The sequence below is a fragment of the Erinaceus europaeus genome, chromosome 3, assembly GCF_950295315.1.
Source record: "Erinaceus europaeus chromosome 3, mEriEur2.1, whole genome shotgun sequence".
Lineage (NCBI taxonomy): Eukaryota > Metazoa > Chordata > Mammalia > Eulipotyphla > Erinaceidae > Erinaceus > Erinaceus europaeus.
Genome location: NC_080164.1, coordinates 120,366,252 through 120,428,329, shown reverse-complemented (window position 1 = coordinate 120,428,329; position 62,078 = coordinate 120,366,252). Strand labels below are relative to the sequence as shown.

The 62,078-nt window shown below is 36.7% G+C and overlaps 1 protein-coding gene across 4 annotated transcripts; it reads left to right on the top strand.

The window, feature by feature from the left end:
* Window positions 1-11,858: 11,858 nt before the first annotated feature.
* Window positions 11,859-60,313, top strand: LOC103113917 (UDP-glucuronosyltransferase 2A2). Of its 4 annotated transcripts, none has more exons than XM_007523523.3 (6): window positions 11,859-12,625; window positions 48,844-48,992; window positions 49,859-49,990; window positions 51,740-51,827; window positions 52,312-52,531; window positions 59,446-60,313. In XM_007523523.3, exons 1-6 carry the CDS (start codon window positions 11,908-11,910, stop codon window positions 59,723-59,725), a joined length of 1,587 nt encoding a protein of 528 aa, XP_007523585.1. In that variant the 5' UTR covers window positions 11,859-11,907; the 3' UTR covers window positions 59,726-60,313. The 4 variants fall into 4 exon arrangements, with proteins under 4 accessions (XP_007523585.1, XP_007523583.1, XP_016043838.1 ...); XM_007523521.3 differs by lacking the exon at window positions 11,859-12,625 and adding an exon at window positions 21,209-21,950; XM_007523522.3 differs by lacking the exon at window positions 11,859-12,625 and adding an exon at window positions 44,576-45,320.
* The last annotated feature ends 1,765 nt before the right edge of the window (window positions 60,314-62,078 follow it).

Sequence of the window (62,078 nt, the reverse complement as noted above, 5' to 3'; positions counted from 1 at the left end):
CAATATCATTTCGTATAACTTGAGAGAAGAATGCAGGAAAGTGAGCCCCAACCCACAGGTTCCAGGACTGGGGAAAATATAGGCTCTATAGAGGAAGTGGGAGGTTCCTGCTGTTTTAGGGTTTAAGAAGACAAAGTTTGGCAATTGGTTTTAACTTTGAAAAATCCCGTTGTTAGTATTTGCTGTATCATACACATCATCACCATATTTTGTGTCCTTTGACATTATTTGTATATAGCTATGCCATCGGTTGCTTCTGTTCTTCCTGGACTAAGCTTTTAAGAGAGTCAACATGTCAAACAGTCTATGTATTTAAAAGACTCAGTCTGTACTTTAAAAAGTTTGAGACATTCAGTCAGCTTTTCCCCTAATATTACTTAAATAGTGATTTATATGACTACAAGTTGATAGGGTTGTACATAAACACCATTCCCACCACTAAAAGACTGTGTTTCATCCCATCCCCCCTCCTTCCAACCCTGCCCCATGAAGCTGAACATCCACTATCACCCTCCACCCAGGGTTTTTACTTTGGTGCACTACTACAAATTTAGTCAGATCTTGCTCTGAGTTTCTCTTTCTGTTATTCTTTTTCAGCTTCTGCTCTTATTTTAGTGCTTTCTGTTGCATTAGGGTTCCTTTGCCCCTCTCCCTTAAATCCTTAAGGTCATTTATTTGAGCTTTTTCTTGTTCTTTAATATGTTATTGTATGTCTATGAGTTTCCTTCTCAGTACTGCTTTAGCTGTATCCCAAATATTTTGATAGCTTGTGTGTTCATTTTTATTTGTTTTCAGAAACTCATTAACCATTTTGTCTCACTTTATAACCTGCAATCTTTCAGGCATCAATTTGCAGATCCCATCATGATTCCATCCTGACTTCTCTAGGTAGATGACCTCACCAGTGTGTCCTGGAACCTTACTTCTACAGAGCTCTCCTCTACTAGGGAAACATAGAGATAGGCTGGGGGTATGGATTGACCTACTAATGCCAATTTCCAGTAGAGAAGGAATTGCAGAAGTCCGAAATTCTACCTTATACCCCCCCCAAATTTTTTTTTTGTCTCCAGTGTTATCGCTGGGGCTCCATGCCTGCATTATGAATCCATTGCTCCTGGCAGCCATCTTTTTTCCATTGTTGTTGTTGCTTTTGTTGTTGTTGTTGGATAGGACAGAGAGAAATTGAGAGAAAAGGGGAAGACAAAGAGCGGGAGAGAAAGATAGACACCTGCAGACTTTCTTCACTGCTTGTGAAGTGACCCTCTTGCAGGTGGGGAGCCTGGTATTGGATCTGTGATCCTTGCACCAGTCCTTGCACTTCACACTATGTGTACTTAACCCAGTGCACTATTTCCCAACCCCCTCCCCAAAACAATTTAGATCCACACTTCAGTGGGGGAGAAGTAATGGGAGGAAGAGGATAAGAGGACTCTGAATTCTAGTTCCACCAGGACCTGGAGAGAGAAGGAGGGACATTTGGTTGTAGTAATAGGGATATGGGTGGATTGAAGGGGCAAAGAGGACTGAATCTGGAAGAAAAAGTTGGAAATTACGTACAAATCTAGACAGATAGTTGTAGAGATGATGATTAGCCCATGTCTGTAACCTTGAGAGTACGCTGCAGTTTTCAGTGGAGAGACTGGGGATTCAGAACTATGGGGGTGTAGAATTATACCCCTTTTTGACATGTACTTTGGAAAAGCAATAAGAAATCACTAATATAATAAAATTAAGTCAGTGGCATTCCTGTATGCAATCACTAAGTCAGAAGAAGATATACAGAAACCAGTCCCTTTTTACAATAGCAAGTAAAACACTAAAATACATAGAAATAAACCTAACAAAAGGAGTGAAATACCTGCATACTGAAAATTATTGAGTCACTATTCAAGGAGATAGAAAAAGACACAAAGAAATGGAAAGATATTCCATGTTAATGGATTGGCATAATTAACATCATGGGAGCTGGGCAATAGTACACTGGGTTAAGGTCACATAGTGCGAAGGACAAGGACCCACTAGAGGATAGTTGTTCGAGTCCCCAGCTCCCCACCTACAAAAGAGTCACTTCACAAGAGGTGAATCAGGTCTGTAGGTGTCTACCTTGCTCTCTCCCTCTCTGTATTTCCCCCCTCTTGATTTTTCTCTGTCCTATACAATAAAAAATAGGAAAAAAAAGGCCTCCAGTAGCAGTGGAATCATAGTGTAGGCATCGAGACTCAGCAGTAATCCTGGAGGCAGAAGAGGAAGTAGGAGGAGGAGAAGATGAAGAGGAAAAGGAGGAAGAGGAGGAAGAATTAACATCACCAAAATGAATATTTTATTCAAAGCTACATAAAAAGTTATTGCAATCCCCATAAAGGTCCCACCCAATTTATTAATAAATATTTATTTATTTATTTAGCATTGGATAGAGACAAAGAAATTGAGAAGAGAGAGGGAGACATAGAGGGAACAAGGCACTTTCAGCCTTACTTCATCACTAGTGAAGTTTCCCTTGCAAGTAGGGATCAGGGACTTGAACCCAGGTCCTTGCATGCTGTAGTATGTGTGTGCTTAACCAGGTGGGCCACCACTTGGCAACCCAATTTTTTTTTAGATTAGAACAAAAACCAAAAATGTTTATCTGGAACCAGAAAAGATCTAGAATTGCCAAAACGATCTTGAGAAGAACAGAACTGGAGGCATCACACTCCCAGATCTCTGTTGTTTTCGACAGGTTATGTTGTTTTCAATGGGCTGGCTTCACGGGTGGGTAACAGACGACCAGGGACTCATGGTTGAGCTGTAGGCAGTATCTCTTTATTCTGCAGGACGCAGCACAATCTAAGATGAGCTAAGTTAAACTCAAAGTACAGTAAAACTCACAATGCTGTCTTTATATATACTTGCCAAGTAGGGTGGAAACAGGATGTGACATAGAGAGGGTGGAGAGAAAAGTGACTGGTAAAAATCAGAGTGTGACAAGGAGGGGGCAGATTAGGCAAGAATCCTATCACTGAACCACAAATGCCCTGGAGGGAGGGTGGAACTTGTTAACAGTGGTTATGTAAATAGAATGAAGTGGTTATGTAAATAGAATAGTGTTAAGCAGGGGGGATTTAAACTAAATGAAACAGAAGGGGTCTCATGCATACCAACAGATCTCAAATTGTATTATAGGGCCATTGTCATCAAAAGTGCCTGTACTAGAACAAAAGCAGACAAATTGATCAATGGAAGAGAACTGAGAGTCCAGAAATAAGGCCCCACACCTATGGACATCTAATCTTTGACAAAGGCTCCCAGGCTATTAAATGGGGAAAGGAGAGTCTCTTCAACAAACAGTGTTGGAAAAATTGGGTTGAAACATGCAGAAGAATGAAACTGAACTACTATATTTCACCAAACACATAAATAAATTCCAAATGGATCAAGGACTTGGATGTTAGACCATAAACTATTAAAAACTTAGAGGAAAATATTGGCAGAACTCTTTTTCATCTAAATTTTAAATGCCTTCAATCATACAAATCCAACTGCAAAGAATACTAAGACAAAAACAAAAAAAAGATACTACATAAAATTAAAAGGATTCTGCACAGCAAAAAAAAGAAGACAAAAAAGAAAAGAAAACCACCACCCAAACAAAGAGACCCCTTAAAGAATAGAAGATCTTTACATGCCATACATCAGACAAGAAGCTAATAACCAAAATATAGAGAGAGCTCACCAAACTCAACAAAAACAGCAAAAAAACCAATAACCCCATTTTCAAAAGGCCAATAAACATGAAAAAATAAGAAGCATAAGAAAAAATTCTCCAAGTCATTGATTGTCAGAAAATGCAAATAAAGACAACAATGAGATAACACTTCACTCTTGTGAAAATGCCATACATCAGAAAAGGGAGCAGGAATAAATACTTGAGAGGTTGTGGGGACAAAGGTACCCTCATGCACTGCTGGTGGGAATATCAATTGGTCCAAACACTGTAGAGAATAATTTGGAGAACTCTCAGAAGGCTAGAAGTGGACCTATCCTTTGACCCTGCAATTCCTCTCCTTGGGATATATCCTAAGGAAAACAACACAGCCATCCAAAAAGTTCTGTGTATACTTAAGTTCATAGCAGCACAATTTGTAATAGCAAAAACGTGGAAGCAACCCAGGTGTCCAACAACAGATGAGTGGTGAGTAAGTTGTGGTATATATACACAATGGAATACTACTCGGCTATTAAAAATGGTAAATTCACCTTCTTTACTCCATCTTGGATGGAACTTTGAAGATATCATATTAAGTGAGATAAGTGAGAAACAAAAGGATGAATATGGGATGATCTCATTCATAGACAGAAGCTGAGAAATAAGAACAGAAGGGAAAACACTAAGCAGAGCTTGTACTGGAGTTGGTGTATTGCACCAAAGTAAAAGACTCGGGGGGAGAGGCAGAGGAGTGTTCAGTTTCTAGAACATGATGGCAGAGGAGGACCTAGCAAGGGCTGTATTGTTATGTGGAAAACTGAGAAATGTTATGCATGTTCAAACTACTGTATTTTCCTGTCGACTGTAAACCATTAATACCCCCAATAAAGAAAAAAAAAAAAAAGACATACATCTTACCTGGTAAGTCCCAGTGCTATCTTTTAACGACATAGAACAATTCAGTTCTGTTACACCTCCTACTTTTAAATAGACATAAACCATGATCATCTTTATGTAACTGCATTTTTTCTTCCTATAATAATAATTTTTGTTGAGAAGTATTAAATTTTGCATAACTTTAAGGAATAGTGTAAGGTAATTAATCATGAACATTCATTATTTCAAAAACGCTTGACATACTTGCTTGGTGGAGTGACTGAGACAGCCAAGACAGTATTCAACCCAGATAGTTTGCAAGGAACCAGTCAAAGTGTACACTTTGAACAAAAGCTTAATCTGCTTAATAATGTAGTAGGTAGGGAATGCAAGGAGTAAACAAATCTGTATAATCTTTACTCCACTTAAGATCAGATATCTCATCATATAACATTTACGCAACTAGCATTTATTTAAGTTCAACTTTTTTCTAATGGGAAGAGTGCTATTAAAGTTCCAGCTGGATACTTTAGGTAAGACATTTTAAAACCTCATGGCAAGTAATATACACTATGTATAATGTGCATTTTGGATTAATTTTATATTGCATTCTAAAAGAAATATCAGTCATTACAAGATAGTGGGTTAACTGTGAATTTGTCTCATGAACTCCCTATGAAAATCCTTCCAGAGTCGGGCGGTAGCAGTGGGTTAAGCACAGGTTGTGCAAAGTGCAAGGAGCAGCATAGGATTCCTGGTTTGAGTGAGCCCGCTGCTCCCCACCTGCAGGGGCGTCGCTTCACAGGCAGTGAAGCAGGTCTTCGGATGTCTGTCTTTCTCCCCCCCCCCCCCCCCCCCCCCGCACCCTGTTTTCCCCTCCTCTCTCCATTTCTCTCTGTGCTATCCAACAACAACATCAATAACAACAACAACAATAACTACAACAAAAAAAAACAAGGGCAACAAAAGGGAATAAATAAATATTTTCTTTTAAAAAATCCTTCAATCCTATGTTGAAACAGTTGGAGGATTTTTATCCACTTTGATGTTACTTGCCAACATTATTTTTTCATAGGTATTAAAGAAGCATTGTACTAGAGCAATGAATTGAGAGGTTTATCTAAGTGTGAGCTCATTGGTCTCTTTAAAATTTTGTGACTTAACTCAGTTCATACCAGTGAACAGTTTCTTTGTTCCTTCATCAGCATGTAAATTATAAAAGGAGAAATGATTGGCACAAAACACTAAGCGTTTTCGGATAGAACAGAAACTGGTTCAAAATATCATTTGGTGTATTTTTATTCTCTTAATATTTTGATAAATAATATATGTTTATTATGTTAAATCAAATTGGTTTATTTAAAGAGGAAATTTAAGGTTTCTCTAAAGAACAGTTCTCTACAAACAGAAAACCCAGATAAATCAATAATAAATCTTTGGATATAAGGCCAAGTACTGGTTAATGGAAGGACAGAGGAATAGGTGGGTGGTTAACTGGGGGTGGAATATAAATAAGAACAAAAGGAACAGATATGTCAATTTTCAAAGATACAGAGGCACATCTGAAACTCATATTATATTGCAAATATAGTTTAATATAATGTTTTAAAAAGAAAATGCTTTAGTAGACGTAACCAGCTTTGGTAATGTATTTACTATGATTGTTACCTTTTTACAGTTAAGTAAATATATCCCTTATATAATAAAGTATTATTATACACTAACCATTTTTAATGAGTCAAACAATTCTTTGGATTCACTAAATTTCACTGATATATTAACCATAACTTCAACTAGAGTTGCTCAATTTTTTTCTGGAGAGAACAGTCTACATTTTTAGTAATCTTAAGATTAGTTAAAATCAAGAGTTTAGATTTTCATTTTGGAAATTTATTTTTATAGCTTCCTTAAGATTTTGTGGTTAGCATGATTTTTTAGTTTAGTTTTATGTTAAATTTAAGAATATAAGTAAAAAAATTAACCTTGAGTTTTGAGAAATTTCTTTACACTGGTCACATTATTAAAAACTTAATACTCAAAAATTCATGACATAACACTGGTTTTCACTGTGAAAACTGCTTAAAATCTTTTACTCAGAACTTTACATTTTGAGATGACTGTTACATCTTTCACAATGACTTTCCATTTTTTCTCTTATAACCACCTCTGCCAAAAAAAAAAAAAAAAAAAAGCAAACTAGCAAATTGAAAGCAATAGCTATACTACAGAGGTCTGAAACTTTTTTTACTACACATTTTTAACATCCTTCAAAATTGTGAACTAGGAGATTTTTTAAAAATATTATTTGTTTTAATAGATGGTGGGAGGGAGAGACAGAGAAGAGACAATTGCTCACTAGGATTTGTCTGCAGGTGGGGACTGGGAACTTGAACCCGGGTCCTTGCATATGATAACATGTATAGTCTATTAGATACACCACCTCCAGGCCCCAACTGTCTCTTAGTGAAGACATTTGCCAATTTTCCCTGTTAGAAGAAGGTGAAGGAATTAAATGTGAAAGACAATAAATTTTAAATGTCTTTACTTGGGCACTGCATTTCCTGTTTTATTAATCAGTATAATTTTATTTATGTATGCAATTACATAGGTTAAGTAGTTATATAGTATCTTGTATGGTTAGCCATTATCATATATTACCATAAATTATGTTAGTCATTTGTGTTAAGCCTTATAATTCTAAACTAGAACTCTTTGACCTGTAACTCTAAAATCTAAACCCTTCAGTAGCTTGTAATATTTTTAATTGTCCATTTAGGTCCTGCATCTGTGTGACTCCACTTCTCCTGGCAGACTTTTAAATATTTTCCCCGCAATCCCAGAGACAGAAAGAAGAGAGACAACAAAGTGTCTTGTTGCCATTCACGGAGCTTTCTCTGATGCTATACATGGTGGCTCCATGTGGTGCTAGTTGTTTAAGTCCAGGCCCTCACACATAGCAAAGTGTCTGCTGTACCAGGTGAACTACCTCTGGTGAATCTATAATTTTTTTAATTACAGTTAAGTCAACTTATCTTCAATAATTGGTTGTAAAATTAATATAAGATACACATTTTAATTAGTGATTTAATATTGATTCACAAAATTATAACATTTTCCCCACAATCAGACTTCTTTTTAAAAATATTTTTATATTTATTTATTTTCCCTTTTGTTGCCCTTGTTTTTTTTTTTTTTTTTGATATTACTGTAGTTGTCGTTGATGTCGTTGTTGGATAGGACAGAGAGAAAATGGAGAGAGGAGGGGAAGATAGAGATGGGGAGAGAAAGATACCTGCAAATCTGCTTCACCACTTCGAAGAGACTCCTCTGTAGATGGGGAGCTGGGGTCTCAAAATGGTATCATTACACTGGTCCTTGCACTTTGTGCCACCTGCGCTTAACCCATTGTACTACTGCCCAACTCCCCACAACCAGATTTCTATAGCCCCATTCCCTCTGCTGGAATATTTGGAAAAGTGCATTAGTTCTCCCAAGACCACAGATATGGGTTAACTGTTATTTCTATGACTGTCTATCTATCCATTATATATGTATGTGTATGTGTATATGTATGCATATGTATATGTCCATTTTTTCTATATCCCTGTTTTCTCTTCACTTTTAAGTTATACCTACTACTACTGAGTGTCTTTTTTTTTTTTTTTTTTTTTCCTTTTCTCTTCTCTCTGGGTCCTGATGGAATTGGAGTTAAGAAATCCCTGGTCATCTTCCCTTAACACTTATCTGTCTGGGAATAAGGCCCAAATTTCTTTAATGGGTACAGAAGATGGAAGGTAGGGCTTCTATAGTCACTTCTCCACTAGACATGGGTGTTGGCAGGTCAATCCATATGCCCAACCTGAAAAATCTTTGATTTGTCTTTTGCTTGATAGGAAATTCTGAGCCCTGCAGGTACCCAATAACATATAAATTGAATTAAAGACTATTTGAAATGTCTAAAACTGCAACTGATTATACCTACTAGTAAATAAAATAGTAGCACATGGTGACCAGTAGTTCATGCAGATGGATCATGACAAATATATGTGTAATTTATTAGTGAGAGAGATAAAAAGAGAAATATACACAGAAACCAGAGCATGCTCATCCCTGGTTTATGGTTCTGGGGATTGAACCTGGGACACTGAGCCTCAGGCATGAAAATCTTATTGCATAAACACTATGCAGTCTCCTCAAGCCCATGGCAACTATTAATAATTTAACATTTTCCTAGAAAGTAGTGAGCCAGGTTGATACCGGCAAGTAAAAATTTTATGCACACCAAAAAACCCTATTGCACACACCTTCAACAAAAAGTTACTTCGTGAACTGTGTGCTTATTCTGCTAAACTTTGATAACTGTTTTAATGAAATAGTGTTACACTTCAGCTTTTTTTTTTTGCTGATTGATACAGTTTCTCAGAAATCATTAAAAACATAGGATTTCTAATTTCACTGTTTTAATAATTTTTATTAGTGACTTAGCAATGACTAACAAGATTGTAAGATAACAGAAGTACAATTCTACACAGTTCCTATCACCAGAGTTCTGTGCCCCATCCTTTCCAGTGAACGCTTCCTTATTCTTTATAAGATTTTTCATTTTAGCAGATGCATTAAAAGTAGTTATTGGTGCTTACTTATAGACACATTCACATACATGTACAATCTTCAAAGAGATTTTATTCAGGTGAGTTAATTTTATATTATTCAATGTGGGTTATATAAATTTATGTTGCTCAATTTATCTTGTGTCAGCACATTTTGGGTTTATGGTTTATGGCTTGTAGTTGATAGAGACATGATGTACTCTTATATCTAAGCAGTTAACACTATCCATCTTAAGAGGCAAAGAAACTTAAGACTTATCACTAGTTCCTTTCTTACTTTCCTCTTTTAACTTGGCAAATCACACTTCTCTGAACAATGCTTCCTTCTCTAATGTGAGGATAATCATAGTACCTACCTCACTGAATCTTTTTGATATCACAAACACCTTTCATAGTATCTGACATATAGCAAATGCCTAATGAATAGTAGAAATTTAAAAATATTTAGATGTGAAGTTGTCATTTACATAGGCTAGCTAAGTTTTAATCAGGTCTTCTGATTAAAAAAAAAAAACATATTTTTGTTTTGTTTCTTACCAGAGCACTCCTCTGCTCTGGCTTTCAGTGGTGTTGGGATGTGAGGCACAGTCATGAAAGTTATTTGCATAACCATTGTGCTATCTTCTCTGCCTAAGGACGTGTTCGGATTAGAAACTCTTTACAATTATTATTTTATTTTTTCAATATATATCTTTTTATTTATTTATTTTTTGGTATTGTCTTTATTTATTGGATAGAGACAGCCAGAAATTGAGAGGGAAGAGAGTGATAGAGAGGGAGAGAAACAGAGAGGCACTTGCAGCCCTGCTTCACCACTTGTGAAGCTTTCCCCCTGTACGTGGGGACTGAGAACTTTAGTCCAGGTCCTTGCACATTGCAACATGTGCACTCAACCAGGTGCACCCCCACCCAGCCCCTACAATGACTATTTTCATACTAATGGTTACTATCCAGTAGTAACATTACCTACCATCTCTTGCTTGTATTACTTGTAATTAGTTGTAAGCAATTAATTTACTTGAAATGTTTTCTCCATAATTCAGTAATATAAACCAGGTCCCCAAATGCATTATTAAAATAACAATAAATAAATTATACTTCTAAGATTGTTTGTATCTGTACTTTCGCAAGTATCATCTTTATGATAATCTGGCTGGAGAAATACATCAATGCATTAGAGCATTGTATTAGTATGTTTGAGGTCCATAGGTCCCAGGTTCAGTCCCCAGTACACCCATGCCAGAGATGGCCAGAGCTGAGTAGTATTCTGGTCTGTCTGTCTGTCTCTCTCTCTCTCTCGTTCTCTCTTTTCCTCTCTCTCTCTCTCTCTCTCTCTCCCTCTCATAAAAATAAATAATTTAAAAATGTTTAAAACTCAAGAATAATGTTTAATTTTTATAAATGGAATTTCCTAAACTGTTTTATATTTAGGAAAACATACAGCATTAGCACCTATGTATTTTCCAGTAAGTTTTGTCCCTGTCTAAAGTTCTTATACCCAGACCTTAGTGTAGAGTTTTAGTAAAGACCTCATGCACTATTGTAGTAAGAGTTTCACAATTACGAAATACAGGAAAAAAAGGATAAAGGACCAAGTTCAAGAGAAAGATTAACTATGGAAAGGTTATTCAGTGAGAAGAACTAAGAAACTGTATGCTTGAGACCCCATATTGGATCACCAGCATTACATACAGCAAGGTGTAACTGATAGATATGATAAATAGATAACTCCCAAGACAAAGACTAAATGGAGGTATCATGGACTGAAGACCTAGGGGAACACAGTAGGAAAAGGTACTAAAGCACCGATGCATAACTGCTTTCTGAAACCAATAACTGCTACAATATCCCTTGTTTCCAGGGAAGAGATAGTGGGTCATATTGCCCTTAACACTAGCTTCTTACACATAACCTATCCTGATGTAGTGATGCCCACCTTCATCTAAAAATCTCACAAAGATTGAGCTTCACTATTCTGAATTAACCAATCATATTCTATGACAGTTGGGCAAAAGTGACATAAAATCCCAGAGATTTGGAGATTCTCTGTTATCGACCACATACATGGTCCCTGGTAAGAGGTGCTTTGTCATTACTTTATTGTTGTTTCTCTCCATACTTACTGAAAAATGCTTAAACTCTGAGAAAATGAGTGATGAAGACTGGGAAAAAAAGCATAGATCTGTGTTCCTGTCTAATTTAAAGCTATTGGATATATTAAATTTCTGATGTTTGATGCTTCTCTTTGGGGAATCACCTACCCATGTGTTCTCTCTCTCGACAAGTGTAATTTTATTTATAAAATGATTTTTGTCCCACTTAATATCCTACAAATATAAAGTTGTGGAATCTTCTGCAGACATGGGATAAGAGCCCAAAGTATTGAATAGAAGGGCCCCTTGGGCTCCCTGATATTAGAGAGCAGTTCTATTCTCTTTCTTTATCCTTTAATTGGCAAGTTAACTAACTAAATAAATAGATCTTTTTTTAAATAGACAGAAAACCATCAGAGTGCAAGAATAACAACCAAACTAAAACTTGAGAAGAGTGTGTTATCACTAAACTTGTAATTATCATAGAATACAGAAACCAAAAATGAATAATATCACTTGGCAGAGAGAAACCTTTTAAGGGTGCCTGTGATTTTAATCAAAATTAATCATTTGTTTCTCTTTTTGTCTGAAAAACAGGGAAATTTGTCCACATCTCATCAGATCTTCTGCATCAAACTACATCATGTTACACAAGAGCATTCTATTGTTGTCTCTTCAGATAAGCCTCCTAGGAATCACTCTTGGTGGTAATGTCCTGATTTGGCCAATGGAAGGTAGCCACTGGCTAAATGTTAAAATAATTATCGATGAGTTGATTAAAAAAGAACACAATGTGACTGTCCTAGTCGCCTCTGGTGCGCTTTTCATCAAGCCGACCTTTAGCCCTTCTCTGACATTTGAAATATACAAGGTGCCTTTTGGCAAGGAAAAAATAGGAGATGTGATTAAGAACTTTGTTCTGACATGGATGGAATATAGACCATCTCCCTCCACTATCTGGCGGTTCTATCAGGAGATAGCCGAAGTCATCAAGGACTTCCACGTAGTGTCTAGAGAAATTTGTGATGGTGTTCTCAAAAATTCGAAGTTGATGGAAAAGCTGAAGAAAAGCAAATTTGAGGTCCTGGTATCAGATCCAGTGTTTCCTTGTGGTGATATAGTCGCTTTAAAGCTGGGAATTCCATTCATGTACTCCTTGAGGTTTTCTCCAGCCTCAACTGTGGAGAAGCACTGTGGGAAGGTACCATACCCTCCTTCCTATGTTCCTGCTATTTTGTCAGAACTCACAGACCAGATGTCTTTCTCTGACAGAATAAGAAATTTTATCTCCTATCATCTTCAGGACCACATGTTTAATACTCTTTGGAAATCTTGGGATTCTTACTATAGTGAAGCCTTGGGTATGTAGCAGATTTTATTTTATCACTTGAATTTCAAGAAACAGCTTTTCATATCACCTTTTTTATTTTCTCAGGCTATTCTTTTCCAAGTCTCTATAATGATCATGATCTGTTTACATATTTAGTAGTAATAAAGAAGATGAAAATGGACTTGAAATTATAGAGTGTTACTTTTAATTTTAGGGACTTAAAATACCTATTGAATCATTTTACATATAAGATAACATATACATTTATTTAAAAATAGAAGTGAAAACTTATTTGAATATTTCACTGAAAATAGAAATTGCAAAGAAATCTAAGTGGCTTGTGTGGAAATCTGGAAAAGAGTAAGCTTTCTACAATATCATTATTAATATAAGCATGTGGGGTGTGTGTGTGTGTGTGTGTGTGTGTGTGTATTCATGATCACAGATTTCCTACTTAATAGGCTCTTCCTTAATATAGAGGTTACAGCAAAAGCTACAGTTAAGTTCCTGGCATCATATAGATCTAATAATCAAGCGGAAAATTCAGACATGGGAGGAAATATTTATAATAAAGATGGGTACTATGTGTATTAGAATTGCATGTAAGATATATATAGAGACAGCATAAAATAGAACTTATGTAGCATAAACGATATTCTGAAAAAGATATCCACAGTTGAGGCACTCCTCAAGGAAGTTTCTAAATAATGAAAATGAATGCCCCTATAAACTAAGGATGAGAGAGAAAATAGAGGGTTGAACATTACAGAGTCTCAGAATAACACAGGTGTCTTATTCAGTATTTTTGAAAGTCAAACTGTAAAGTGGAGAGTATGGGGACAAATGCTGAAGAGGTCTGAATAGAAATAAATAATTCTGGAGTCGGGCGGTAGCGCAGCGGGTTAAACGCAGGTAGCCCGAAGTGCAAGGACCAGCGTAAGGATCCTGGTTCGAGCCCCTGCCTCCCCACCTGCAAGGGAGTCCCTTCACAGATGGTGAAGCAGGTCTGCAGGTGTCTCTCTTTCTCTCCCCTTTCTGTCTTCCCCTCCTCTCTCCATTTTTCTCTGTCCTATCCAACAACAATGACATCTATAACAACAACTACTACAACAATAAAACAAGGGCAACAAGAGGGAATGAATAAATAAATAAAAATTATTAAATAATAATAATAAAGAAATAAATAATTCATTCAATAAATATTTTCAAAGTTTTTGGTATGTCTTGCTAAGAATTTTGGTTTTTATCTTGTAAGTAATTTGAAACCATTTGAAAGTTGTAGTATGACTGTATTGCACTATATTGAAATTACCTGGACAGACATGGACCTAGAGCAAAAGGGATGTTAGATTATAAACTGTTAAACCACTCCAGAAAAAAATGTGGTAAGAGCATGTAGTAGGGCAACAACTTACAAATTGCAAGGTAAGAGTATTATACTACATAGTAACATACTTAGGAATTGAATCTCTTGATAAATAATTTCCAACTATCAGTATGTAGCCATATAAAAATAACTAAGGTTTTTTTGTATCTGTACATACCTCAGATAGTTACTAAAAAAAAAAAAGAGCACATGAATATGTATAAAAAGGTTTTAGAATAGTATCTTGGAATTGGTTATCTATAAGTTAGTAGTAGTTGTAGTGTTGTGTAGTTGTATGCCAGGTGAAATGAATAGAAACTGATGACTGACTAGTGGGGCATGTTAAGAGGGGTGAGGAAGAGATGAAAACGGTTTCAGATTTTGTGAAGTCATTAACTGGTACATGGCACCAGCAATTAAGATTGTGAGTATGGGTGAGAGCAGACATGGAATTGAGAAAATTACATTCAGTGTGGGGCATATCAATAGTTTATAAAGTGCTTTGAATGAATAACTGGTGGTATCAGTGGAGGTATCACTAGATTTAACTGTGATTAAGGATGCTATGCACATAATGTCTCTTTGGTGGTATTGTTGTTCCAAGTTTCCCACTTTCCTCTTACATGTAAGCTACATATAATTATTCTTTCATAAATAGAATATATATGAAACTTTCAAAAATCAAATTATTATATTCAAACAATAGACTTACCTGATATAAGATTATCACCTACTCAGGAAGCTAAGTTCATTTACAATGAATAATTGCATTCATAGTTTGCACATGGTTAGTATATCAGATGGTCAAATTGAGTATTTTACTTGCTTTCATGAATCTCTCACAGCCATGCACAGCCATGCATTTAAACCTAATGATAATCAAATGGAGATATAACATTTCTCATTTTTGACAAGTTGTATTTCTTTGCAATCAAGCTTTGCAACTAATTTATATCAATTATGTGATTTGTATGTTTTCATTTCTTTTAACACAATAATAGTCATGATTCAAAGAAAATTCAAAGAACTGAACATGTAGTCCTTATAATGTAGATAGTGTAAGCTTGTCTGCCAAGAATAGTGCATAGTGACTAGAACTGTTTATCAGCAGATGAATAAAACTTCTAAATGTCACTAAAATCATTTAAAGATGACAGTACCATGGCAAAACTGTAGGTTTTGTATGTGTGAAGAGAAAAAAAATCTGAGGGTTATCTGTAGTGATAGTGATAGCAATGATAATCTATTTTCCTACAAATCTGTTCTAAAATAGCCATTACTTTTATGTTTACCAACAAGAGTTATGCATATGTTAGTGTGGATTTTAGAAGACTATGAATTATTAGAGGTTGATGTGTATGACCAATGACTGGTGAGTTAATAGTAGCAGATGCCAATAGTCAAAAAATATCATCTCCAGCTGTGCTACGTAGTTGAGAAATAATTCAAAAATGGGTGTTTGTCTCCTAGAATATAAATTAAAACTCAAGGGGCCAGGTGGTGGTGCATCTTGTTGAGTGCACAAGTTACAGTGCGCAAGGACCTGGGTCCTTTGAGCCTCCAGTCTTCACCTGCAGGGGGAATGCTTTGCAAGTGGTGAAGCAGTGCTGCACATGTCTCTCTAACTTTCCTTTCCCTCTTGATTTCTGACTATCCAATAAAGATAATAAAAAAATTAATTAAGACTCAATTGTTTTGTCACTCAGAGAGAATAAGAGAAGATACTGTTCTATAAAGATATATCAGAGAACCAATATTAAATATTAGGAATGAAGAAAAAAATGAAGACATGGCAACTCTACGAGGCAATAAAACTGTCTGTATATAGTCACAGTGGCCTCTGAATATGTACACCATTCCACTAAATGGAATAAAGGAAATACAGAGAGAATTCCTTGGTCTCAAAAATAGTTCATATTTTTATCCCATCACCTGTTTTTATCAACTATTCATTTTTACCAACATTAAAAAAATAATTATGATTATAATACTCTTTAATCATGTTGGTGAGTTTATTTCCAGATAAACCTCCTCATTTTTGGCTGTCTCAGGAATATGTGTTTGATTGTTCTTTGCTTGGGATTTAATGTGGATAATAAAACAGCATTCATTCTTCTCTCAGTCTTAAGAAGTGGGATAATCTTTCTTAACATTTTCTTCATGGGAATGTACTGAAGATTTCTAAAACAGTTCTTAGCCTTGAACATTAATAATATCATGTTTCTAATCAAATTACACTTTTCCTACTTAGAATGACTATTTAAGTTTGTTTTAGTAAAATATAATAGTCTTGATGCCAGAGGAAAAGACGAGGTAAGAAGTAAGTCAAAGTTCTTATGTGGTAGAGTAACTCATTTTTTTTTTTTTTAGACTCTAAATATATGGTTGATAAAGAAGAAAGGGTGAATGGAATGTAAGAATAATTTCTGACTTGTGATAGTAAATCTATCTTTAAATTAGACTGAATGAGCTCACCAAATATATTTCAATAAATCCATATTTACGTAGACCTAAAATTGTTACACCTGAGAGAATAAATAGTGCAGCTTTATGTAAGGTGATTTTTCTGCTGTGAAATGCAACAAGAACCTTAGAAAGATTCTTAATCTCTAGTAATTGCTAGGAACAGTGTCAAGTTATTTTTTTAATCACAAGTCATATGTAATTGGTTCAAGTTCATGAACATTTTCATAGTAATAGCAGTTAATGCTTGTTGATCTGATTTTATGTATAAGACACTGTGGTGTTTCACAACCCTTGAAAAATTTTTTAAAAAACTGTCAAAAAATATAGAGATTTGGAATTCTCACTGGATAAACTGCATGCCTTGATTGTAGCTCAGATTTGAGTCAGGGCACTACATAGGAGGCAGCTCCAGGGTTGTGGTGTCTCTCTATCTGGATGAGAGAAGTAGCCCAGGAGTGGTAAAATTATACATGTGCAATATCCTGATTGTGCAAAAACAAAGAAATGAAAAATCATATAGCAACTCAATTGAGGAAGTCTTCAAAGTCACCTTTCTAATATCAGTTTAAAAGCTGAGAAACATTTTCTCACCTTTAAAAACACAGGTGCAAATCCACCAACTCTTCAAAATATTTTAGACTTTAAACATTTGTGGGTATTTTTCTTCTTCCTTTCAAAGAATTTAGGCTTTGAAACCTACTTTTCTATTTCTCATTTTTTTAATTTCTTACATGAAGTTTAATTGGATCATACTATCACTAAGCAATTGGCTATTCCTTTAGAAACAGGTTTCCAAGTAACTCTGTTGCCTGGGCTGAGTTGCCTGGGGATAACGTTTTTGGTCCTAAGAGAGCTTCATAAGCATCCTTTATCTGAAAATAAGAAAAGGCTTCTGCAGATCTCTAACATATTTGCTAAAAGTTGGGCCAGGTAAAACTTAATTTTGTGTTCATATTAGCAAAAAGCCACTAAAATTGGGCAGATTTTTAAAGATATATATCAATCAAATATAACATTAAATTTTAATGCTATAAAAACATTTTAATCCATAAATAATATTACTTTTATTAATATTTTATTAATTATTATTACTTTTATTAATATTTTTATTAATATTTTACTAATATTTTCCCAATAGTTGACCAGTACAAAATGACCAGGATTGCTTTTAGTGTGAATAATATTTAGCTATTGTATTTAAATAGAGCAATGGTAATATATTATTATAAGTAAGCAATTCAGTAAACAATCTCAAGGAATTAATATCATAATAAAGATGAAATGTTTTGCAACTATATTAATGAAGAAAAGCATTAGATCTTCAAAATGTGTATTCAGATCTTTTCATTAAATAGGTACTCCCTGAACACAAGTAGCTAGTGTAAAATAAATTGGTAGAAGCGAACCCAAATTCAACTGTGTATATCTCTATGGTACTTGATTTTCATTAGTTTTTTTTTTTTAATGAAAATATATACTGGAATAGGTGTGTGTGTGTGTGTGTGTGTGTGTGTGTGTGTGTGTGTGTATCTGAATAGTAATATATTTTGTGTAGGATTTTGACCTCTTTTGTCCTCCTCTCCTCTTTTTTCCCTTCCTTCCTCCTTCTACCCCTCCATCTTGTCCCTTCACAATCTCCTTTATTTCCTTGACCTATCCTCTCTATATCCTATGTAAATCAATCATAATTGGATAGGATCTTTAAAAGGAATGAGATAGAATCACTTCATTTCCGGGCCGGGCGGTGGTGCACCTGGTTAAGCGCACATGTTACAACGCTGGAGGACCCGGGTTTGAGCCCCCGGTCTCCACCTGCAGGGGGAAAGCTTTGCAAGTGGTGAAGCAGTGATGCAGGTGTCTCTCTGTCTCTTTCCCTTCTCTACCACCCCCTTCCCTATCCGATTTCTGGCTGTCTCTATCCAGTAAATAAATAAAGAAAAATTTTTTTTTAATCACTTCATTTCCAGCCACCCATGAGCTGGATGTCAGATATCTATATGGCATCTGAGTCAAAATATTCAGTGAGACATGCACAATTCCCAGACAGTGTTTCTGCTCCCACTCAGTTAAATGGAATGAAAGTTACAAATTTTAAGAATAAAATCTTGACTCATATATATACTTGTTAATTCATCTGTAAACATTAGTAGTAGATACATTAGTGGTGTCTGGAGACAGACTTAACAGAAGAATTGTGCAACACTTAACCAAGAGCTTTTGTAGGACAAAAGGGAGTGAGTGGGTCTGCAATTTAAAATTACTAACATTAGCTTTTAGAGGCTTATTTACCTTTTATGAGAGAGAGAACACAGAACTGCTCAGCTCTGTCATATGTGTTGCCAGGCATCCTGAACCCTCGCAAGTGTTAAGTCCTGTGCTCTCCTACTGATCTAACACCACAGTTTCCTGCTTCATTTTTTTTTTATCTTTGGTATGAAATCACACAAAATGGAAGAAGTAATTTCTCCATTGATGTAAATTAAAGTTACAACTACAATATCCTCAAGCCTAATTCTTTTTCTTGTTTTTAGAAATTTCAAATTTGCAATCATGAATCATATCAGGCATAAGGGAAACCAGAAAAACTTTGCAACAGACATATATCAACTCCAATGAAAGTCAACACTTTACTTTTTAGTTTTAACAACATAAATATCTAGGGATAGCTATACACTAAAATGTGGTCTACCTCTTAATTAAAAAGCTATCCATCAAGACCTACTTTATAGTATATAGTCCATTATTTCCTACTGGTTTTGTTGTTGTTGTTGTTAAGTGGGATAATCATTATATTGTCCTGGCAAAATTTCTAGACAGTGGCGAATGAACTCCTGTAATTCAGAAAATTAAATAATTTAGATTTGCCTACATGTGTTTGAAATTGAGATATAGTTGGATACGATTTAAGTTTGTGGGAGTGGGATGGTAGCACAGCTGAGTGAGATCAGACATTATCGTGTGCATAGACCTAGATTAAAGTCCTAGGCTCCACCTGCAGGAGGAAAATCCACCAGGGGTGAAGTGGTGCTGCAGGTGTCTTTCTTCCTCTCTCAGTCTCTATCCCCCTTCCCTCTCAACTTCCTTCTGTCTCTATAAAAGTAAATAAATAAACAGATAAATCAGTGGACTGGGTAGATAGCATAATGTTTATGCAAACAAACTCTCATGTCTGAGACTCCAAAGTCCCCGATTCAATCCTGCACCACCATAAACCAGAGCTAAAAAAAAAAGTAAATAAATAAAAATAAAAATAAATAGAATAAATAAATAGTTCTTTTTATCACTACTTCTGCTAGTAGCCTTTAATTAGTTATTATATTTCACTTACTTGAGCCTCATTATTTGGGCATATATAAATATTTGGACAATTTTTAATTATGCCTTTATAGACTTTTCTTCTTTTTTATTGAAATATCAGTATAGCAATATATATTTTTAAATTTTTATTTCAGTCAGAGAGATACTGAGAGAAAGATACAGTGAGAGAGTTATGAGAGCACTGTTCAACTCTGGCTTATAGTGGTGCTAGGGGTTGAACGTGGGGCCTCAGAGCCTCAGGCGTGAAAGTCTTTTTGCATAACCTTATGCTCCCTCGACCTCAGCAACATATTTATTTAATAAGATACTTCAAATACTCTCACTGGTACTATTTTAATAGCCATCAATATTATTTACTCACTTCTACTTTGTTTCAGAATTGAGACTCACTATTAAAAGGACAAGTTTGCATTAATTCTAAAGGCATCTCTTCTCTATACGTTGGTTCCCTTTCTCTTCACGCTTCCTTTGTTTTTGAGGCCTGAAATCACAAAATTCAAGGACAATAAAATGTGAAGCAAACCCATTTTTATTTTCACTCAATTTTTATTCTTTATTCCTTGTTTCTATCCTTCCTGTCACTTGGTTCTTATTTTTGCTTCTAGTGGCAGTCTCTAACAATCTTAACATTTTCATTTTCTCTTTTTTTAAAAATTTCTTTATTGAGAGATTAATGTTTTACATTTGACAGTAAATACAATAGTTTTACATGCATAACATTTCCCAGTTTTCCACATAACAGTGCAACCCCCGCTAGGTCCTCTGCCATCACGTTCCAGCACCTGAACCCTCCCCCTACCACCACCTACCCCAGTGTCTTTTACTTTGGTGCAATACACTCACTCCAGTTCAAGTTCTGCTTAGTGTTTTCTCTTCTGATTTTGTTTTTCAACTTCTGTCTATGAGTGATATCAACCCATATTCATCCTTCTGTTTCTGACATAACCCACTTAACATGATTCCTTCTTTGTCATCACTGAGACTTCACTGCTCTCGGTCAATTTTTCTAGAAAGAAAGAAAGAAAGAAATAGAGATAGAGACTGATGGAAAGAGAGAGACCTCACAGAGCCAAAGCTTCCTCCAGTGTGGTGGGGCCAAGTCTGAGCCTGAGTCGTGTGCACGGCAGAGCAGGTGCACTGTCCTGATGAACTATTTTGATGGTCCTAAATGGAAGACATATTTTATAAATAGTAATTGCAGAATACTTAAATATCAGAATTATAACCTCCTTTTTGTTGTTGTTGTTGTTGTTGTTATTTATTTGTTTGTTTTTTACTAGAAAGGAACCAAATTTCACTTCTGGGATAATCATAGTAATGCAAATAATAAATTAAATGGTAATGTTTTTCATCTGTGGATTGATGAGTGAATGAGTATAGCTAGCATGTTAAATATTATTTAAAAAATAAACTACCAAAATGTACTTTTAAAAGTTCTTTTCATCTTGAAAACTCTACAGTGAAATGATTCCCATAATGGACATCAACGTATCTAAGAAGTTTATCCAGCTGCTGATTCTTAAATTTACTCTGACTGAGATTATTCTAAGTGGCAATGTACTAATTTGGCCTACGGATGGTAGCCATTGGTTAAATATTAAGATTATTATAGAAGAGTTGGTTCAAAGAAATCATAATGTCACGGTCCTGGCTTCCTCAACAACTCTGTTCATCAAGTCCAATCCTGCTTCTACTGTGAATTTTGAGGTGATACCTGTTGCTTTCAAGAACAGCAATATAGATGAATTAATTGAACATATGATAGCACTATGGCTAGAACATAGACCAACTCCTCTCACACTCTGGACATTCTACAGAGAACTAGGAAAACTCTTAGATACCTTTTTCCGAATTAATTTACAAATCTGTGATGGAGTATTAAATAACCCCAAGTTAATGGCAAAACTTCATAAAGGTAGTTTTGATGTATTGGTAGCAGACCCAGTAACAATCTGTGGAGATTTGGTTGCTATGAAGTTAGGAATTCCATTTGTTTATACACTGAGGTTCTCTCCAGCCTCAACAGTGGAAAGACACTGTGGGAAAATCCCAGCACCTGTCTCCTATGTACCTGCAGCCTTGTCAGAGCTCACTGACCAGATGACATTTGGTGAAAGGGTTAAAAATACTATATCTTATCCTCTTCAAGATTATATATTTCAGTCCTACTGGGGAGAATGGAATTCATACTACAGCAAAGTTCTAGGTAAGTCTCCAAAATATTCTCTTATTAATGACTCCAAATACCTTATTTATTCCTATTAATATGGGCAACAGTTTCCACCCCACTACATATGCCAAACTGAAGTATCTATGTGTAATATATATCTGTTTGAAAGTTGGCTAATTAACTCTGGTCACATTTTATTGTTAATGGAATGAATGGGCTCTAGTGCCTCACTGAAAGTATTTTAACTTCTGTCAAGGCAATAACTTGTTGATATGGAAATAAATCTTCATATATTAATGTAGCTACCTTAGCTAGGATAAATTAAAACACTGCAAAAAATAAATTATCCCGGTAAATATCTTGAAGTAACAACATAATTTACTTTCTCTCCTTTCTTTGTCTGCAAAAAAAAAAAAATCTTTATTATCATCTTACTGAGGAAATGTGTATTTATGGGCAGGGGTAGATAGGTTAATGGTTATGCAAACAGACTCCCATGCCTGAGGCTCCAAAGTCCAAGATTCAATTCCCTGCACCACCATAAACCAGAGCTGAGCAGTGCACTGGTAAACAAAAAAGTGTGTATTTATGTGGTTATTGTCATGGAGGTACAGTTCACATATCCTCAAGATGGGTATTACCACATCTTACAATGCAGCCAACTGTCACCCTTTTCCACCAGGAGGCACTAAGTTTTCAATCCCCTGAAGCCCCAGCCTACCCTACATCCAGCTGCAATCCCCCACCCCACCTCACCCCACTCCTTAGTTTTCGGAACTAATGTACAAGGTAACATGTAGTTTTCAACTTAAATTTAAAAAATGTAGTTTTCGACTTAAATTTAAAAAATTTTTAAAGAATACTGAAATGTAGTACCTGGTGGTAGCATAGCAGGTTAAGTCCACATGGCACAAGGCGCAGAGACGAGAGTAAGGATCCTGGTTCCAGTCCCTGGCTCCCACCCACAGAGAGATCACCTCACAAGTGGTGAAGCAGGTCTGCAGGTCTGTTCCCTAGCTCTCTTGATTTTTCTCTATCCTATCCAACAACAACGATAGCAATGGCAGTAATAACAATAACAACAAGGGCAACAAAATGGGAAAAATACCCTCTAGGAGCAGTGAATTCATAGGGCAGGCACTGAGCCCCAGTGATAACCCTGGAGGCAAATAAAACTAAAAATAATAAAGGAAAGCATACTGAAGTGTAGTCCAAGAATATGGAGCTATAAAATCAAACTTCATCGATGTCCTTTTATTTCTGAAAGGGCTTATGAGTTATTATTATTAATTATTATTACTATTATTTTCAATATAAGTATAATTTTGTTGTGAAAATGTTGATTTACAGGATTATTGTCATGAGAATACTTGCACATTTCTCCAAGACAGGTGTCAGTATATCTCATTCTCACCAAATCGTCATCCTTATCCACTATAGGATATTGGGTTCTGGCCCCCCTTTACCACTTCATTTTTTTTCTTTTATAATTTTATTCTTGGAGCTGTATTACTGATTTACAGTGAAGTTGTTGATATATGAAATAATATTCCTGTGATAGATGTCTGTAAAACACTCTCAACACTGACCTAGGTCCATTTTAAAGACCTTATAACTGTCCATTCTTTATCCTTCCTTTCCTTTCCTTTTTATCTTTCTTTCTTGTATAAAAACATATTTGGTAACCACCAATCCAACAACACCTGGTATTTTATACTGGCAATATAAGCCAAACTAGGAAAATTTTCTACTTTACCCAAAGATACTTACAGAAGCAGACAATAAGTAAAATATACAGACTATTAGAATGTGGATATATGCTGTGTAGTATAATAAGAAGGGATAGTTCTGATAATAGGTTACAGTTTTAAACAAGGTAGGACTGGTAAAATAAATCCCTTAGATACTTCACTGCTTTGCCGTATGTGTGGCCCAACTTTGAGCCTGGCCCCCACCACAGTGAAGGAAGCTTTAGTGCTCTGATCTCTTTCACTCTCAGCCTCTCTGTCTTACCTAAAAAGAAAACAACCAAACAATGTAGCCCAAGAAAGTTTCAAATATAAAGATCTGAAAGAAGTGAGCATAATAACCAGTAGGAATCTTAGGGAATAAACATCTTATACACAGATAAGAACAAGTGCAAAGATATGTAGTAGGCCATAGATACCAAATTATCTTTACTACAACTTGACCATAATCTTCCCTTTCACTAGTCAAATTTATGTATTTGTATGTATTTGGCTTTTAAATAAATTTTTGTCTTTTTGATTTTTTATAATCCTTCTTTATTGAATATAAACAGCCAGAAATTGAGAGGGAAGGGGAGATAGAAATGGAGAGAGACAGAGAGACACCTGCATCCCTGCTTCACCACTTGCAAAGCTTTCCCCCTGCAGGTAAGGACTGGAGGCTCGAACCCGGGTTCTTGTGCACTGTAATATGTGTGCTCAACCTGGTGTACTACCACTCAGCTCCCTTGAAATAAATTCCTCACATGACTGCTATCACTTACATTTTTAGTCTTCTTTATAGATTTGGTCTAAAGAAAAGTTTGAGCATACTGCACAGATAAGGTATTAATAATTGAAATTTGCATATATTTTTAAAGAGACAGTAATCAGGAGTTTGAAAGGAAAATTTTGTGTTTCTATAGCACTACAGTACAAATTTGACTATATTTTCTTTTTCTGGATTCCAAATTTCATACTCCCTTGAAGCATTCTGCTTTAAATGTATATAGATCATATGCATGATTATATGCAAGGATGTTTGAAATGTGCTCAGAAATAATGACCACAGCTCATGCATATCACAAACTAAATATTTCAGGTGTTAAATGAGATATCTTATATTACTTAAACAAAAGGATTATAAAACGATAGAGGACAAAGGGTTTTGGAAAACACATAAGGTTCTGGTTTCAAGTAACACTTCCCAGTTGTGAAACCTTAGAAAATTCTGAAGTAAGCACTTCTCTTTAAGGTGGAGCAGTTGTTTCACAGCATTATTTAGCATGATTGGTCATATGACACCAAATGTGTGCAAGTGCTATGACATTTTTAAAGAATATGCTTATGTTGAATAATATGTAGACCAAGCAATGTAAAACCTCTGTAATCACAAAGCCCTAATTATACTATTTGGAGTTCTTTCTATCTCTGTACATAGAAAGTAACGTAGTACTAGGCGTGCTGAATCATTCTCAATGGAGCACGCTTATTTATATAACGTGCGAAAAAGTCTTTGTAAAACAGAATGTTCCCAACTTCTCATTTTCACAGGAAAATCAAGTTTCAGAAATCCCACACTTTTGAGAAGTGAAATCTCTTATTAAATCCTTTTATGCTCCTCATGTTACCAAACATAGTTGACTAGTAAACAGCTACCTTGAGCCTTTTGTTTCAAGTTGAATCATGATGTCAAAAAGAACTGGTACAATCCAATTAATGTTTTGTTTGTAATTATGGTCTTAAAGTATCAGTGACACCTGGTAATTGCAGATGGATAGCAAAATAGATTTGGTACCTAATATTTTTATCTTAGAACACAGGACATTTGATAACGTCAAATCGCTGTGGCATTTCCATTACAGTGATTATTCTTCAGTTCTATGGGAAAAGTAAATTAAAACAACATGTTTAGTTAGACATAGGGAAAACAGGCCAAACAAGTACCCAAAAGCTCACATGCATGTACAAAATCCAGAATATATTTAATTCTCCTGAGTTGAACAAAAAAACTAAATTAATCTAATTTTCAATATATACAAATTTATGATACACAGAATCAAAATACTCTATAATTTTCATGATATTGGGTCCATATTCCCAGAAGGTTAAAGTATAGGAAAGCTATCAGGGTATGGGACACGGAGTTCTGGTGGTGGGAATTCTATGGAGTTGTACCCCTCTTATCCTATGGTTTTGTCAATGTTTCCTTTTTTAAAATTTAGTTATATAAAAAAAGAAGTCATGATGGGGAAGAGAAGAAAAAATTCCGCCAATTTCTCTTCACCCCGACTTTGTGATCTAATGTTTCTTATGAGAGTTCTCCCATTCATGAAGACAGTGCTGTACACTTTTTAGGATAAAAGTTTTTTCTTTTTTTTTAGTTGAAGCAACAATGAAATATAATACGTAATTTCAAAAATGCATCATTTAAAATATATACATATAATTAGATTCACCAGTGAAAATCTCATGGTGAGTCTTTGTGAATAATGCTGCTATGAACATGGGACTTCATATCCTTTTGAATTAAGACTTTCATGTTCTTTGGAAAATGCCTAGAAGTGATATTGCTGGATGATAAAGTATTTCTATTTTTTGTTTACTAAGGAAACTCCATACCATTTTTCACAGGGGTTGCAACAGTTTTCAGTCCTTATAATGGTGTACTAAAGTTCCTTTTCTCCAAACCTTCATCAATACTTCTTGTTTTAATTATTATTGTTAATATATATGTATATATATATATATATATATATATCAGTCTAATTGTGGTTTAGACTTACATTTCCCTAACAATAAGTGATACTGAACTTTTTTTCATGTGTTTGTAGGTCATATGTATGTCTTCCATGGAGAAGTATCTATTCATATCTAAACCTGCTTTTGAATAGGGGATTGAACCTGGGTCCTTGCACATTGTAACATGTATACTCAACCAGGTACACCACCACCCAGCCCCTGAAATTTTCTTTATGTTATCATGTCTTCTGCAAATAAGGACACTTTCGCTCCTTTTCCAGTTTGAACTGTCCCCACAGGTATCCATATTTGCCTATCTGCTGTGACTAAAGCTTCCAAAACGATGTTATCTTTTTTGTTGATGTTGAAACTACATTATACAGGAATGATGAGTGTGTACATCCATGTATTATTCCTGACTTTAGGAGAAAAGTTTTGAGTTTCTTACTATAGAGTATGATGTTAGTTGTGGGTTTATTGTATGTAATCATTACTAAGTTGAGGTATATTTCTTTGGTCTCTGATTTACTGAGAGTTAACAGAAATGGCTATTGAATGCTGACAGCTCTCCGGCATTGATTGATATGCTCATGTAATCTTTACAATTTCATCTTGATCCATTGTCTTCTTATGGAAAAATCTAGGGTGCAGCTCCAAAGTGTTAAAACTCTAGAGTGTTACAGCTCTGGAGTGGCCCAAGAAAGAGACCGAGGCCACATGGAGTGCAGGGAGTTACGATTATTTCTCGTAACCAGGTTTCAGGTTTATTCCTACCAGTCCTGAGCAACTTTTCAACCTCAGCACCCAGCCTTTTATCTTTTTTTATTTTAATATTTTTATATATTTATTTATTTATTTATTTATTTATTTATCTTTCCCTTTTTGTTGCCCTTGTTGTTTTATTGTTGTAGTCATTATTGTTGTTATTGATGTCGTTGTTGTTGGATAAGACAGACAGAAATGGAGAGAGAAGGGGAAGACAAAGAGGATAAAAGAAAGAGAGACACCTGCAGACCTGCTTCACTGCTTGTAAAGTGACTCCCCTGCAGGTGGGGAGCCAGGGGCTCAAACCAGGACCTGATGCCTGTTCTTGTCCTTTGTGCCACCTGCACTTAACCCGCTGTGCTACCACCCAACTCCCACCTTTTATCTTTTTTTTCAGGCTGGACACAGTACAAACTGATTGTAACTATGCCAACAATATCAAAAGTGAGAGCAGGTTTGCTACAGTCAGAGTCCACCAAGGCTTCCACTCCGGATACTGGAATTCCAAAGTGAGAGTCCATCACTTGCAGCAGTTTTCTTTCTTTCTTTCATTCTTTTTTTTTTTTTTTAAGAAAGGAGACATTAACAAAACCATAGAATAAGAGGGGTACAATTCCGCACAATTCCCATAACCTGATCTCCACATCCCACCCCCTCCCCTGATAGCCTTCCCATTCTCTATCTCTCTGGGAGTATGGATCCAGGGTCGTTGTAGGTTGCAGAGGATGGAAGGTCTGGCTTCTGTAATTGCTTCCCCGCTGAACATGGGCATTGACTGGTCGATCCATACTCTCAGTCTGTCTCTCTCTTTCCCTAGTAGGCTGGGGCTCTGAGGAAGTGGTACTCCAATACACATTGATGAGGTTGTCTGTCCAGGGAAGTCTGGTCAGCATCTCGCTGGCATCTGGAACCTGATGGCTAAAAAGAGAGTTAGCATACAAAGCCAAACAAATTGTTGAACAATCATGGACCTAAAGACTGGAATAGTGCAGATGAAGTGTTGGGGGTATTCCCTGCATGCTCTTGTATACTTCTGCTTTCAGGTATATATTTTTCCCCTACTTTATGGGCACGGGTGAACCTATGCTCTATCTCAGGGGACCTGGACTATATCTAGGTTTGGGGACTTTATTGGGGAGTGGAACACCTGGAATGGAGTTAGAGAATACTATGAAAGGAAAGGTCTCACCCAAGTGATAAAGCTGAAGGGTTGTCATTCCACACCTGAAGTCTCTGGTCACAGTCTGAAGTGAAGCATGCCGGGGTGGCACTCGTTGTGTTGATTAGGTTGGGATCCGCGGATGCAATATTATTTGATTTGAATTGAGAGCAGCATGCAGAAAAGTAGGCCCCACCCTAAAGTTCCAGGACTGGGGGAAATATAGGCTCTATAGTGGAAATGTGAGTTTCCTGCTGTCTTAGGGTTCAAGAAGACAATGGATAGTTATTGTTATCATCACATTATTTGGTGATAGGGTTAACTTTGGAAAGTCCCTTTGATAGGGTTTGGGGTATAGTACCCAGCATCTTGTATATAGCTGTGCTGTCAGTTGCTTCTGTTCTCCCTGGTCTAGGCTTTTGGGAGAGAACATATCAAAGACAGCCTATGTATTAAAAGAACTCAGTCTGTGTTTTAAGAAGTTCTAGATATATCATCAGTTTTTCGCCTCTCATATTAATTAAATAGTGGTTTATATAATGTTTACACTTTAATAGGATTGTACATAAACACCACTCCCACCACCAAAAGACTGTGTCCCATCCCCACCACCCACCCCCGCCCCCTCACCCCCCGCTATGCCGGGAAGCCCAATGGCCACCCTCCCCTTCACCACAGTGTTTTTACATTGGTGCCCTGCTCTCGATTTGATCAGATCCTGCTTTTAATTTCCCTTTCTGTTCTTCTTTCTCAACTTCTGTTGATGAGTGGGGACATCCCATACTCATCTTTATCTTTCTGACTTAGCTGACTTAACATAATTCCTACTAGCTCTGTGCAAGATGGGTCAGATAAGATGGGCTCATTGTTCTTAATAGCTGCATAGTATTCCATTGTGTATATGTACCACAGCTTTCTCAGCCACTCATCTGCTGTTGGGCACCTGGGTTCCTTCCAGGTTTTAGCTATTATGAATTGTGCTGCTACGAACATAGATGTACACACATCTTTTTGATTGGGCATTATGGAATCCTTGGGGTATATCCCCCAGGAGAGGAATTACTGGGTCATATGGAAGGTCCATGTCTAGCCTTGTGAGAGTTCTCCAGACTGCTTTCCACAGAGGCTGGACCAATTTACATTCCCACCAGCGGTGTAGAAGGGTTCCTCTGTCCCCACAGCTTCTCCAACATTTGTTGCTGCTCTTTCTTTCATTCTTTTGCCTGAGGATTTTTCATTTCATTATTAAATTATTTGGTTTGCATGTGTTGAGCCATCCTTGCATCCTTGGAATGAATTCCGCTTGGCTATGATAATATGATTCTCTTCATATATTGCTAACTTTGGTTTGCAAATTTTGTGCTTTAAATATATATTATGACCTTGCCGTATCTCTGTTTTTGATTTTTGTTTTTTCATAGCTTTCAAAACATTTATAGCCAGAACCACTGAAAAATCCAAACTAAGCAACCCAGTGAAACTCTCCATTTTTTTAAATTTTTCATTTGTGATTTAATAGTAACTTACAACACTGTAGAGTAATAGGAGTATAATTCTGTACAGGTCCCACTGCCAGATCCTCTTATCCACTACAAACTTCCCTATTTTATACCCCTCTGGGAATTTGGACTAAGATCATTTTTGTGGTGCAAAAGTTGAGACTTCTGTAATTGTTTCTCCATTGGACACAGGTGTTGGCAGGTCATCCATACCCCCAGCCTGTTTCTATCTTTCCCTAGTGAGGTAGAGCTCTGGAGAAATGAGATTCCAGAAAGCATTGGTGAGGTGGTCTGCCCAGGGAAGTCAGGAAAGAATCATAGTAACATCTGGAGCTTGGTGGCTGAAATATGGAAAACAGGACAAAAAAAAAAAAACAGGAATCATAAAGTAGGATAGAACAGATGAAGCAGGGACCTTAGGGTGGAAGGAAACTAGTGATATCTGGGATCATTCCTAGGAGTCTGTCTAAATAATCTTTGCTTGAACTTGATAGCTAACATTGGGGTGGACTAGAAATATTGTCTTGTAAGATGATGTCCAAATTGAAAGAAGATCTAGGAAACAGATTAGGGCAGAGAGTTACTTGCAAACTTGAAGACAATATATAAATGCAATTAACAATTTACCATAATGATCTAGCCCAGGGCCCGTATCTATTCATATTTAGACTGGAGCCTGGACAGCCTCTGATTCCCTGTCAGACTGAGCTTACAGTTCATAGTCACAACTGGGAACATTCTAGGCTGCACTCACTTCAGAACCAGTTTTTCCCCAGTAGCAAAGTAGGATGACCCAGTCTCCCTTCCTAGAGTAGGGCAGTCCTCACTGCTGCTAGGTCATAGTGAGGCTACAGTCCTGAAGAAGACTTTAAAAAGGTCCTATGATGTTCCCAAATGATGTGACCAGTGATGGTAGAAAGAGGGATCTATTAACACTGTAAATCCACTGCTCCTAGAGGCCATTTTTCCATTTTTTTTATAGGATTGGACAGAGAGAAATTGAGTGATGACAGTAGATAGAGAGGGGGAGAGAAAGGTAGACACCTGCAGCCCTGCTTCACCCCTTCCAGCGGGGGAGGGGGATGCTGGAACCTGGATCCTTGCATGGGTCCTTGCGCTTTGTGTGCTTAACCCATCATACCATTGCCCATCCCCCTTCTTTGTTTAGTTTCATTGGAGAGAGAGAGAGAGAGAGAGAGAGAGAGAAGGAAATACACTATAGCACTTTTTTTGGTCCATATTCTAAGAATTCCCTTTGAATTAGAACTATATTATCTTATTTTTTCTCTATACCCTCTGCATAGTACAGATTCTAGCATACTCTAGGTGCTATAACTTGCTTGTTGAAGGTGGTAAATATTAAAGGACTGAAAAAGAATTGAAATTGGGTTATGGATGGATAACTGGATATTTAAGTTTCTATTTCTATATTTTATACTTCCTTTGATATTCAAGTGTTAATAAGTTCAATCAATATTTCCTCAGAAATGTCTACTTAGTAACTCATACACTGAAAGTCAAAATATATCTCAGACATCCTTTTGTGATTCATGGTTGTTTCGGAACCATTACAACATTCTGAATGTCCACACCCTGGACTACTGTTTTTTTTTAAATTTTATTTATAAAAAGGAAACACTGACAAAAACCAGAGGATAAGAGGGCTACAACTCCACACAATTCCCACCACCAGAACTCCACATCCTATCCCCTCCCCTGATAGCTTTCCTATACTTTATCCCTCTGGGAGTATGGACCCAGGGTCATTATGGGGTGCAGGAGATAGAAGGTCAGGCTTATGTAATTGCTTTCCCACTGAATGTGGGCATTGGTAGGTTGGTCCATACTCCCAGCCTGTCTCTCTCTTTCCCTGGTGGGGCAGGGCTCTGGGGAATTGGGGCTTCAGTACATATTGGTGAAGTCATCTGCCCAGGGAAGTCCGTTTGGCATCATGTTAGCATCTGGAACCTGTGGCTGAAAGAAGAGTTAACATTTAAAGCTAAACAAATTGTTGACTAACCATGAACCTAAAGGCTAGAATATTGCAGATGAAGATTTGGGGGTCTCCATTTTGTAGATAGTAAGCCTATTTGAGTTGTATTCCAAACGGCCCATGACTACACAATTTTTTTTTTTCTGAGCCTGACATCTGATACGCAGGTGGATCCAAGTTACTGTCTGGGGAAATGATGTCAGGGCTGGAAAAAAGGACCAGGGAAGAGAGTAGCTCACAAATATGGGAAAGGTATATAAATAGTGTGGACTGTAAACCCCATTGATTTGATCTGATCTGGGGCCCATATTTAGCATGGGAGCCTATGTGACCTCTGCATCCCTGTAGGTGTGAGCTCACATACTCTGGTCATGAGTAGGAATGTTCCAAGCTGCCCCAATATCAGGACTCATCTTCCTCAGGTGCAACATAGAGTATGTTGTCCAGCCTCTCTTTGGAGGATGGAACATTGCTGATCCAAGTTGAGGGCAAGGTCCTATGGGGGCCCACAAAGGGCTCTATTGTGTTGTTCCTGGTAGAGATGACCAGTAACAATGGAGAGAGGGATCTATTCGAGGTCTAAGACAATCATGTCTGTTTGGGAATCTCAGGACTTTCTAACTAGGGCCCCAGCTGATGGGGTGGCCTGATAGTGACTAAAGAGTCATCATTAAAGTATGCCAGTCTCTTGCCCTTATTCAGCTTTTATAGTCCTTAATTTAATAAGATTAGCTTTGAAGTGACTGAGGGAAGTGTAATAGGAAGTAGGCAAGGAGGATAACTAAGTCTAAGTAGACACTGTTTCATTATGAACTTTATGGTGTCTTTTTGGTCTTTCTACTTGCTTGCTGTTTGACTCACTGCAGACTATTGTTCATTTTTGCTTTCAGGTATATATTTTGCCCTAATTTATGGATACATGTGAGCATATGCCCTTCTCATGGGACCTGGTCTATATCTAGGTTTTGGGACTTTGTTATGAAGTGAATCACCCGAAATGGAATTAGAGAATCCTGTGAGAAAGAAAAGGTCTCACCTGAGTAATGAGGCTGAAGGGCTGACATTCCACTCTTGACATCTCTGGATCCAGGCTAAAGTAAAGCATGCTGTGGTGGTACTCGTTGCAAAGATTAGGCTGGGATCAACATATGCAATATCATTTGGTATGAATTGAGAGAAGCATGCAAGAAAGTGAGTCCCACACTAGAGGTTCCAGGACTGGGGGAAACACTGTTTTTTGCTTTTCTTTATTTAATATTTGTTTTGGACAGAGACAGAGAAGTTAAAACGGAAAAGGGTGATGGAGAGGCAGGGGATGGCACACCTGGTTAAGCTCAAACAATGTAGTGCACAAGTACTTGAGTTCAAGCTCCTGGTCCCCACCTGCACTGGGAAAGCTTCATGAGTGCTGAAGCAGGGGTACAGGTGTCTTTCTGTATCTTTCCCTCTCTGTCCCCCCCCCCATTCTCAATTTTTCTGTCTCTATCCAATAACAAATAATTTTTTTTAAAAAAAGGAGAGATAAAAGGAGGGAGAGAGAGATAGAAAGGGAGGGAAAGGAAGAGAGATACCTGTAGCACTGCTTTACCACTCATAAAGCTCCCCCCACCATAGGTAAGGACCAGAGGCTTGAAATCAAGTCTTTGTGCATGTTAAACTGTGCACTCCTCCAGGTGCACCACTGCCTGGCCCCATAACTATTGTTTTTTTAATGAGCAATGACCTCTTACTTCTCTAACATCCAAGACCTTGATCCATTTGGAATTTACTTTTGTGTTTCATGAAATAAGTGATTTGGTTTCATTCTTCTGCATGTTTCACCCAACTTTTCTAATACTGTTTGTTGAAGAGACTCTCCTTTCCCCATTTAATAGTGTAGGAGACTTTGTCAAAGATTAGATGTCAATAGTTGTGGGGGCTTACTTCTGGGCTCTCAATTCTATTCCACTGGCCAGTTTGTCTATTTATGTTCCATTACTGGCACTTTTGGTTACAAAATTGCCCTATAATACAATTTGAGATGTGGGAGTGTGATGCCTCTACTTCTGTTCTTTCTTCTTAAGAATGTTTTGGCAATTCTAGGTCTTTTCTGGTTCCAGATAAACACTGGTAGCTTTTATTCTATTCTCCTCAAAAATATGATTGTGATCTTGATGGATATTGCATTAAATTTGTATGTGGCTCTGGGTAGTATATTCATTTTAATGAGGTTAATTCTTCCAACCCATCAACATGGAATATCATTCCATTTCTTTGTGTCTTTTTCAATTTCCTTGAGTAGTGACTCATAATTTTCAGTATACAAGTCTTTTACTTCTTTTGATAGGTTTATTCCTATATATTTTATTGTTTTGATGCTATAGTAAACAGGGACTGATTTCTGGATTTCTTCTTCTAACTCACTGTTTGCATAGAGGAATGTCACCGACCTTTATAATGTGTATGCTTAACCAGTTACGCAACTGCCTGACCCCAACCACTTACTTTTTGTATGTTAATTTTGTAGCCTGAAACCTTACTATATTACCTGGTAATTTCCAAGAGCTTCCTGCTGGATTCTTTAGATTTTTCTATCTATATTATTATATCATCTTCAAATAGTGAGAGCTTGACTTCTCTTCCAATCTATATTCTTTTAATCTCTTTCTTCTACCCAATTGCAATGGCAAATACTTGCAACACTATTTTGAATAGTAATGGTGATAGTGTGCAGTCCTGCCTAATACCAGATCTGAGTGGGAATGCTTCCAGTTTTTCATCACTGAGTATGATGTTAGCTATGGGTTTGTAATATATGGATGCCATTATCTTGAGGAATTTTCCATCTATTCCAATTTTTTGCTTATAGGAGACCTTTTAGAAGTTCTTGCAGAACAGGCTTTGTGACAATTGATATCTTCAACTGTTGCTTGTGTGAGGAGCTACTTACTTATCCCTCCATCTAGTCTGAATGACAGTCTAGCAGGATACAGTAGTCTTGGTTGAAAGCCTTTCTTATTGAGTGAGCACTTGATTTATATCTTGTCATTCTCTTCTGGCCTTTAGAATTTTTGTGGAGAAATCTAATACTCTTATGGGCTTTTCTCTATAAGTGACTCTGTTTTTTCTCTTGTGGCCTTCAGGATCGTTTCTTTATCCTCATTCCTTTTTGTTCTAAATATGATGTGTCTTAGCTTCTTTAGGTCTGAATTAATTCTGTTTGGGACTTCCTAGTATTCTTAAATTTTTATGTCCTTTGTGTTGTTTAGAGTAGAGATGTTCTTAGCAATTACGTTCTGTAGAGTGCTTTCTTCCCCTTCCTCTCTCTCTTCCTTGAGTGAGCCAATAATGCATATGTTACTTCTTTTGAAGTCATCCCATATGTCTCTGTTTTTATTTTCAGTATCTGTTAGTCTCTTTTTTTACTTCTCTTACTGATTTCTTCGTTTTCTCTAATTAATCCTCAATCTTGCTGATTCTGTTTTCTTCCTTGGCTATTCTGCTGTCTCTCTTCTCTGCTGTTTTCTGTGGCTCAACTATTTTGTTACCATGTTCAGATACTCTATTAGCTTGTTCAGCTAGTTGTAATCTTAATTCAGCTGTTTCATCTCTCTAATTACCTGATATACTTAGTATTTTCTTCCAGAGTCTCATTTGTTGTTTCCCCATTTTCTGATGATATTACCTTCAAAAGCTTTCCTTGCTCCTGTAATTATAGCATCAGTTAGTGTTTGAATGTTGTCCTCATTCTTGTCTGATTCCACGTTTTAGGGATTATGTTCTGGTATTTTGTCCTGGTTTATTTCTGTAATGTTTCTTCTTGTTTAGCCATTACATTTGATGTGTTATAAGGGGGCAAGGAAGTAGCACACCAGTTAAGTGCACATAGTACATTTGGTATGTTATGAAATTTACACAAATTTCCTGTGTGTTGCTATTATATATGATGTAAAGTGGTTTCTTTTTTTTTAATTTTTTATTTAAGAAAGGATTAATGAACAAAAACATAAGGTAGGAGGGGTACAACTCCACACAATTCCCACCACCCAATCCCCATAACCCACCCCCTCCCATGGTAGCTTTCCCATTCTCTAGCCCTCTGGGAGCATGGACCCAGGGTCGTTGAGGGTTGCAGAAGGTAGAAGGTCTGGCTTCTGTAATTGCTTCCCCGCTGAACATGGGCGTTGACTGGTCGGTCCATACTCCCAGTCTGCCTCTCTCTTTCCCTAGTAGGGTGGGTCTCTGGAGAAGCGGAGCTCCAGGAAACATTGGTGGGGTCTTCAATCCAGGGAAGCCTAGCCAGCATCCTGGTGGCATCTGGAACCTGGTGATTGAAAAGAGAGTTAACATATGAAGCCAAACAATTTGTTGAGCAATCATGGATCCCAAGCTTGGAATAGTGGAGAGGAAGTGTTAGGGAGGTACTCACTGCAAACTCTAGTGTACTTCTGCTTTCAGGTATATATTTTGCAGTAGTTTATGGATACGTGTGCACATAAGCTCTCTCTCACAGAAACTGGTGTATATCTAGGTTATGGGACTTTGTTAGAAAGTGAACTACCTGAGATGAAATTAGAGTGTACTATAAAAGGAAAGGTCTCACCCGAGTAATGAAGTTGAAGGGTTGTCATTCCACACGTGAAGTCTCTGGATACAGTCTGAGGTGAAGCATGTTGAGGTGGCAATCGTTGCTTTGGTTAGATTGTGATCGGCGGATGCAATATTATTTGGTTTGGATTGGGAGATGCATACGGGAAAGTGGGCCCTATCCAAGGGTTCCAGGACTGGGGGAAGTAGGAGCTCTATAGTGAAGATGTGAGGTTCCTGCTGTCTTAGGGTTCAAAAAGACAATCAATAGTTAATATTATCATCACATTATTTGTTAATTGGGTTAACTTTGAAAAGTCCCTTTGTTATGGATTGCTGTACAGTACCCAGTATCTTGTATATAGCTGTGCTATTGGATGCTTCTAATCTACTTGGTCTAGGCTTTTGAGAGAGTCCGCATATCAAATACATAGCCTATATATTAAAAAGATTCAGTTTGTCTTTTGAGAAACTTTGAGACATACAATTGATTTTCCCCTCTCATATTAATTAACTACTGATTTATATGTCTACATTTTGCTAGGAGTGTACATAAACACCATTCCCACCACCAAAGGACTGTGACCCATCCCTCCCGCCCACTCCCACCCCCCACTGGCCCAGGAAGCTACATGTCTACCCCTCACCACTGGGTTTTTACTTTGGTGCCCTACTTACAATTTGATCAGGTCCTGCTTTTAGTTTCCCTTTCAGATCTTCTAAGTCAGCTTCTGTTGATGAGTGGGATCATCCCATACTCATCTTTATCTTTCTGACTTAGTTCACTTAACATAATTCCTTCTAGCTCTGTCCAAGATGGGTCAGAGAAGGTGGGTTCATTGTTCTTGATAGCTGCATAGTATTCCATTGTGTATATATACCACAGCTTTCTCAGCCACTCATCTGGTGTTGGGCACCTGGTTTGCTTCCAGGTTTTAGCTATTATGAATTGTGCTGCTATGAACATAGGAGTACACACCTCTTTTTGGTTGGGTGTTATGGAGTCCTTGGGGTATAACCCCAGGAGAGGAATTACTGGGTCATATGGAAGGTCCATGTCTAGCCTTGTGAGAGTTTTCCAGACTGCTTTCCACAGAGGCTGGACCAATTTACATTCCCACCAACAATGTAAAAGGGTTCCTCTGTCCCCACATCCTCTCCAGCATTTGTTGCTGCTGTCCTTTTTGATGTATGCCATTCTTACAGGAGTGAGGTGATATCTTAGTGTTGTCTTAATTTGCATTTCTCTGACTATCAGTGACCTAGAGCAGTTTTTCATATGTTTGTTAGCCTTTTGGATCTCCTCTGTGGTGAATGTTTTGTTCATTTCCTCTGCCCATTTTTGGATGGGGTCATTTGCTTTTTTGGTGCTAAGTTTGCTGAGCTCTTTATATATTTTGGTGATTAGTTTCTTGTCTGATGTCTGGCATGTGAAGATCTACTCCCATTCTGTGAGGGGTCTCTCTGTTTGTTTAATAGTTTCTTTGGATGTGCAGAAGCTTTTCAATTTGATGTAGTCCCATTGGTTTTTTTCTGCTTTATTCTTTCTTGCAATTGGGTTTGATTCATCAAAGATGTCCGTGAGGTGTAGGTGGGAAACTGTTTTACCAATGTTTTACTCTAAGTATTTGATTGTTTCTGGTCTGACATCTAGGTCTTTGATCCATTTGGAGTTGATTTTTGTTTCTGGTGAGATAAAGTGGTTCAATTTCATTCTTCTGCATGTTACAACCCAGTTTTCCCAGCACCATTTATTGAAGAGAGCCTCCTTTTTCCATTTAATCCTTTGGGCCCCCTTATCAAAGATTAGTTGTCCGTAGGTGTTTGGATTTATTTCTGGGCTTTCAATTCTGTTCCACTGGTCTGTGTGCCTATTTTTGTTCCAGTACCATGCTGTTTTGATGATGATGGCTTTATAATATAGTTTAAGGTCTGGGAGTGTGATGCCTCCATTTCTGTTTCTTTTCCTTAAGATGGTTTTGGCAATTCTAGGTGTTTTCAAGTTCCAGATAAATGATTGTAGTGTTTGTTCTATTCTCTTAAAGAAGCTTGGTGGAACTTTGATGGGTATTGCATTAAATTTGTATATGGCTCTGGGGAGAATATTCATTTTGATGATATTTATTCTTCCAATCCATGAGCATGGGATATCTTTCCATTTCTTGGTATCAGTTTCTATCTCCTTGAGTAGCGACTCATAGTTTTCAGCATATAAGTCTTTCACTTCTTTGGTCAACTTTATTCCTAGGTATTTGATTGATTTTGCTGAAACAGTAAATGGGAGTGATTTCTGGATGTCTTCTTCTTCAGATTTAGTGTTTGCATAAAGAAATGCCACTGATTTTTGTACATTGATTTTGTAGCCTGATACCTTGCTATATTGCCTAATAACTTCCAGTAATTTTCTACTGGATTCTTTAGGTTTTTCTATGTATACTATCATATCATCTGCAAATAGTGAGAGCTTGACTTCTTCCCTTCCAATCTGTATTCCTTTGATTTCTTTCTCTTGCCTGATTGCTATGGCAAGAACTTCCAATACTATGTTGAAGAGTAACGGTGACAGTGGACAGCCCTGTCTAGTCCCCGATCTGAGGGGGAATGCTTTCAGCTTCTGTCCATTGAGTATGATGTTGGCTGTAGGTTTGCTATATATAGACTCCACTATCTTGAGGAATTTCCCATCTATTACCACTTTTTGTAGAGTTTTGAGCATGAATGGGTGTTGGATTTTGTCAAAGGCTTTCTCTGCATCTATTGAGATAATCATGTGGTTTTTGGCTTTGCTTTTATTGACGTGGTGAATGACATTGATTGACTTACGGATGTTGAACCAGCCTTGCATTCCTGGGATGAATCCCACTTGGTCATGATGAACAATCTTTTTGATGTGTTGCTGTATCCGGTTGGCCAAGATCTTGTTTAATATTTTGGCATCTATGTTCATCAGAGATATTGGTCTGTAGTTTTCCTTTTTTGTTCTGTCCCTATCAGCTTTGGGTATCAGGGTGATGTTGGCTTCATAAAAGGTGGAAGGGAGTATTCCTGTTTCTTCAATCTTATGGAATAGCTTAAGAAGTATGGGTATTAACTGTTTCCTGAAAGTTTTGTAGAATTCGTTTGTGAAGCCATCTGGTCCAGGACTTTTGTTGTTGGGGAGATTCTTAATAACGGTTTCAATTTCTTTGTCTGTGATTGGTGCATTTAGATTTTGTAGTTCTTTTTGGTTCAGTTTTGGAAGTGCATAGGTTTCTAGGAATTGTTCCATTTCTTCCAGATTCTCTAGCTTGGTGGCATATAGTTCTTTAAAGAAGTTTCGCAGGATTCTCTGGATTTCTGTGGTGTCAGTTGTGATATTTCCTGCATCGTTTACAATACTATTAATTTGAGTCTTCTCTCTTTTTTGTTTGGTGAGTCTGGCTAGGGGTTTGTCAATTTTGTTTAATCTTTCAAAGAACCAACATTTGGCTTCATTGATCTTTTGTATGGTTCTTTTATTTTTGATGTTGTTTATTTCTGCTCTAACTTTAGTGATTTCTGTCCTTCTGGTTGCTTTAGGGTTCCTTTGTTCCTCTTCCTCTAAGTCCTTGAGGTGTGCAGTAAGGTCATTCATTTGGGCTTCTTCTTGGTGTTTAATATGTGATTGTATGGCTATAAGTTTCCCTCTCAGTACTGCTTTAGCTGTGTCCCAAATATTTTGATAGGTTGTGTCTTCATTTTCATTAGTTTCCAGGAACATTTGAATTTCCTCTTTGAGTGCGTCTCTGACCCAGTGGTTCTTAAGGAACATGTTGTTTAGTTTCCAAATTCTGTGTCTTTTAATAATTATCCGTTTGTTGTTAAATGTTAGTTTTACTCCACTGTGGTCTGAGAAGATACTTGGGATGATTTCAATGCTCTTGAATTTATTGATGCTGTCTTTGTGGCCTAACATGTTGTCTATCCTTGAGTATGTGTTATGTGGATTTGAAAAGAAGGTGTATTCCAGTTTTTTGGGGTGGAGGAATCTGAAAATGTCCAAGAGGTCTAGTCTGTCAATCTCTTCATTCAATTCTCTTGTATCTTTATTGGTTCTCTGCTTTGTTGATCTGTCTAAGTGTGAGAGTGGGGTATTGAAGTCTCCCACTATTATTGTATTACTATTGATGTATTTTTGAAATTCTTTCAGTAGATGCTTAATGTATTTAGATGGTCCCTTGTTGGGTGCATAGATGTTAATAATTGTTAAGTCTTCTTGGCTGATTGATTCTCTAATCATTATGTAATGTCCTTGCCTATCTTTTATTACTTTATTTAATTTAAAATCTATCGTGTCTGAGATGAGAATGGCTGTTCCTGCCCTTTTTTGTGGACCGTTAGCCTGTATGATAGTTTTCCATCCTTTCACTTTAAGTCTGTGTTTATCTTGTTGTGACAGATGGGATTCTTGCAAGCAGCATATGGTTGGGTTACGTTTTCTGATCCATCCCCCCACCCTGTGCCTTTTGATGGGTGAGTTTAAGCCATTGACATTTATTGATATTATGGATTTAATGTATTGTAGTGCCATTGTTTTAAAACATATTTGTTTGCTCTGATATATTGCAAGTATTATAGTGATGTTCTTGTTTATAAGAGGTCTTTTAGTACCTCTTTCAGGGCCGGCTTGGTGATGGTTGCCTCCTTTAACTGTTTTTTGTCTAAGAAGGTTTTGATCCCTCCATCTAGCTTGAATGAAAGTCTAGCAGGATATATTATCCTTGATTGAAACCCTTTTTCATTCAGGGCTAGATAGATATCTTGCCACTCCCTTCTGGCTTTTAGAGTTTGAGTGAAGAAGTCTGCGGATAATCTTATGGGTTTTCCCCTGTATGTGACTTTTTGTTTCTTTCTTGCAGCCTTTAGGATCCTTTCTTTATCCTTACTTCTTCTCATTGTGACTATGATGTGTCTTGGTGTCTTCAGGTCTGGGTTGATTCTGTTTGGTACTCTCTGGGCCTCTTGAACCTTGATATCCTTTCTGTTATTCAGGTCTGGGAAGTTTTCTTCTATTATTTCCTCTAGAATGTTTGCTTCCCCTTCCTCTCTTTCTTCCTCTGGCAGGCCAATTATACGAATGTTACTTCTTTTGAGATCATCCCATATGTCTCTGTTGTTGTTTTCAGTGTCTCTCAATCTCTTTTTAAGCTCTTTCACCTCTTTCTTAGTTTTCTCTAACTCATCCTCTGTCTGACTAATTCTGTTTTCTGCTTCTGTTAGTCTGCTTTCCCTTGCCTCAGCTTCTTTCTTCATTACAGCTATTTCAGCTTTCAGTTCTCTAATTGCCTCAAGATAATCAGTATTTTCCTTGGGGGTCTCAACTGTTGTTTCCCGATTACTGCCATTCCTTTCCTCCAATGTTGTTTTCATTTCTGTGATTAATAAGTTTATTATTGCTTGCATACTTTTCTTATCTATGGTTACTTCTGACTGATTTGTAGTTTCTTCTGGGCTCTTGTCTTCATTCATTGGGGTAGCAGTTTTATTTTTTTTAATCTACCCATTTTTTTATTTATGTGTTTCTTCTTTTTTATGCTCTGTTGTTCCTCAGTTGTTGTGTCTTGAGTACAAGTAACACTGTACTAAATACCTTTATGACAATTGCACTCACCAACCTCTGGAATTACAGTAGCAACTGAAGTAAGTATTGAAGTAGTTTAATCGTTACCAGTTAGCCAAACAATTTCTCCAGTCCGTGATAAAATATTAACCAATTCCCAGTGAAGAAAGAGAAAAGAAAGAGAGGATAGCAAGAATAGACAGTTATGCAAATCTACTATCCAGTGTATATTCTAGGGGTAACAAGAGGGGAAAGGGAACTAGAGCAGAGATACACACATAGAGAGTCCACTCTGAGTCAGATTTCTTCCCCAAAGTAATTCACCAATTCAGAAAGGCAAAGAAGACAGAAGTGTATGACAAGATTAAAAAAAAAAAGAGAGAGAGAGATAAGAGAGAGAAAAGGGAGAAGATAAGAAGAAGAGTTGTAATTAAAGAGCAATGCAAGGAACTTCCCAAATGTGTATCAGTGAATTCAAAAAAAAAAAAAAAAAACACCCTGTTTGGTGGTATGGGATATCCTGCTAGGAGCTGGTCCCAGGGACTGCTTATGGGGGGGGGGCGGCGGGGGGAAGGATGTATGCTTGAAAATTAAAAGGAAGAGAAAAGATTTTTTTTCCCTACTCTAATTCTTAACCCAAATTTAGTTATAGTCACCTCCTTGGTGTCTAAGTACACCTTATTGGCTGGCCTGCTAAAGGCAGAAAATCCTATTGTCTCCAGGGGAGTGTGTTTGGAGCTCAGAGGCTAGCAGCTTCTCCATCCGCCATCTTCCGGGAAACCCCCCCCTCCAGACTTTTTTAAAGGATTTCTCGAAAATGAAAACTAGCTCCAAGTCCTTTGATCCAATGAGAGCTATACTCAAGAAGTCTTTGGATCCGCCCTCAGGGTCGCGGTGGACCCGGGAGACTCCCAAGAGAAATCCCCCGAGCTAAAGTGCTGTCTCCGGGTCCTCTGCCCGCCGCGCTCTGCAACCGGCAGAGGAGCCGCCTTCCCAGGTGGAGGACAATGCCTGGCACTCTCGCCTTGCCCGGCGCCGCCTGGGAAGTCTGGAGCCCCGCTAGTCCGTGTCACCTTTACTCTAATTCTTAACCCAAATTAAATTATAATTACCTCTTTGGTGTCACCCCTTATTGACTGGCCTGCTAAAGGCAGAAAATCCTACCGTTGCCGACGATGCGATCAGAGCACTCGCTGTTACAGCTTCTCAGTCCGCCATCTTCCTCCTCCCTCCGTGAGGTGGTTTCTATTCAGTTGATTCATGTATCCCTTTGGCCATTAGTGTGCTTCAGGAATGGGTGGAGCTAATAATCTAATGTTGAGACAGCTGCTTTTGGTAGGGTATCTTGTGTTAAAATTGAAGAGAGAAATGGATGGTTGGAACAGCAAGATGACACCTACTTATGCTGAGTACAGCTTCTACAGTCTTGAGGGGTCACGCTCTCACTACTTTTCAATCTACTGATCATACTTTGTCTGGACTGACTTGCCTTTAAGTAAGCTACTTCAGAATTCACAATTGCAAATCTTAACAGTTGTTTCAATTTTATCTCATTCCCTGAGGTGAAGTACAGTGGCTGTCAATAACTTTCTTATGTTGTTTGTGATTTGTATGTTATTTATCTTCCCTGCAGGCTTGGCAAGCTGAGGGCTTTTAAACTATAAGTAGATGTATTAGCTTAATCACTCACTCATGTACAAGAGATAAAACAGAATGGAGAATAAATAGATAGTGCAATGATTATACAAAGAGACTTCTACTCCCAAGGGTCAAAAGTCATGGGCCTAATCTGCTCCACCACCATACAGAGTGGAGCAGCATTCTAGGGCCCTGTGATAAATAAATACTGATTGTATTTGGTGAGTTCTGAGGCCATTATTCACTGTGTTTCCTATTTTATCAGGAGAACAATTTGAAAAGACTTCTACTATATAGGCACACCTCTGGATCACTGAGAGGGTAGATTTACTCCTGAGTCACCTGGCCAGTCCTGTGCCCCCCAATGTCAGAATAGGGTTTCCCTGCTACTGTTCCAGACTCTGAAGGGCAACAGCAATGGAAACTCACAGTTGTAAATTGGTGAGTTTTAGATTATTTTCTCCTCCTCTTCAATAGTCTTTTTGTTGAAAAAACTCAGACCAGAGGTGGTGCATCAACAGGCAAACTGCTTGACTGGTACCAGCTGCTCCTGAGTATGGGCTTTTAGCCCCAGGACTGTCTCTTTAAGCCCTCTCTGTCCACGAGCCACACGTGTTTGCACTCAACCCTGGCTTAGTGGGTTACTTAGTGGGTTACTGATGTGATCCTGATCTTAATTTGTTACGTTATTAGATGATTCTCTGCTTTTCCTAATTGATTGGGGAGAGCAAAACTCTGCTGCTGCTACTCCATAGCCACACCTCTGGAATTCTTCACTAGTTTTCTATTCTTGTCTGAAGTCCCATTATCCTAATATGTTTTAATCCATTGCATTTTATTTTTCTTTATAAGTCAGATCCTGTGCATATACCAAAATAGTTTTATTAAAGAACACATATAGGAGTGTTCTTAACTCTAGAAATTAATTTTTAACCTTGTCTCTGTCAAGATTGTTACTTCCCTTCTGTGCCAGGCAATCAATTTTTAGAGAGCCGAGCAGGAAGAAGCTGCTGTAATGGCGTTTGAAAAGTTGATTTTGACAATTCTGTTGCTTCATCTTTGCTGCACTAACTGTGGATTCTGTGGGAAGGTTCTGGTGTGGCCCTGTGACATGAGCCATTGGCTCAATTTAAGGATTATTCTGGAAAGATTAGCAGAAAGGGGCCATGAAGTGACTGTGCTGATTTCCTCAGTAACTTTTTTGGTTGACAACCCGAAGACTTCCACACTCAACTTCCAGGTGATCCCAGGACCATATGATGAAGAGAAAGCTCTGAATGAAATGAATAATTTTTTAGATCTAGCTACTAACACCTTGCCAAAACTATCAAAATGGCAGTCTGCAATGAAGCTGCAAGAATTCTTGCTTAATGTGACCGAACAACTGAAATTTCAGTGTGAGAATGCGATCTACAATCAGGCAATCATGAAGAAACTACAGGAAACTAACTATGATGTAATGGTTATAGACCCTGTGATTCCCTGTGGAGAGCTGATAGCTGAGTTACTGTCAATCCCTTTTGTGTATACACTAAGGATTTCAGTGGGTGACACCATGGAGAAACACTGTGGAAGAGTTCCACTTCCACCCTCCTATGTGCCTGTGTCTATGGGTGGGCTAACAGACAGAATGACCTTTCTGGAAAGGGTAAAAAATGTAATATTTTATATTTTGTTTGACTTCTGGATTCCACAATATGACATACCTGTTTGGGACCAGTTGTACAGCAAAGTGTTAGGTAAGATTCTCTGCTTTTTGTTTTAATGTAATTATCGAAAGAATCCTAGAAAAAGGGTCACGTGTGGTGTACTCAGTGGTACACATATGACTATGCAAGGACCTGGGTTCAAGCCCCCACTCCCTACCTACCAGGGGAAGCTTCACAAGCAGTATAGCAATGTTGCAAATCTCTCTCTCTCTCTCTCTCTCTCTCTCTCTCTTTTTCTTCCCCTCTCTCTCACTCTCACTCTCACTTTCCCTTCATCTTTCTTCTCAGTGTCTCTCTGTTATTATCTAATAAATGAATAAATCAATAAAATATTATAAAAAAAGAATCCTGGGGCCGGGCAGTAGAACAGCGGGTTAAGCACACATGGAGTGAAGTGCAAGGACCGGCATTAAGATCCAAGTTGGAGCCCCCAGCTCCCCATCTGCAAGGGGGTCACTTCACAGGCAGTGAAGCAGGTCTGTAGGTGTCTATATTTCTCTCTCCCTCTCTGTCTTCCCCTCCTCTCTCGATTTCTCTCTGTCCTATCCAACAACAACAGCAATGGCAACATTAACAACAACAAGGGCAACAAAATGGGAAAAATGGTCTCCATAAGCAGTGGATTCATAGTGCAGGCACCAAGCCCCAGCAATAACCCTGGAGGCAACAACAACAACAACAACAAAAGAATTCTAGAAAGTTTAAGAAAAGTCTGAGGCCAGAGAGATATCTTACCTAGTAGATTTCCTGCCTTCACAACTGTGCAGCCTATTAAGCCTCAGCAACACAAGGGAGTACCACACCCCTTGGGGATGCTCTGGTCTCCATTTCTGTCTGAATAAAAAACAAAAGTTAGCACAGTGAAATTACACATGTGTGAGGGCATGATGATACCAAAAGAAATGAATAAAGTTGAAAAAAAATGAAATAATATATTTAAAAGTTTTAACTTCCAGATAAAGTCCTATAAGACCTATCAATGACTTCTTAATGTGTGAGGGCATGATGATACCAAAAGAAATGAATAAAGTTGAAAAAAAATGAAATAATATATTTAAAAGTTTTAACTTCCAGATAAAGTCCTATAAGACCTATCAATGACTTCTTATTGATAGCTGATTGGAAATAAGCAAGAAATATTTTGCCATTGTCACTCTAGCCATTTTGTAATATACCTTGATGTTTAATAGGTTTTTAAAAATTTGAAACATATTAATTAATGTTGATCCCAATAGAAGGTACATTTTTTTGTCAATTATAGGATATCACAAATAAATATAGTACTGAATTTTCATAGTGAAGAAAGTCTGGCCTCTCTGGTAAAGAGAGTGTGATATTTGTAGAAGTAAGACAATCATATTGATCAATGTAAATAAACTGAAACCTCACTTATATTAACAGTGAGACTGATTTTTATGTGTAGTACTGTCATGATAGCTTACTTGTCTGCTTTATCATGTACGTGACCCAGGATAGAGCCTAGCCTCTACCACACTGGAGGAAATTTTGGTGTTGTGTTACCTTTCTGTTTGTCCCTCTGTCTTTGTCTATACCAATTTCCTGCAGTCACCTCCAGAGTGAAGAAGAACAGAAGGAATATTTCCTAACTTATTCTATAAGCCCATTGCTTCTGCAAATTTTAAAACTAGACATAGAGATTATAGAAAAAAGGCAGTATTTCTAGGGAGCTGAGTGAGAGCACATGTTACAGTACACAGGGACTAGGGTTCAAGCCCCCAGTCTCCACCTTCAGGGGGGGAAATCACAAGACAAAACAAACAAAAATAAAAATAGTGATCAGTAAGACTGGAATGGGTGAAAGGGATAAATATAATACAAAACACAAAAAACTTTTAGGACAATAAAAGATTGTCCGATCCTATAATATTCTAAAAATACATGCCAATAGACATCTGTCTAAATCCATGGAATTGAGAATGTCACTGATTAAGGGTAAAGTATAAATTATGGATTTATGGAGGTGGTTAGGTTTTTCATTCAATTTTAACAAATAATTGCTGGGACCAGGCAGTGGTGCATCTGGTTAAGTACATGCATTACAAATACTAATTCTTTATTTGTAAAGATGCTGTAAACAGAGTCTCTGAGGACCAGAGTATATGGGAAATATCTCTAGCTTCCCCTAAATTTTTCTGGGACTTGAAACCTGCTGTTAAAATAAATCTAATTATTTTAAATGATTCCAAAAGTTTCATGTATTATGTTTCTCACATTTTTTTAAAGATAAGCTAGATTTTGCTTGTTTGTAAAAATCAATGCTCAAGACACTTAAACAGAAGATCCAGTCCTCCCAGAGATAACAGGGTTTATTAAATAGTTACTTTCAAGTGTTGAAGATTAAATTGGCCATCTGTAATGACTCCATGTTGCCTCAGTACTTCGCCTTCCTGCTGCTTATCTTATTCTCTGTGAATTCTCATTCAGTTCAAACAAAATTAGCATGAAAAAAAATCATCAGTAAAATGCTATTGGTGATCATTGCTACTCCAGAAGAAAAAGTCACTGAGGTCAATGGATCTGTGCACGATGACAATTATTCCAAGGCTCACCATCAATACTGCTATAAAGGTGATGATTCAAAAAGAGATGTGCACATTCCTTTTTTAATGAGAGAGAGGGAGAGGTGAGAGCACTGCTCAACTTTAGCTCATAGTGTTGCTGGGGCTTGAACCTGGGACTTCTGAGTCTCAGACATGAAATATTTTTTGTTGTTGCTGAGTTTAGTGAGTTCTTTGTATACTTTGGTTATTAACCTTTTAGCTGATATATGGCTTAAAAAGATCTCACATTCTGTAAGGAGTCTCTCTATTTGGAAAGTGATTTCTTCTGCCTTGCAGAACATTTAAATGTACTTTTTAAAATGTAAATATGATTGGCTCTGCCATTTGCATCTAGTTGTCCTTCACAAATCTACTAAAATTAATACATAGACAATGTTCTTTATGAAAATTCAAAAGTAGTAATAAAATAATTGTGTAATCGTGATGACATGCACTTGTTTACTTCTAATTCCAAAGGGGATTGCAATGGCTATAAATTACTCAGGGAATTCCTGTTGAGAAAACAAGGGTAAGTCAATTGTAGCAATTGGGAGGCTAAAGTACACTTACATTGTAAGTTTCTTCAACAAGAAGTGAACCAAAGATTGTAAACTTGAAAGACAGACATTTCAAAAAGAAGACATTTAGAAGTGATGTGGTGCTGCTGTAGCTAGTATTAGACGTTTAATGGAGAGAAACTATGAGTATTAAATTTATCAGTACTCGGGGTTCTGGTGATATTTTTATTGACTTTATCTTTGTGCAAAGACACTTACATGTAACCAGTTTTTTTTAACTACCTTGTCATTCTCTCTCACTTCTTTTTTGTTGATCCAGTTTTCCCTCTTATACACATCAAGGTGTGATTAGTAACCCAAAGGGCTTAGTTGTTGGGTTTTTTCCTTAATTGCTCATCAGAGATCCAGCGTTAACATTTTTTTTCATAGAAAATATATATTTGAATACTCTCTACGCAACTTTATTTTCTCTAGGAAGGCCCACTACACTGTGTGAAACTATGGGGAAAGCAGAAATTTGGCTAATTCGGACATACTGGGATTTTGAATTTCCCCGTCCATACTTACCTAATTTTGAATTTGTGGGAGGATTGCATTGCAAACCTGCTAAACCATTGCCTAAGGTAGGTCTCTTGCAATGGGTGATGTTATGTTCCTGTTGGTAATAAAAAAAAAAATTTTTAATTCTGGTTTTCCTTTAAAATTTATAACCTCAATGAGAAAAAAGTGCTGCTAGATATTGCAGTTTTTTTGTATTACTTTTTTCTTATTTATTAATTTAAGAGAGAGAGAGACCAGAACACCACTCTGCTCCAGCATATCTGGTACCAGAAATGAAACCTGGGACCTCATCATGCAAGTTGTGTTCTCTCTTGTGAGCCACCAGTTCAGCTGCCAATATTCCTATCTTTGAAGTATAAAGTAATTCAAGTGAGCTATCAAAAAATATCAGAGTATCATTATTGTAAATATTGAACTGAAGTAGGGTGGAATCTAAGAAATTACCAAGGAGACTATTGTAGTCTTCCTTGTCTTTTGTCAGAATAAAGTAACTATTGATGGAATGCATGATATCTAATAAGGCTTGATCTTTACAGAGAAAGAAAACAACTTCATTATTGTCATTTAAAAAGTTGTTTCCTGTCTCTATAAGGTCACCACTATCTAACAAGCCTTATCAAATGCTTTCCATTTTTCTAAAAAAAATTTAAATTTATTCACTTTTAATTTAATTTATTTATTTATAGTTAAGGGAGTTAATGGTTTATAGTATAGTTGTTGGCACATGGGTACCCAGGTTGGATTCTAAATGATTGCTTTTTGAAATATGTTTTCTCTTAAAGAAACAGGGTGATTCTTAATAGGAAAGAATGGAATTATCAAACAATGTCACTGATACTTCTCATGATTGCCTGATTTTAGACAAGAATAAACTCTTCTTTTTCCTTAGAAATTCTACATTTCTGTTAGTTAACTATTTCTTTTTCAGGAAATGGAAGAATTTGTCCAAAGTTCAGGTGATGATGGTGTTGTGGTATTTTCTCTGGGATCCATGGTCACCAACCTAACAGATGAAAAAGCTAATCTCATTGCCTCTGCCCTCTCCCAGATTCCACAAAAGGTTAGTACAGCCTTTATTAGTGAGTTGCTACTTTAGCAACTGTAATCAAAATTGAAACTTGTTATACATGGATCATTATCTTGCACCTTTCAGTAAAATTTCTCAAAACTTTATGTATTTGGGTACATTGGAAATTTGCATTACTATAGAAATACATGTTTTATGAAATTGCTTTATGTTCAACTAGAGTTGAAAATGTTAAGATCCTAATGACAATGTACTATTGGTACTTGTGATCTTATGGCCTGCACTTACTGTTTCCATAGAATTCTCAAATACATTACCTCTAAGGATCAGGAAAAGAGAAACATTATACAGAGAGGAATCATGCTCAAGAATATATGTCAGAGGTTAGGAGATAGTTCACCTGGTCGAGTGTACACTTTAGTATGCATGATGAACCAAGTCTGAGTTCCCACCACCACATGGGAACCATGCAAAAGGAAAACTTCATGAGCAGTGGAGAGTTCTGCATTGTTTCTCCTCTCCCTACCTCTCTGTTTCTTACTGTCTATCTGGTAAAAAGGAATAAGAAAAAGGAGGTGCTGGTTGAGCACACATGTTACAATGCTCAATGACCCAAGTTCGAACCTTCGGTCCCCACCTGCAGAGGGAAAGCTTTGCTATGGTGAGGCAATGTTGTGGGTGTCTCTCTGTCTCTCTATCACCCACTTCTCTCTCTATTTCTGGCTTTCTTTATCCAATAAGTAAAAATAATAAAATATAAATAAATCTCTTAAAAAAAGAAAGAAAAAAAGTCTATGGGGATGGGGAGGGGAGACGGGCGGTAGCGCAACTGGTTAAGAGCACATGGTGCAAAGATCAAGGACAAGCTTAAAGATCCTGGTTAGAGCCCTGGGCTCCCCACCTGCAGGGGGGTCGCTTCACAAGTGGTGAAGCAGATCTGCAGGTGTCTTTCTCTCCCCCTCTCTGTCTTCCCCTCCTCTCTCAATTTCTCTCTGTCCTATCCAACAACAATGACAACAATAACAATCACAACAATAAAGATAAACAAGGGCAACAAAAGGAAAAAATAGCCTCCAGGAGCAGTGGATTCGTGATAATCTTGGGGGGAAAAAAAAAGAAAGAAAAAGAAAAGAGTATCAGGTGTGGTGAAATCTCACAGGGATAAAGTTCTAGTAAAGTTCTGGGAAAGATAGAAAGAAAAGAATAAAGAGAGAGAGGAAGAAACTTTAGCCCTTTACGTTTTATTAGACTAAAAAATATGATTGGTTTTAAAGTAAAAATATAATCTTTCTTAATTGAATAATTTTTATTTTACTGAGAGATTATTAGTTTACAGTACAGTTGTTGACACATGGGTACAATTTCTCATCTCCCTATGATAGTAACACTCTCACAACCAACCTTTGTCTTTTTCCAAAATCATGCACCTGGACCGCAATCCATTATCTACCAATCCTTCCTGGCCATCCCCAGAATTCTTTGTCTTGGTGCAATACACTACACTCCATCCAAGTTGTACTAGTGGTTTTCTCTTTCTCTCCTTGTTTAAGTTCCATTTATAAGTAAGATTATCCAGTGATAATACTATGTAATAGACTATTCTTATATGTTCTTTCAAAAAGGGATATGCCACTTTGTCTTTCAATGTTTGAAAACTACTACCTAATTTTTTCACCACTCTAATTTAAAATAAAGAGGGCTACACAATTCTTTTGTAGCTAGATAGTCTTTAAAATACTGCAGCTTTGTTTACTTACAAAATTAAAACATTGCCTTTCACAGGTATTATGGAGATACAAAGGAAAGAAACCAGATACACTAGGAGCCAATACACGACTATATGATTGGATACCCCAGAATGATCTCCTAGGTAACATGGGGAAAAACGTACTTTGAATAAAGGAAAAGTTAAGTGACTGTTTAATAACAAGTGAATTCCATAACTATTTAGTTATTTGTTTTTTAACTCTTTACCCCCTATTTTTACAGTAGATATAAAGAACTAACCATTGATTTTATATATCCATGTGTATTTTCTACCTGTTCACAAAAGAAAATCTTCAGCTAAGATTTTTATAATTTCAACTTTATAATTTCAACTATATTATAACTCATAATTTTAAGAGTCAGTCTGTTATGAAATTCTCAGTAAAGTCTTCCATAAAATGAAGGAGACTAAGTCTTCCTCTATGTGGAATCATGGTTGTCTGAGCTAATCATGCCCCCATGTGCTGAACTTACATAGAAAACACTGTCTTCTAGAATTGTTCCATATTTTCCTCACTTTTCCCAGAAATTCTGCTGATGTGTTATAGCAAAATCCTCAACCACTTCTCACTCAATCCCTAAATTAGGTCATCCCAAAGCAAAAGCATTCATTACTCATGGTGGAACGAATGGAATTTATGAAGCTATTTATCATGGAGTTCCTATGGTGGGAGTTCCCATGTTTGCTGACCAGCCTGATAACATTGCTCACATGAAGGCTAAAGGAGCAGCTGTGGAGGTGAACATAAACACAATGACAAGTGCAGACTTGCTCAATGCCTTGAGAACGGTCATTAATGAACCTTCGTAAGTTCTACTGATTTTTTTTTTTCACTGAAATATTTTGTTTATCTATTTTGGATAGAGATGGAGAAATTGAGAAAAAAAAAAAGGGGAGATAGATAGACAAAAACACCTACAATGCTGCTCATGATGCTTCCTCTCTGCAGGTGGGGGCCAGGGGTTTGAACTCAAGTCCTTGTACACTATAATAAGTACACACAACCAGGTGCACTACCACCCAGCCCCAACTTTATCATTTTTAACAGCTGAGCAGTACTACAGCTTTCAAGATCTTATAATTGATAGTGTCACTCATCATATTTAAAAATATCCAGTGTTCCATACCTTTGTAATTGGCTTATTACAAGGAGTTCATTCTAAAATGCAATTACAGCATGACTAACAAAAAAATACTTTTTACCATTTCATTTTCCAAACTATTTAGTTGTTGATACTGGAAGAGTAATTTCAAATATGCTATCAACATTTTTTCAAAGTGAATAATAATTTAAATGAATTTTCATTTATTTTTCCTTCATAATTTGTATGCATGTTTACATAATATTTTAGCCATAAGCATTCAGTAAGTACAGAAAGGCAAGTGATAGTTCACCCACTGTCAGTAATTAAAAAGTCATCATTAACATTAAGAGCAATATATTCACAGGAATATGTGCAAATGTAGGGAAAGAGAGCTAAAGAACTGCTAATATTTTATACAATTATATAATTATATAATCTATATAATTTTATATATTGAATTGTATTATGTGTGAATTTTTAAACTTAATAAAAAATTTATGTTTTATGTACAAACTAATCGAAGTGCATCAACAAACTACATTGATCATCACACATAAATACTTCTTACTCCCTGAAATAGGTGTCTGCCCACCATTCTAATCACCAAAAAAAAAAAGTCTCTGCACTCCTACCTATGGTTTTGCTAATTTTTCCTTTCTTAAATAAAAAGTAAATTTAAAAAAGATACAAATCAGAAAAAAAAATTTAAAAAAAAACTGGTGAACTTTTGGGCGGCTTGCTCTCTTTCTGAGAAATACTATGTGACCAACAAGAAAGTAAGTGAATGAATTCCTCTTCCTCTCCGTCTCCCTTTCCTTCTCCCTCTCTCTGTTTCTCTCTCATGCACTAACACATTTTGTTTTCAATAAACTTTAGTTTACTTGGAAAAAAAAAGTCTTTCCACCATTATACACTGGGACCCCCAACACATTTACTCCCATCTCCTCCTAGACTAGAATCCTTTAATTTGCTACAGTACACCAGTGTCTTCTTGTGCAAGTTGGTGACGTTCTTCAGCTGACTGGATCTTTCATTTTCTCCTAGCAAAGCAACAGGCATGTCAAATGGAATAAAGTATGAGAGAGAGAGAGAGAGAGAGAGAGAGAGAGACTGACTACAACTCCTACTATAGCTCCTAGGGCATTAGAAAGTGTATAAACATCTGCTGAAAGTGAGCAGCTTGGATACAGGGCTTGGAGCCTGGGCTTTTGGACTTGTAGACAAGTGATAATTACTCCTGAAAATCATGTTGTCTGGATATTTCCACATTTTTCTAGTGTACTAGGCATACAGTAGGTTTCTCTTTTTTATTTTTTATTTAAGAAAGGATTAATTAACAAAACCATAGGGTAGGAGGGGTACAATTCCACACAATTCCCACCACCCAATCTCCATATCCCACCCCCTCCCCTGATAGCTTTCTCAATGGTGTGCAGACACCTATTACAGGGAGTAAGAAGAACTGTCCTAAAAGCCTTTATTTCAGCATTCCAAAATGATTCATAGATGAAATAGATTTTTATCTTCTCTTTTAAAATTTTTTATTATCTTTATTTGTTTATTGGATATAGACAACCAGAAATCAAGAGGGAGTGGGATAAATATATATATATATATAAATATACATATATATATATATATATATAGAGAGAGAGAGAGAGAGAGAGAGAGAGAGAGAGAGACACCTGCAGCACTATTCCATCACTCACAAAACTTTGCGCCTGCAGGTGTGGATCACTCAACCAGCCAGACTTTTTATCTTCTCAATGCATATTATTCATTTATAAATTTGTAAACTCATTTGGGGATGGTAATATCTCAGGTATAAGAACATGGTATATAGTCTTAGAATTAGATGTTTGTTCGACTAGTAATATAAATTGTTAGGCTATAAGAGTGATTTGAAAGAATACACAGAAAATTTATCATAAATAAGATGAAGCATTAAGTTATGGTCAACATTTCTGAGAGATTCCAGGGATTAAAAAAATATTTGATACTAATGTGAAAAAATAACCTTGTGCTAGAGATACTTCTAGTCTTCATGTAACCTTTCACCTCAGCCCTCTTCTTTGTGCAATTCCTGGTGTGTTCACCTTTCCACTTAAGAGGAAAACATTGAACTAAGTAAAACAGCTATTCTTTTTTTTTTAACATTTAAAGTATAGTTTATTTATTTATTTATCTATAATTTTTATTTTATTTTTTATTTTATTTAAGAAAGGATTAATTAACAAACCATAGGGTAGGAGGGGTACAACTCCACACAATTCCCACCACCCAATCTCCATATCCCACCCCCTCTCTTGATAGCTTTCCCATTCTCTATCCCTCTGGGAAAAACAGCCATTCTTTTGACTTCTATGGTAGTAGAAGTGCTAATAAATGCTGTCCTTGTTACTTTGAATCATTAAAAAAAAATGCCACACATAAATACTATACCTTATTTTTCTCCATTTTTAATAATTAGCTACATATCTTAATTTTTATCTATTAACAGATGAACTCAGGATATGGGATTGATTCCATAATATCTATCTATCTATCTCTCTCTATATATATATATTTAAAATTATATTTCTCAAGCTATACACTATTTTTCCTCACATGTATTGTATTTTAAAGAATCAATGTTTAAATTAAATCAGACTATTAAAAATATTGATTCCTTCCTAAATGAATATATTATATATAACTTTCTTTCATTAACAACTCCCTGATACATAATTTCCTGAGAGCCTGGAGTCATCAGTGCCTCTATATGAGAATGACACCTCTCTGGATGTCATATTCTTTTTTCTTTTTTTTTCTTCATTTATTTTATTGGATATAGACATTGGATAGAGAAATCAAGAGGGCAAAGAAGGAGAGGGAGAGTGAAAGAAAGACACCTGCAGCACTGCTTCAGGTGGGAATGGGAGATGTGAACATGGGTCTTTGCACCTGGTCATTTGTGGACTTAACCAGGTGTGCCACCATCCCCTGAATGTGTCAATAATATCCTTAACTGTTACTTGTTTAAGCATTTGGTTTTGAGGGAGTCAGGCTCAGTGGGTTAAGCGCACATGGAGCGAAGAGCAAGGACTGGCCTAAGGTTCCTGGTTCGAGCCACTGGCTCCCCACCTTCAGGGGTGCTGGGCTAGCATAGTGGTGCCTCTTCCTGGGTGCGTACTCTTTGGGTTGGAGAGAACTCGACTGGAGCCAGCCTCCTACTCACTCAAGTGATGCGAGGGAGAGATGACTCATGAACCAAGCTTGTGGCGGGGCAATGTAATATATATTTATTGATCAGAGAGCCACAACTTTTAAAAGACAGACCCAGAAGTGGCAAGTCGGAAACGAAAATGTCTAGGAAAGGGGCGGAGAAAGGCAAAATGGAGCTGGAAAGGTAGGAACTTCCTTAGCAACTGTTGTGAGGGTTTTAACTGGTAAAATTAATATTACCCTATAGGCAGGGAAGGTCTTGAGGATAGACAGAAGATAGGTCAAAGAAATGGAATGGGTGGGGATCTTTCAGGCAAAACAATGATTATGTAGGTAGGCCATAGTATCAGAAATGCAGAGTGAAGCACCGGAAGCTGGCTTAATGCTTTGTGAGGCTCTTCATAATTTCCCGACACGAGAGTAGCTTCACAAGCTGTGAAGCAGGTCTGCAGGTATTTATGTCTCCCTTTCTCTGTCTTCCCCTCCTCTACATTTCTCTCTGTCCTATCCAACAACAACAATAGTAACTACAACAATAAAAAACAAGGGCAACAAAAGGGAATATATAAATATTAAAAAAAAATTTAAAAATACTTGGTTTTGTAATCTTTCTTCCCACACACTATTCCTGGGTTAATTGTTTACAATACAGTTGTGGACACATAGGTACAACCTCTTATCTCCCCATAATGGGTGTCTGACACTCTCTCTCTCAATCTAGATCCTTTTCCATCATCATACAATAGGATCCCAGCACCCCTTGATCCTATCCCATCCCTTTTCCTCCTTCCCCAGAGTCCTTTTATTTGGTGCAATATTCCACATCCAGTTCAAGTTTCACCTTATGTTTTCCTTGCTGTTCTGGCTTCTTAGGTTCCACCCATGAGTGAGATCGTTCAGTATTTGTCCTTCTCTTTCTGCCTTCTCTCATTCAACACGATGCCTTTTCACTATCACATTGCTTGTAATTCCTAATTTTTTATTGACCTGTGAAAGTGTTATTTTCAGCTCCTCCCCAGCTCTTCCTTATCCCACAGCACAGTTCATCTGTGTCTGTGATCACTTCTTGTACTGCAGTCTGAGTTTTGCTCTCATCATAGCTCTCATTTTATATAGTACTTAAAATGTCTCTAATTTTAAGTATGCATGATTCCCAACTATATTCTAACTTTAAAATTTTTATGTTATTTCTCCAATGTTGTTAAATTTTTATGAAATCATGTTTTATCTTGCTGTTTTAGTGTTTAGTCTGGATTTTGTTTGCTGCTTTCTATTTAAATATGCTTCCAAATTACCTCATATTCAATTAGTTTTTATTCAAAGGCAGTATTTGAAGGATAAGTAAAACATTCCATTCACAATATTAAAATCTGAAATTGATTAAGTAGGGAAGAAGGTACACAGGGATTTTTAGGGAGAAGCTTTTGTGAATTACAAAATTGCCTATTCAAATGCCTTAAACAGGCTTTTCCATAATAGAGGAATAATATGTTCATTTCCAAGTGGAAAGATATTCAACATTTGCTTCGGTATTTCCTAAAATGTCAATCCTTTTTGTCCACTTTCCCCATTTTCTCATTCATGTTCCACAATGACTTTTCTTAGTCTGTTGAAGTGATTATTTTCACAACATTACAGGTAAGATCAATTTAGGAGCTTGGTAGAAGGCCAGAAGCCTTAGCAAAGTTTGTTTTGAATTTTTTTCAATCATAAATGACAGCTATAATGGTTAATATATTGCACTGTTACAAGATTCTCAATAGCTGACAAGTTGGTTCTTTCTACTATCAGGGCATCTTCTGTAGTTGTTCAAAAACTCTACTCCACTTTATAGAATGTTCACTTAATTATGACTATTTTGAAAACTATTAATTCATAAAACAGAGTCACAAACATCTTAGAATTTCTTAAGAAAATATCTAAACTCACTTTATTTTTACTTATCGTGGGGGATTCATTGTCCTAAGCTGACTGGTTTTCAGACAGAGAAACACAGAGAAACAGAGGGGAAAAAGAAAAGCACAGCACTGAGGCTTCCTCCAGTACAGTGGTAAACAGGCTCAAAACTGAGGCAAGTACATGATAAATGCAGGTGTATGATCCAGGAAAACTATACTGCTGCTGGTCTCCTAAAATTCTTCATTGTAAAATAAGTTAACACTGGGGAGTCGGGCGGTAGCGCAGCAGGTTAAGTGCAAGTGGTGCAAAGCACAAAGACCAGTGTAAAGATCCCAACTTGATCCCCCAGCTCCTCACCTGTAGGGAAGTCACTTCACAGAAGGTAAAACAGGTCTGCAGGTGTCTCTCTTTCTCTCCACTTCTCTGTCTTCCCCTCCTCTCTCCATTTCTCTCTGTCTTATCCAACAACAACATCAATAATAACAGTAATAACTACAACTACAAAACAACAAGGGCAACAAAAGGGAATAAACATAAATAAAGTAAACATTTTTTAAAAAATAAGTTAACACTGTGCCTAAATTTTTGAAATTAACTGGGAACAAAACTGTCATATGGATTTAATACATGGATGTATTTGTGTTCCATTTTCTTATATCTTGAAAGAATCAAGGAACATAAAATATTACATTAGCATATATAAACCAAAGTAACTTAAACTATTCACACCAGTTTCATGACAGCACTCAGATGTCTGTATGCCATCAAATATGAAATAATCATTTTAGATATTAGCATGTTTTTTTATATCAAGTGAAAGTATAATTTGTCTTCCAAATCTGTACATATGTTTTATTTGGAAGACATTAGGACTATATTGTCAGTAATGTGACATCGCATTGATTTGGGGCTCAAATTTCAGCAAGAGATTCTATTATCATAGCAACTCAAGTTCTTGCTATTTTTGAAAATTACTCTGATATTTTCATCCAATCTTGACAATACCAACATTGATAATGTTCTATACATTACCAACACAGAATGTGTGTAGTAGAGTGATTATCACAGTTCCAAAAAATTCTCATACAGCAAAAAGACACTAAAGTAGCTAGCTATCTCTCTGGACTCTATAAAACCTTTAGTGAATATTTGTTGAAACTCCACTTTTTTTACATTTATATTTGATTAAGTTTTGTTAAGAATACATTACTATATGGAGTGCTGGTGGTGGAAATTGTGTGGAGCTATGCCCCTCTTATCCTATGTTTTTTGCCAGTATTTCCTTTTTATAAATAAAAACTAAAAAAAAAAAAAAAAGAATACATTTCTTCCACATTTTCCCCTTTACCATTTCAAAAGTCTATGCAGCCGACAAAGTTTATGTCACAGCAAAAGTCAAATTTTTCTCCAACACATTTGTCACCTTTATGATATATAGCCTGAATTACATGCTTAGCCACTAAAATTGGCAGATGTTCTCTAACTTCTGTGGGTTTTGTTTATTTGTTTGTTTGTTTTGTTTTTTCTATCAGTTACAAAGAGAATGCTATGAGACTATCAAGGATTCACCATGATCAGCCAGTGAAGCCTCTAGACCGAGCAGTCTTCTGGATTGAGTTTGTTATGCGCCACAAAGGAGCCAAACACTTGAGGCCAGCTGCCCATGACCTCACCTGGGTCCAGTACCACTCTTTGGATGTCATTGGGTTCCTGCTGGCCTGTGTGGCAGCTACTATGTTCTTGGTCACAAAGTGTTGTTTGTTTTCCTGTCAAAAATTTGGTAAAATATCAAAAAAGGAGAAGAGGGAATAGAAGGCCTAAATAGGCCGTCTTTTCCATTCTTACCACAATGGCCTTATGAAAATATCTCTCCATCCAGTTTTCAAGTTTTCCATGACTCTAGCCTACAAATAAGTTCTAGGATACAAAAATATCACTAACAGTATTCAAATAGCACTCTTCCCTTGTCTTTTCCCAGATAGTTTTATTTACCTCTTACTTTTATGACATAGAAAGGTCAATAATGACTATTCAATTCCATCACTTAAAAAAAAAATTAGCCTTTTGATAATATGCTGACTGAAAACATGCTGGCTATATGGAGCACACAAAATTCAAGTTAAATTGATAATATAGGGAATACAGAAAAATAGCCATCACAGTTTTCTCTAGAATACAGAAGTCAGGCAATCATTACAGGAAATTTGTATACAGATTTAATGATTTTTTTTTTCAAATAAAATTAAGTCCTGCTTGGCCAATGTTTCTGGGAACAAAGTATGAATTACTAGTATCTTATGACTCATAACACTACAAAAAGTCTAAATATTTTCATTAAGCACAAAAATAATCTTGTCCTTGCCTTTAGTCAACAAAATAATCTTATGTACTCTTTAATCTAAGAATACGTCCACTAAAAGTTGTCAACTGAGTTATCATTTTTTAATCTATCTTAATTTTATTAGTGACTCAATATTGACTTGTAAAATTATTATAACAGGGGTATAATTCCTCACTGTTCTCACCACCTATCCCCTCCACTGGAAGCTACAGTAGTTCTCCCAAGGTCACAGATGTGGGTCTAAGTCATCTATTTTTCAAGGAAGAAGAGTGCCAGCATGAAGAGATAACTTTTAGAGAAAATATAGAAAAATTGTTAGTGACTTTAGGAAATTCTTAACAGTGGAATGATAACTTTAAATATTAATTCATTATTTTTAATATAAAAAATGTTCATCATCTACTATCACTCTAAACACAGTCTTAGTTTTCAGTCAAAAGTATTTACTTGAGATATAAATCATTTTATTTTCTCATTTTATATCTTCTATAAACTTGTACCTATCTATTAATTATTTTACCACTAACATGAGATATTAATATATCTGCTTGACCAATAACTTATTTAGTATGTATCAATGCAAAATACCAATTAAGGTGAGATATTAGTATTTGAATAGAATTTAATTTAACAAATAAATTAAATAATGTGTTTTCTTTAAGCTTTAAAGCCTTAGTTACTTTTAACTAAAAGATTTAATTTCAGTACTTAATTTATAAATTGAAGAGGTTAATGATAGGCACTGGCTTACTATGTTTTCTCATGATTGCAATTATTATTGCCTCCAAAATGATTTTGAAAATTACTTCCGATTAAAAATATATACATTACTGAAATGCAAATAAACTGAATTTTTTGTCAAGGTTTAAGTGTATTACTTAAATACAAAGACTTAAAGTGTATGGTTCATACTGACATTTTCACTTTTGTTACCTTCTCATATTTTGAGAAAAGCTACCCATAATTCAGTTTGTTTTCTATGGTTAAAATGCAGTGAATAACCAGGATTCATTGAAAAGGGAGGCTAACCATGCCTGGTGTGGAGGCCTTCCTATGCTTAGGCACCCATTCAGCTTCTAAGACAGAACTACCATTACATAATGAAACTTTTTCTTTTTATTCAACTCTGATTGATCACCTGATTTCCTTCCCTATTTTTTTATTTTTTCACGTTTCTACTGAAGATCATCAGATAGAACCCAGTTGGCAAAACTTTTTCTATGATATTGACAGCTTCTAGCTATCTTGTTTATGAGACTTCCATGACCCTTTGTGCTCTGGCACCATTTCTTCTGTTTAGGGTGCTTTCCCCGGCAGAATGGCACACATTTTCACCCTCTCCAAATGAGTTTGACATGCCCTTCTGAATAATGTGCTGCATTTGTCAACTTACCATTGCCAGTGGGTATTAGAGAGCCAAGATATGTCTTAGTAGTCTACTAGTTACTGGAGTATACTACTTATACTCACCTGTCAACAGCCCAATTTATTTTTGGTCCATTTTAGGTCACTGCAGTTAGGAGAGTAATGTCTTCTTTGAATGCTGAAGCAAAAGGGCTCAAAACACCAATTGTGATCATAGTCTCATCTTTCTCTCTGGAAAAGAAATGCGACTTTCAGGGTTGGGTAGTGGTACACTTGGCTGAGCACACATTACAATGCTCAAGGACCCAGGTTCAAGCCCCTTGTCCCCATCTGCAGGCACAAAACTTTACAAGTGATGAAGCAGTGCTGCAAGTGTCTGTCTTTCTCTCTCCCTTTCTTTCACCCTTTCCCTCTTTTTTTTTTTTTAAAAATTTATTTATTTATTTAAGAAAGGAGACA

Bases quoted from the DNA above. Each gene is read 5' to 3' on its own strand.
- LOC103113917 (XM_007523521.3), top strand. From the start codon at position 21,209: ATGATTCCCATAATGGACATCAACGTATCTAAGAAGTTTATCCAGCTG. The intron at 51,828-52,311 runs GTAACATGGGGA...TCCCTAAATTAG, and splicing joins ACCCCAGAATGATCTCCTAG to GTCATCCCAAAGCAAAAGCA. The intron at 52,532-59,445 runs GTAAGTTCTACT...TTTTTCTATCAG, and splicing joins ACGGTCATTAATGAACCTTC to TTACAAAGAGAATGCTATGA.